Source organism: Aythya fuligula, chromosome 21, assembly GCF_009819795.1.
Source record: "Aythya fuligula isolate bAytFul2 chromosome 21, bAytFul2.pri, whole genome shotgun sequence".
Taxonomy (NCBI): domain Eukaryota; kingdom Metazoa; phylum Chordata; class Aves; order Anseriformes; family Anatidae; genus Aythya; species Aythya fuligula.
Genome location: NC_045579.1, coordinates 4,341,222 through 4,410,936, shown reverse-complemented (window position 1 = coordinate 4,410,936; position 69,715 = coordinate 4,341,222). Strand labels below are relative to the sequence as shown.

Genomic DNA, 69,715 nt, shown 5'->3' with positions numbered 1-69,715 from the left:
AGGGGAGAGGGATCGTGGTTGGATGGAGGATCCAGGCAGAAATCTCAGTTTTGAGCCATGGGAGAGCAGGCACCTTGCGCTGTGTTTTGCAGCGTTATAACATGGATTGACAGATTTTCTTTCTTAATCCTGCCCTCTGTAGCGTTACTGGGTGAGCCTCATCTCTCCCAAGATGCTGAGAAGAGTGCTGTGTACCATGTTTTTCATGGGAGCCTTGCCATCGCCAGCCGAGATGTCCCAGGGCCACATCTCCGTGGTCTTGCTGGGAGCCACGGGTGATTTGGCCAAGAAGTATTTGTGGCAGGGCCTCTTCCAGCTCTACATGGACCAAGTGAGCAGTGGCCACAGCTTCACTTTCCACGGGGCTGCGCTGACAGCTCTGGAACCGGGGCAGAAGCTGATGTTTGACGTGCTGAAGAAGCTGGCCTGTCCCCCGGATGAGGCTCCGGACAGATGTGCTGTGCTGAAGGACCAATTCTTGAAGCTGAGCCAGTACCACCAGCTGAAGACTGCCGAGAACTACACTGTGCTCAACAGGGAGATCGAGGTGCTGCTTCGCCAGGAGGGCCTGAAGGAGGCTGGAAGAATCTTCTACTTCTCGGTACCTCCGTTTGCCTACACGGAGATTGCCCGGCACATCAACAGCAGCTGCAGACCCCCTCCGGGCGCCTGGCTGCGTGTGGTGCTGGAGAAACCTTTTGGCCACGACCTGGAGTCGGCCCAGCAGCTGGCTGCAGAGCTGACGAGCTTCTTCAGGGAAGAGGAGATGTACCGGGTGGACCACTACTTGGGCAAGCAGGTAAGCAGCTCGCAGTGCTCAGCCTCCTGCCAGGCTGAGGGACTCGGTGGCTGGGAGAGCGCTGGGTGTCAGCCCTGCATCTGATGGGGGTGTTCCCAAATTCAGGCAGTGCTCCTGGTTGTGTCCCAAGCCTCCGTTTGCTTACAGGGCCTCGTGCTGTTCATGCCCTGTGCTCTGCTGCTGTACATCTTGCAGAGCAGGGGAGATGTGCAGCTGCTGACAAGGTTCTCCTCTCTTGAGGGAAGCCAGAGTGTAGGGACGAGTGGTGTGCGTGCACGAGGGAGAGGTGCAGATTGATCTGGTCTTCTCGCCAAGGTCAGGGCTCTGATTTCGCTGAGTAAGCAACGCCCTTTCCCTCTCACCGTTCTCCCCTCTCATCACACGCAGGCCTTTCTGCTAGCAGTGGCTTCTGGAAGCGGTTTTCAATGTGATACGATACAGAGCTGATGAGAAGTGAGATTTGTGGGATGCTGGGGAGAAGGATTCCTCCTGTCCTGCACTGCAGGCAGGGTGTGGGGCCTGGCTGCTGCAGGGGCAGCTCGGGACATGCAGCAGCTGCATTGTCCCAGAGGGAGTGCATTCAAGGACGTGCCATCCTTGCCTTAGGGGAACGTAATGCCACATTTTGAGAGCAGCCTGTTCCAGCCGTGGCACCGTGGCCAGGTTTTACTCAGAAAGGTGCACGTCCAGCTGTAAGGAGAGCATCTCTGCCAAGGGGGGGGGGATTTCTTCCTTGTCTTTTTCCCCTCCCCGAAAACAGATGGCTTTAGAAGTGTAAGCATCTGATCTGATCTGTTTAAGTACTTCAGAGCTGCACATTAATCCCAGGACGGTCTGACTCAGACCTGTGTCTTTTGAGGGTTATAAACTGAGAGCCTTGTAGTTTGCATTTCAGCCTTTTTCACGTGAAACCTCAAAGTGCTTCAGCAAGGCCTTTAACGTATAGTCAGTGGAGACTCCACTGTGTATCATAACGGGCTCCTGCAGATTTTTTTTCTTCTTTCACCCACTCTGCTCTCTGCTACGTGGCATGCCTGCTAACACTCCAGTGTGGCCACTCACTGGCCACATCCCAGTGCTGGATGGGGAAGTGAGGAGAAGGTACTGTGGAAATGTGGTGAGTTTTTGTTGGATCTTTTGAACTTTCCCTTCACAGGCGGTAGCCCATATCCTGCCTTTTCGAGACCAGAACCAGGAGTTTTTGGATCCCATCTGGAACCGACATCATGTGGAAAGAGTGGAGATTGTCCTGAAGGAGGTTGTGGATGCCAAAGGTTGGTGAAGCAAGCGTACAGAACTGGGGTGAATAGGTGAGAGGGAGAACTGGCAGGATTACAAATTACAAGAAAGTGGTCCTTGAGCTGGTGTGGAAACAAAAAAATGCAGGTGGATGGTATGCTGCTCCCTGGAAATGGAGAGGGACTGTCTTACACTTCCCTTGTGTGTGTATTGGCCACTTTCATTCCCTTCCTCTCAGCACTAAGAGCCTTGCAGAGAGAAAAATCCAAGCCCAGAGTTGCTAGCATGGGTCTCCTGCTGAAGGGCACGGCTGCAATCTCTCCCTGCAATGCTGCAGCATCCGCTCTGCAGTGCTCAGCATAAAGCACTTGGGCTGGACTGCCACCCGCAGCAGTTCTTGGGATGTCAGGCGCCCTCAGTTCTGCAACATCAGGGCTGCTTCTCCACTCCCTTACCCTCCTCTTCTCCCTCCCTCCCTTCCACTCCCGCCCCCAGCCACCACAAACTCAATTAATGCAGTTTTACCAAGCTTTGTGTAACCCTTGGTTTGGCAGCCTGGACCTGATTTTGGGAGAGGGAGACACTGCAGAGAGGTCTGGGGGGAACGGTGCCGTTTGTGCGTGGTCCCAGCTGCTCCCTATGCCCTCCCCTTTCCGAACAACTTTGTAATTTTTTATTTGACATCTTCCTTCCCCCGTGCGGCTTCAGCTGCAGCCTGGCTCCCAGCAAGTCTGCAGCATTGATTACACTAATGAATGTGCCTTTGGATTAGAGCAAAGGAGATAAATGTATCAATCAATCGGGGAAGACTACGGCCGTGATGTAGTCTGCAGTGTGCAGCCTGCTGCTGCTGGACTACGGAAAGGCATCTCTGAGTCACTTTCTTAATAAGTGGATTGTCCACCTCCCACACACACACACCCCTGCGTGAGAAGTCAGGCAGGCAGAGCAGCAGGGCTTTGTGCACAAAATTTTGTCTTTCAAGGGCATGGCCCAGCCAGAGCCTCCCAGTGACAGAAAACTGGGGGGAAAGTTTTCTCTCCCCTCCTTCTGGAGGGAGGGGAGAGGCTTGATAGCTTCACAGTAACTGTTGGGCCAAGAGAAGAGAAGAGCAGTGCAAACCAATTTGGTCTTCTCCTCGGCACACACATGACACAAGCAGAGGGCAGGGCTGCAAGGACACCACATCACTTTATCAGTCTCTTCCCTCCTCTTGGTCCGCAGGCCGCACCAGCTTCTACGAGCAGTACGGAGTCATCCGGGATGTGCTGCAGAACCACCTCACCGAGGCCCTGATGTTCCTGACCATGGAGCTCCCGGCCAACCTGAGTAGGACCGAAGAAGTCTTGCAGTGCAAGCTGCAGGCCCTCCGGTCCTTGCGGGGCCTGGAGAAGCACAGTGCTGTGTTGGGTCAGTATCAGGCGTACGCCAGCCACGTGCAGGAGGAACTGAAGAAGGGACAGGACTACGTCAGCACGACACCAACCTTCGCAGGTGAGATTTTGGGACTGGGCCCTGGTGAGGGGGAGTAGTCTACAGCCAAGGAGAGCAGGAGATGGGAGTCCTCACTCTGTGATGCTGGACGTCACTGCTGGCACAGGGATGTCTCCAGGCATCCATCAGCACGGTGGCTGGGAGCTGTTACAAAATAATGCTGGTGTCATGTCTGATAATTAGTGATCCTACAGATGGAAAGCATTGCATAAGAGTTAAGCCCCATTATTCTGTGCACTATTTTCAGGAGTGGCCTGTAAACTCCTTCACCTTTTCATAAAGTTGAGTTGCTCTCTGTATCTGGAGGATAAAGCATGGGGAGTTCTATGTGGTTGATAGATGACAAGGCAATCTCTGGCCCTGCTGTGTTTTCTGAACATCAAAGGTTTTGTCTGAATGATATTCATGCTTAGAAACTGGTTTCTTGCGAGATGAAAGGCGGTTAAGCAAGTAGGATACCTGGGAGGAAGCACAGCAGGGTAGCTAAAGAGCAGTTAGTCCTGTGCTGCCATGAAAGAGCAAAATGTGGAGCAAGAGACACAGCGAATGCCAAGATTTCTAAAGAAGGAGAGTGATGGCTAGGTGACAGCTCCCCTCAAATCTGCTTGCTGTTCAGGCTCCAGGCTGAATTTGGTGGCCAAGATCACTTTGTCGTTTCAGGTGTGCTCGTTCAGAGTGACAGCCTGCGTTGGGAAGGGGTCCCTTTCCTCCTCACTTCTGGGAAAGCCCTGGATGAACGGGTAGGTTACGTCCGTGTTCTCTTCAAGAACCGGGCCTACTGCACACAGAGCGAGACGCTGCGGGACGCAGGGCACAGCCAGTGTAAAGCCAAGCAGATCATCTTCTACATCGGACATGGCGCACTCAACACCCCTGCAGTGCTTGTGAGCAGGAACCTTTTCAGGCCTGTCATGCCAAAAAGCAGTTGGAGAGAAGTTGTAGGTCAACCAGAGCTGCATGTTTTTGGACAACCGCTGTCTGATTACTACGTGTACAGCCCTGTGAAGGAGAGAGATGCGTATTCTGTCCTTATTTCCAACATATACCACGGCAGGAAGGACTTCTTCATCACCACCGAGAACTTGCTGGCCTCCTGGGCCTTCTGGACACCGCTGCTGAACAGCATTTCTCGCCAGCCCCCGCGCCTCTACCCTGGTGGGGTGGAGAACCAGAACCTCTTGGACTTTGAAATGGTGAGCGGGGAGCTGGCGTTCACGGCGGCAGAGCCGGTGGAACTGCTGCACCCCGACAGGTCGATGCCAAGTGATTTCAAGACAATCCAGTCCAAATTTCGGCAAAGCCCCTTGGTCTCAATGTGGTCCGAGGACCTGATTTCCCAGCTGGCTTCTGATGTTGAGAAGGCAGCAAACAGGGCTGTGGCAGGCTCTGGGCAGTTCCACCTGGCTTTGTCTGGTGGCTCAAGCCCCGTGGCCCTATTCCAGCGGCTGGCAAGGCACCATTATGCCTTCCCGTGGAGGCACACCCACATCTGGCTGGTGGATGAGCGCTGCGTCCCGCTCACTGACCCGGAGTCCAACTTCTTCAGCTTGCACAGCCACCTCCTGCAGAGCATCAGGGTGCCTTACTTCAACGTCCACCCCATGCCCGTGCACCTGAACCAGCGGCTCTGCGTGGAAGAGGATGGAGGCACGGAGCTTTATGCCAAGGAGATCGCGGCCCTGGTGGCCAATTCCAGCTTTGACCTGGTGCTGCTGGGGCTGGGCACTGACGGGCACACCGCCTCGCTCTTCCCCGACTCTGAAAACGGCCTGGAAGGCACTCGGGCTGTGGTGCTGACAGAAAGCCCTGTCAAACCTCACCAAAGGATGAGCTTCAGCCTGTCCCTCATCAACAAAGCCAGGCAGGTGTTCGTGCTGGTTATGGGGAAGGGCAAGCACGATATCACCACCCAGATCAGCAGGGTGGGCCGGCAGCCAAGGAAGTGGCCTATCTCGGGTGTCAGCCCCAGCTCTGGCCAGCTGGTGTGGTATGTGGATTATGAAGCTCTGCTTGGATGATGTCCTCCATGTCCCTCCTCCCTCATCTGCCTGGATTTTCCTACGCAACGTCCATGTTTTCCTGTTGCCAGCAGCAGCTTCATATCTGACGGGCTCCTCTAACCTTCTGGGAAATCGGTGGCCTGTGGTGCCTCTGACATTTGAGCTCAGCTCAGTGTGCAGAGCTAAGCAGGAGTCCAGGCAGCATTGCTGGCTCTGCCAGACTCAGACTGTGACTTTGGACACGTTACCTCACCTTGAAGTGCCTCAGTTTCCCCTCTCAGGACTTTATTAACGTTGAACTACCTCGCAGGCACAACGGGAGACTCGTTATATTAAGTACCTGCCAATTCTTTTTTTGTTGTTGGTTTTTGATTCTCAGGTTCGAAGACAGTAATGACATCTCCATCCTCTGCCCAGCTCTGCCTGGGACAGTCCTGGCCTCAGCAAAATGAGTCTCATGTGCACGTGGGTCTGCAGTCTTGTCCGTGCAGCCCATCGTGGTGTCAGCCAGCCACTGGCCTTGGCTGGGCTCTCTTGGAGCTTCTGTGGCTTGTGGCCCCTAAATGCTGACACCGATTTGTGAGCTCGCTGTAGTCCTGGGTCTTCACCAATTGCCAAGCAGCAGGGTTTGAGCCTACACACAGTAATTTGCTGCTTTCCTTAAGTGGATAGCTGGTATCGTGGGGGATGGAGAAGGAAACCACACTGCTTCTTAGGCTGTTAGAATAATGGGGGCAGGCTGAGGAACATGGCAGTTCCCAAAGCTGTTATTTGCCTGCAGTGCAATAATTACTGAGGGAAAAGCTTGTTGTTCAGGGTAGTTGTTTGTGTTTAACCAGCACAGGAATGGTCTTTTCTTTAACTGTCCTCTGTTTTTGTTTCATTCTCTGAAACATTTTTTCTCTGTCCACAGAACTGAAGCTCACGTTGCCATTCAGAGGCTTATACAATTTCTGTGGGAGGCAGCTTTAAAAACTACCCATGTGTCCCTCTTGACAGCACACATTTAAGGTAGTTAGGGTGTTTAGGGATGGTGGTGTTGGGGTTTCAGCTCAAGGACACTGACTTACAAGGAGAGGGAATTTTCTCCGAACATCTATTTTGGGCACACAGAACTAACATGCTGCATCTCTGTGTAGACAGGACAAGGTTAAGTGATTATAGAAATGTACAGTGCAGCTGCTCACAGGGTTGGAGACATCCAGTTCTACCTAGAGACCCTGCTCTTTCCATCCTAATTTTTACTTTCCCTACCACAAACAAAGGCTGTCTCTGCTTTCATGATATCTCCAAGTACTCCGTGACCTTCTCTAATGGGTAAGTTGCCGCAGCATGCCAGAGTGCAGCTTGTAGAAAGGAAATCAAGATGGGAGAACGTGGGCTGATTATCCAGATGGAGGCTTGGCGACAAACCTGCTCATATGGAGTGGCCCCAGAAGGAAACTGGAGCGTGGCTGTGGTCCTGGCTCCCAGCAGCGAGGATGCTGCATAGGAGCAGAGGCTATTTCCAAAGGGATCTTTGCCTTCCTCCTGGGAATGCTGGACCTGCTTCCACAGAGAAGGAGCTGCTGGATGGCTTGGGGGTGACTCAGGGACTGAGGTGCTGACACGAGATGGCGCCCCGACCCCAAGGAACAGCAGTGAGCTGTGTGGGCTGGGGTGGTGCCAGGCCTGGCCACACTTCCAGGCCCCTGAGGTTAAGTAGGGTCCTCAGGAGCTGGGCCTGGTGACCCTTCATGGACCTGCAAGTCTGCAGGATGGGGAAGGAAGGGGACTTTGTTTTAGACAGCTGAGCATTGGCCTCAAATCCCCTGCTCAGGGGATCTGAATCCTAGTGGTGAGGATGCAAATGAAGGTGCAAATAGCTGCTGTGGCCTGGCAGCACGTGAAGCAAGGTGGACAGGTCCATCCAGCCTGTGCTCCTCCCAGGGTCACTGCATGGGAAAGGATGGGGCTTGTGGTGGTGTGGCTGCCACAAAAGCTCACATGGAGAAGAGAAATGAGTGCCTGAACTGGTCTGGTCTGGCAGAGGGGGACGGCTGGTTATCCATTTTGACGTGTGTGCTCATGAATAAATTCACTGCTGCCTGTTTCTCAGTTGCAGGCAGGCTTAACTACCAGCACAAACACCCAAGGGTGAAAATAAATCACAGGGGAAGAAGGTGGCATGGAAAAGCAAGATAAAGGCGAGCACTGCAGGCTCCTTGGAGCAGGACTTGCTGGATAAGTGGGGTCTGGAATAAGAGCACGCGCCTGAGGAGTTAACTGCAATAACTCTTCTGGAATAACTCTTCTTGTAGACGAGTGCTAGCAGACACTGGCTCCGAAATATACCACAGTGGCTGAAACAGCTGTGCAGAGGAAGATGTTTTAGGTCTGGTATGTCCATAAATTTAAACAGCATTTTTCTTCTTTAAACAAAAGTAGCCATGTAAACCTCAATCTGGTTCTTGGGTGTTTGGGGTGAGGGAACAAGTTTTAAGGAAAAACTGACCTACGTGAGAATAAGCTTATTCTTACATGTGACAGTTTGTTCCTACCTTACAGATAACTGTGGCATTGGTATTTTTGTGTTTCTGCACACTATTTTTAATAATGGTCCAGCACCTTTTGAAATAAACACTTTTTAAAACAAAACAAACAAAAAAAAGGGGGTTATTTGCACTCTTAAATAAGCTTTTTCTTTTTTCCTCAGAGAGCAGCTGTTCTTTACAGCAAAAAATAGGGTTCCTTTAGGAAGTCTCTAATAGATCACCCCCAAATTTGTCCTGGATTTTATGAAAACCCAGTTAAAACGTCCATGTTTTCCTCAGTGAACATAGCTGACTGGGTTGTTTGTGTTTTTCTAGCACAGTATATTTATTTTTTTTCCTCAGACATTCCTTTGAAACTCTTTAATACTTAGCATTTGCCAAATGAGAAATAAATATTTTGTAATGTATAAAAATTGTGACTGGTACAGGGAGAGACTGCGGATGGGAAGAAGGGTGAAATTATTAACAAATCTGTTGGAGAAGAATGGTAGAAATCCACTGGGCTGTAGGCCAGGGAAGCAGTGCTATTTTTATTTTGTAAAAGCTATTAATAGGAGGTGTGCACCTTCTTGAGAGCTTGAGTATTAACCTTTCTTTGCAGAAGCAAGTCCATGGAGTAACTACTTATTGTCTGTTTCCCATAAGTGATTATTGATAACAAGTTTATATTTTTTTTTAATGGCAAATAATTTCTTCATTACATTCCTGTAATTCAATGGTGTGATATTTACTGTTTTACAGAAAACTTAACACTGGAATTCACTTTTTCTCACTTTTATAAATCGAGCTGTAAAATCGTATTTTTCCATGAGTAAATTTTGTGATTCCTTTTGTTTTGTGCAATGAATAGAGGATTATATTTATAAAAATATTTTTTAACAATAGTGTGTTTTAATTTCTTTCAAAGATTGGTGGTTGTTCTGTGGGTTTGTTCCTCCCCTCTTGCTTTTGGTGAATGAAGCTCTAATGGTACAAAGATGACAATGCTGAATTTTCTGTAGTTTAGAACCAGGAGCCAAAAATATTCTTTCATACTGATCCCTGAGTCTTTTTGGTGTGTGCATCACCTGAACACCAGGGCTTCTCAGAGCAGCCAAAGCCCTTTCCAGGTGGAATCGCTCAGCACAGCGCCGGGTGCTGGAATAGCAGCCCTGATGGCACCTTGGGTAAGTCTCTGTTGCATTTCCATAGATGCTATCATCATAGTACAGAGCTGCTTAATAACATAAACTTTGTAAAGCCATAGTTTTAAGTAATCGACTCAAGATCTGCCAGCTGCAACGATGCTGCTGAACTCCAGCACGATGCTGGCGTCACATGCGGGGCCACGTCTCCTGTTTGGCCAGATCCATCCCACTCCCCAGGCAAAGGAAACCTCACCTGGCGCCACCCCGACACAAAACACACAGGCACGATGTGTGCCCTGGGCAAGGGAAGCTAGCAATTCTGTCCCCCTGCCCTGGGGCAGTAGGTGAGGCCTCATTCCCCTTCCCTGACAAGAAGATTTAAATCAGATGTTTTCCTGCTGATGCACAAAGGCTCCTTCCTCCGGCTGCAGTTGAAACACGAGGCTGTCTGCAGACTCCTGTGGGTTTTCAGTGGAGTCTCTGGGCTGCTAACGTAGCAGGATTTCTGAAGCACCAAGCCATGGGGGTGTTTTCAGTGTCCAAATCCTCTCCAGTGCTCTCAGGGATGTCTGGGTGCATTGCTATGGCATGTGTATGGCACTCCCAGATGCTGTTCGGGAGTGATGCTGAACAGCCCATGCATTTGGAGGTGATGTGCAGGTGAGGAGGCTTGCCAGTCATGTCACAGGGCTGTGACAATGTTGTCCTATCCAGGTCAGAAATGTTTTAATTCGAGTTTAGAGGGAGTTTTGTTCTAGTTCAGAGATCAATGCGTGTCTCTAAAGAGAGAGACTCCGAGCAGTTACAGCATCACTGAATCCTCCCCAGACACAGCGAGCAGGGGCAGGAGTCTTCATGCTTTTCAAAACAAAAATTTTTGGTGCTGTGCTTGACATTTCCTTTGGCCGCTGTTAAGGGCAACCCTTGGAAGGATTTGTGCCTGCCTTATCAGGGATTTGTTTTACTGCCATCCTTACAACCAGGTGACCTTAAAAGGGGCACTGAGGGAGACGGTGGAGGGGGTGAAAAACACGACATTTCAGGAGGCAGAGCGATCCCGAGGCAAGCTGCCTCGTGAGATGTCTGTGGGTAATGTGAATCGATGCAGCTCGCTCCAGCCGCTCCCCTGCAGAGGGCTGGCACGCCGTCCTGTAGCAATGCAGCACTGGGCTCTCCCGCCAGCATCGCTGCAGACTGCGCCCGGCCGTGCCCTCGCGCTGCTCCCTGCGGCGGGACACGCTGGCTCTGTTTGACAAATTGCTCTACCGAGAGGAATTTCCCGCAGAAACTATGTCCTGGTGGCGCTCCGAGCAGACATCGCCTCATTTTTTCCTTAAACAGGGCTCCCTTTTTGTATAGGCATCTCCTTATCCACAAAACAATCTGGGGCTTGTGTGAAGGGTGTTTGGCTCTGAGCGGTGCTGCTGAAACGAGACCTGCGCACACAGAGGCAAACTGTCGAGCAGGTTCTCTTTGGTGGATCCCAGCCTATTTTTAACAGGGTTTGGATGATTTTTTGTACATTGCTTTTCTTACATCGGGCGTATTTTATGAGCTGACGCAGTATCGTGTGCTTGAAGATTCGGGGGAGCTCCCCCCTGCTGCCTGCAGAAAGGAAAAGGATTGGGAGATGGAGGGGATGTGGGAGCTCAGATTTGTGTCCCTGGCTGAGCCAGGGGACATGGACATGGGGGACTGGGGCTGCAGCTGGCACCACACAGCTTACCTTCCCTGAAGGAGGGAAATGTGGGGTCAAATGCTAAGGAAAAGCATCTTAAAAAAGCAGCAGAGGTGCGGGGAGAGGGAGAAAATACGAGGATGAGCCCCAGTGCCCTCAGCCTGCCTGGAGCATGCACATCCCCCCTGGGATTGTGCCTGCGGAATGGAGCTGATGTTAAGCAGCTTGAGCTGGGAAAAACAAAAAGCAAAAAGGAAGGAAAAACCATAGGTGACTGGGATTCTCGTGACTGTGTGGTGCCGCTGGGCCACGGTTGGCAGCGGGGAGCCGCGGGCAGCGCTCTGCCCTGACTCACTGCGGGTGAGTCACCTCGCTTGCCCGAGTTCCCCTTCCCTCTCGCTGTGCAGCAGTAGTAAATCAGCAGCCCCGTGGGGATACGAGATGTTTGGAAGAGGCTGGAGGAAGGCTGCTGGAGGAACGGAGAGCTGACAGGGTCCCTGTTGTGCGCGTCGAGTCACGTTCATCAAGTAATATCAGGCAGAGTGCTTGCCAGGGAGCAGCAGCAGTCAAAATCTTTTCAGCACGAAGCCAGGGCCTGTCCTCATCGCTATGATCTGCTGCAAGCAGATGCTGCCTGGCATCGCCTTTCCCAACAGCAGCAGGACCGAAGCGCCTGACAAACAAACCACCCACATGCTGCAGTGTTTTGACTTGCAGGAGGATATTTCTGTGGATGCTTTTCTTGAGCTTCCCCTCTGGAGTGTGTAGGTGTCTGGAAAAAAAGCAGGGAAAAAAGCAGGGTGCTTCGGAGGAGAGCGTGCCAGCAGCAGAGGGTGCTGCTCGCTCAGGCTGCGGAGCTGCAGGCAGCAGGATCCAGCCCTGTGACAGAGCTGCTGCAGGGCACAAGCACCCAGAGGTTGGGAGTTGCTGCAGGGTGCAGGCACCCAGAGGAGACCTCCGAGCTGGGGCACAGCCAGCTCTGGCAGCCTGCTCGCCCCCTGAGCTGCTCCCCAGCTCCTGCTCCTCTCTTATCCTGGATGCTTCCAGTTTGGGTTCATGGCTCCCTTTCTTTTCCTCATCAAATTGGCCAGGAGCTAATTTTGTGGCTTCTCCACTCCCACTGGCTTCTTGTGCACAGGCTCTGGCCATGCACTCGGCCTCCCACACGCAGGAGGCCGCAATGCAATGAGCAGAAGGAGCACTGTGCTGTGCCCTTTTTTGCTGTTGGAAGGGCTGATCCAAGTAAAACTGGAGATTTGGAGAACTGGGATTTCTGCAGAGCATCTCCTGCAGCCAAGTGCTCCAGAGTTGTATATATCCTGTTCTTTAAGGCACCCAGCACCCTGAGCTGAAGCAGAAAGGCAGAGGGGCAGTGGCAGGAGACATCACAGCAGGCCCCTGCTCACCTGGTGAACGTGAAACACTCTGTAGGCTTTCTGCAAAATACCTGGATTCTAGTTTGTTTTTGAGAAAGGGTTTCCTTTCTTTCCACAGCCTCATTTATTTGTGTTATAGTGGGCAAAGTGTTGTGTTGGCTGAGATATGCACTCACAAGAAGAGATTAATGAAACGGAAGATGACTTTTCTTTTTTTCTTCTGCAAAAGGGCCCCTTGGGGATGCCTTTTTTCCTCCTCCATCCCACTCTTTTACTCCTTTTTCCACTGAGCCATCTTCCAGCTGAGGAGGGCCCGCTGATTGTCCTCTCAGCAGGCTTGGCAGGATTTCTACCTCATGGGGTTGCTGTTTTCACAGTCTCTTTCTCTGTTCTGCAGCACACTGGGTTACTTTGGCTTTGTTGCTGTACATTACAGACACTCATTGTTCCCTATCTGTCGCATTGTCTCCCTCAATTCCCACAGGCAGAGCCTGCATGCAGCACGTACATGTTTCCGGGCAGTGTTTAGTCTCTCTCTGTCTCTCCAGGGCACAGAAAGCTGCATGTTTGCTGCCTGCCTGTCTTTATACTCACCCCAAAATGCAAAGCAATTGGATTCCCTTTTTTTTTGATGCAGCCTGCCAGCCTGCTGCTGCAAGGTTAACGTCAGCCAGGCATTAAGCACGCCTACAAAGCCTGCACCAGCCCGGGTCTGTGCTCTTAAGAAGGATTTTGATGCTTAACTTCAGACCTTCAAAGGGTTCTCTGTATCAGGAGGCGGGTGCTCGCCCACTCCCAGACCCCATGGCTAACCTACGACACTGAACGCTGAGCACCAAAAAGGAGACAAGCCAAGTCTTGTCTTCCCCTCATCCTCCTTTAAATAATCTTAGCATAAATTCACAGGGATGAGAGCTGGAAAAGTCTCTTCTAATCCAGACTTCATCCCCAGTTAGTTTTCCAAACAGGCTTAGAGGGATTCCATTTGCAGGCCATAAACACCAGCGTTTGTCAGCTACCCCCCTCCGCCACTGTTTGCACTGCTGTTTGAAACGTAGAGGGTATTCAAAGCAAGCACAAGAAGATCAGTGATTCCTGCTCCTGAAGGAAGCAGGAGAGTCAAATATTAAGGAAATAAAGGGAGACAAGATTCTGTAGGAGCTGTGATCTCATCTGGCCAGGAGCCACCACAACGCTGAAAAGTTCGGCTTCAGCACTTGTCACATCTGGTTTCCTCCGACCTCCCTGCTGCCATTATCCCCCTTCACCACCCCACCTACCTTCCTTCTTTAAAGGATGGGGATCTCTGTTAGGGCAGGAAACCTTTGCACAAGCAAGTGTAAGACTGTGAGATAGCCTTCAGACAGAGAAGATCAAGCTGGCAGTGAGAGAAAATGCCCCTTTGGGGTCATCTGCCTCGCATCTCAAAATACCATGTCAGATCTTCTTGCTAGCAGCCAGGGGACATCCTCTCTTGCTGAGGATAAAGCTGCAGCATGGGCTGTCAAATCTGACTCCTTTCAGTGCCGAGATATGTTTCAAACAAGATTTCTTGGAAAGCCACCTTCTCTTTTGGTTTGTCCACAGGCTTTACGTGATGCTGGTGCTAACAGGCTGTACTTCCACAGTGATTCAGCGGAGTGGACACAGCAGCTTTGGGTAAACTAAAACTGGCTTCTATTTACAGGATGGGTCAATAAAGGATCCGCACAGCCATATGGCACTTGTAAACCTGCTGTTTTGCCAAGCTTCGATGTGGTTGCCTCGGTATGAACGGGAGATGAACTTAAGCAGCGTTAGCTGTGGAACAAAATACTCTGTTGCCATGGGTTTGTTCTCATGCGCTTGTGTCCATAATTGGAAGTCACATAAAGAAAAGAGGATAAGATAATCCTGAGCAAAGCAGCACTCACCGCCTTGGAAGTGACAAGATGATTGCTTCTCGTGGGAGAGGAGCTGCAGGCTCACCTGGAAGGGCAGCTTAGCTTTTCTCCCCTTGGTTTAACATTCCTCTCGGGAAAAGGGCCTAAATTGCTGCAATATTTCCTTTTCAGGCTTGCTCTGGTGTCTGGAAGAGGCTGCCTGCCGAGGCCCGGATGGGTTAATGGGTATTACAAAACCAGCCCACGTCCCAGGAGATCTGTCTCCCATTCCTTAGGCTGTCACAGGTCCCCTGCCTGTGACCTTGGGCAAGTCGCCTCTCCGTTCGAAAACAATAATACTCCTCTACTAGTGAGGGATGTAATGTGCTCTTGGCAAGATAAGCGAGTGCATAATGCGCCACATTTTGTTTCTGAAGATATTTAAAGAAGTTTCACATGGAGTGCAGAGACATACTGTAATCTCAGAGTTGGAAAAAGCAATTGTCCGAGGGCACTGAAAGGCAGTGGACCAAGCAGAACGGGCCCGGCCCTGCCATGCCTGTCCCTGTTTGTTTGATACTGGCCTACGTGTTATGGGCAGCTTTAATAATCTAAGCCTTAGATGCCTTAGAAGACCTTGCTTTTCGCGCAACACAGATATTTTGCCCTTTGAAAGATTCTTGGACACCCAAAATAATTAGCTTTTTTTTTTTTTTTTTTTTTTTTTTTTTTTTGACATTTCAAACACAAAACCCGCTGTCTGTGAGGAAGAGGTGGAGTGAAATCACATTGTGCCTTTTCCAGCTCATCTGATCCCAATCTTTTCCTGCAGAAGAAATGTATGACGGCTCATAGATCCTTCCTTCTTGTCCTGAGCAGCCCTGTATGGATTTAGCCGAACATAGTTGTTCCCACCTCAGCTGCTACGAGAAGCTGGCCCAAATTTTAGCTCCTGCAGGCCTCTTTCTCTCCACCCTGAACAGGGAAAGGTTAGGGGAACCAACAGGAGGCTGAAGGAATCACGTCACACCTCATGTTTTTCTCCTCGCTCTCTGCTTTTCCTGCTGCCTTGGCAGAGGCCTAACCTTTCGTACCTCGCTTTCACCATTCGGGCCTCGAGCAAGCGATACACTCGGTGCTGTGGCGGAGTCAGCGCAGCAGCTGAATTCACAGGCAGACTACAGCCTGCTGAGTTTCCTGTACGGTTCTCAGACCTCATTAACATCTTTCTTGGACCCAGCGATGACATGTCTGTGCTGCTGCAGAAGGTGCTCATGCTGTGCTGACCATTTAATACGCCCTGGGGAGCTGCGGTGAGGCGGGCCAAGGAGAACCTGCTTTCAGAGTCACCATGAGCAAAATCTTGGGCTCCCATCAAGACCCTGGCCTCAGCCTTTGCTCTGTTATCCCCTGCAGCACAGCAGATGTGCAGGAAAGGTCTTGGGACAAGAGGAAATTCCCCCATCCACATGTCTTGGCATCAAGAGTTACTGTCAGCCAGCTAATTAGCAACTGCCTTCCTAGATGACGAATCCACCTTAGCCTTTGCCCCACTTCCACCAGTCAGGTTCTCACGTTACAGCAGCCTCCCACCTTGGCAGTAAGGAAACAAAGCCTTCAAAGTAGGTGTACTTTAGTAGGTGTAGTAGATTGATTTACCGTAGGGGAGAACCTGGCCCACAGAGCTCTGATTCTGAGGAGCTTTGGAATTTCCCTAGACAACGCTCCAGGTTGTCGTGCTCTCCATTTTATGCCTAGGTGATACGTTCCTCTAATATCTTTGGCACAGCCAGAGGAGACAGGAGAAGCTTCTAAACAGTGGAGATAACCGGGAAAACTCTCCACAGGCAGGGATGGATGCACACAGAAAGCTGCAGGTGTGCCCACAGAAAGCACCAGAGCCAGTTTTCAGCACCAAAATCCTTCCTCTGCGCACTCCAAGAAATATTTACAGGGTCTGCGGTGAGTACAGTCCAACTGCCAGAGATCAGGACAGTAACCTGCAGGAAAAGGGGGAGATTTGCACAATACACTTGCGGGATCATTGCTCGGTAAATTCTTCTGAAGTTACTGGGGAAAATTGACTCAGATGGCAGCAGGTCTAGGTCAAAGCAAAACAGTTTTGAAAAAGCTACTGAAACACCTATCTATTTACCAGGAAACTTCTCCCATTTCTATCTTGCCGAGTGTGAAAGGACCTATTTGTGCTGTATCTACCAGCTCCCTGGTGTTTCTGGTCAGCTGGAGTAATAAATTTAATGCAATGTGAATGTGTTATTTAATGAACCACAATAGCTGGCACAGAGCGACAATCCCCCAAGGAGTTCAAAATATGCTTAACAAATTAGTGCCTCCGTCCTGCAACGACACGAATGCACACATGAACTACTGCCCCTGCATGCATCGCCCCACGGAGCACAACGGGATTATTTCCTTGCATTGGCAGGGGTGCTTTTGACTGCATGGCCAGAAAGGGGTGAGGAGGGGGTTGTTAGCAAGCTACCACACCTCAGCCTTGGCATTGCAAGGTCCTAGGGAAGATGCAGGCTTCTTTCTCCTGACAGCTAGGTGGGTTCAGCACCCTTCCGACCCCATTACAGGTCACTGAATCCCCTGCTGTGAGCACCTCGCTGAATAAGGAAGCCAGCAGTGGGTAGCGTACAGTCCCTGGGGCCATGCAATTTCATCTCCACCCATCTGCAGCTACTCTATCTCTTCCTTGTAAGCACTGCTCTTATGTTGCAAGTTGTGCATCGATGCATGGCCCCCGAGATGTGGCAAAAAGCCTGAAGCCTCCCCAGAGATCCAGCACCTCTGCACACCTGGGAATCGCCTTCCTCACCGCTCACCTCCTGCAGCCCCTAAGAAGGAGCACAGTAAGGGGAAGAGCGGCTCAGTATCCTAATTAGAAGGTAGGTAAGGAGGACACATTTATGGTTAAACCTTGAATTAAGGCTGGGTGCTGCAGAGGGGCTACAGCAAAGATGAAAGCAAAGCCCTCTGGAAGCAGGGACATACAAAGGAGGATGCACAAATGAACCCCACTCCCCTTTTCAGGTGTGTCCCAAGACCAGTAATGATGAGAAGTGGTCAAGGCCCGTTGCTCATGTCCAATCCCCCAGACTATAACTTTGGTGTCTGGCAGGGGCACTCGGTGTGTCTGGGCTCGGATGCCACGGTGCCACCCCTAAAATCATTCATGCCATTTCCTTCAGCTCTTGGGTGGTCCTCAGAGCCCTCGCCTGATTTGCACCAGTGCGTGCTGCAAGCTGTGTTGCTACACCCTCGTTTTGTCTGGGAATACCAAAAATGAATCATCTCAGAGGGACATCGCTGACTCAAGATTTGTCCCCAAAACCCGCTTTGCGCACCAAGCCTCCAAGGCACAGAGTCAACGGGGCTGTACTTCCTCGCTTTACTCCGGTACACAAATCGATCCTTGTTAAAAAAAAAAAAAAAAACTCAGACACGCGTTGATCGGAGCCTTTGCAATGCAAATATCCCAGCTCGGCCTCAACCGAGGGCCGAGCCCCCCTCAGGGAGCCGCCGCTCCCCTCCCTGCCCGCCGAGGGGCCGCCGCCTCGCCTCGCCCAGGCCCGGGGAAGGAGGGGACGGGGGGGACGCCTGACGGGCTCGCAGCCGACCGGAGCCGGGCCCCAAACGGAGCCCGGGGGCCGGTCCCGGGGGCCGGGGCGGTGTCGGGGCGGATCGGGGCGGTCTCCGGGCGTTATTTGTGCCATGTGACGGCGGGAGGAGCCGCGGCTGCAGCCTGCCCGCAGCCCGCCCAGCCACGGGCGCTGCGCGGCGCGGCCCCGGGAGCAGGCTCCGGCGGGACCCGGCGCGGCCGCTGCCATGGGGCGGCCCCAGGACGGTAGGAACCGGAGGGGGGGACGGTGGCTGTGGTGGTTTTTTTTTCCTTTGGGGTGGCGGCTACCGAGCTCCTGAGGCCTCTCCCTTGCTTCCTTCCCTTCCCCATCCCTCGCAGCGGGGCGCTGCTCCTCGGTCAGCGCGGGCTGCGTGGAGCCGGTGCCAGCTTCCCGAAAGATAAATTAATATATATATATATATTTTTTTTTTTTAAAAAAGCAAACACTGGGCTCAAACCCGGCTTGCTGAGCCGGGGGTGGAGGTGCTGAGCCAGGCTCAGCTGGGTGAGGAGGTCGGGTTGTTCGCTCGGTGCTTGCGGGGCTGCTTTGGTGGTCTCCGGAGCAGGGGCCCGATGGATATCGGGCTTTTTTCCTACACAAACCCCTTGGTGATGTGATGGGAGCTCGGGTAATGCTCTATTTGAAGTGCCTGGTGTTGCTGGAAGAACAACAGGAGTGTGCTGCCTGCTGCTGCTGCTACAGGATGGATTCAGGCAGTCAGGCTGGTGAGCGGCTGTGGCCATACCCAAGCAGAAACCTGTGAAGCGAGCCATTGCTCGAGATAAGGAAGTTTACAAAATGATTATAAAGATGGAAGTTTGCTGCCTTGGAGATAGATTGGCTTTTCTTTTCCTGATAGCGATGCAGGAAGAGTTTATGACCCTTTTGTCCCAGGAGCAACCCTTCCCCAGCTGGAGAGCTGGATGGGGTCAAAGTACCGATCTCAGCCCAGGAGGGAGGCAATTTCTGCGGTGAGTTGATAGGGAAGCTGCTGGGAGCGTGGTGGGGCTGTGCTACTGTTTACCAAGCGAGTGGCAGCCCTGAGAGGCACTTCACTGGCTTCTGGAGGAGCCCTCCCCGGCCAACCCGCTGCTGGTGCGCCCGTCTCCTCCCTGCTCCGTCAGTGTGCCTGGCCTCCAGCCCTGTCATGGCTCTGGGGCGTTGTGATGATGGTTTCGTAAAGCCGTAATTTATTCTCCCCCCCTCCTAGTTGTGCTGAAGACAAGGGATGAACTTGAGCAGCGTATTCCTCTGGGGGGCATTGTGTTGTTGCAGTGCAGCAGCAGCAGGCTTTTGCAGCCGCTCGTGGAGGTTACTGGATCGCGCTGTAATGGGACTGAAGTTTGTTTGTAAACTTACGTTAGAGATGTGGTTTTGTGTTCCAGGAACTGGCTAGCTGAGATGTGCTGTGTCTGTGTGGAGCCGGATCGCTGCAGCTGGGTCTGGGATGTGGAAAATGTGCTCTGCTTGCTGCTCTCTTGTCTCACCCTGGCCTCCTGCGTTTCCTTTCCTCAAAGTGAAAGCAGCCTGCAAGGGCTGCTTGTCTCCTCAAATCCCTCTTGTGAGGGGTAATTAAATTCATGAAGTCACCTGAACTACGAATCTGTAGATAGTGAGCCAGTCTGCATGCTGTGCCAATCTTTATGATTTGAGTGCAGACTGCTGACGGTTAGTCTTCACATTTCAGTGTTTCTGAAGATCATATGATGTGGAAGAGAGCATGCCCTGTGGCTGAGGTTTGTCTCAGTCAGAGATTTTGTGCCCAGTGCCACTGAATACACTGGAGCTGGTCCCTGATAGCCAGAACAGGCTGGCTGGCTCTGATACACCAGTGTGAGGTTGTATTTACAGTTTCGGGCTGAAGTGTACGTGTACTGACTCAGTCTGGAGTCAGGGCTTGTGCTGACAAGGGGAGTGAGGATTGACTGTGTTGGCAGGGAGCATCAATGAGATGACCTCAGCTGGGATGTTCAGTGATCCTCCCCTAGCACAGCTTATCTCCCTGTCCTATGCAGGGAGGCTTCTGTTAACTAGTGGAGTGATGGTAGCATTATAGCAGTAGAAAAACAGCTTATAGAGCTGCGTGGATGATACCGATGAGGTCTGTTTTAGTATGAGTTGCCTGAACCTTGATCGTGCTGAAGGCTGGCGTATGTGGCTGGCTGTGAAACCTGCTGCCCCGCTCCTCTGCGTTTGCAGGCATGTGACACGAGCTAGCAAACTGATCTGCTAGCACAAGATAGGAGTTAGACATCAGCTGCTTCCAGGCAAAGCTGCGTAATGCCTGCAGAATAAAAGTGAGTAAGTGTCTGAGAACCAGGGTTACCAACCTGTGGTCGCTGGACCGCTTTGCTGGTGGTCACCATCGATTGGGTTGATGTCAAGGTGTTGACTCACTTCCAGTTACTACACAGTTCTGAGCAACGAAGACCTTCCCTTGAGTTACTCTTCCATGTGAGTAATTGCTGCAGCTGCCTCTGTTTCAATAAATAACTGCTGGGGTGGAGGGGAGGGGAGCGCAGTTGTCCTTGGCAGAGATGGGGTATGTGTTACAGGAGATGGCCAAACACTTGGTAAACTGCAAGTCTGAGGAAAGCCTAGCTTCAAAGTTCTGGTTTCCAAGCTCACGGGTGCAGGCTGGGGAGACCACAGCTAACAGGCTTTCTTCATGGACTGCTAAAGCAGTGCCACTTTTTTTTTTTTTTTTTTTTTTTTAAAGGAAAAAGGGAAAGTGGTTGTTCATGGATTCACTAGCAGCTCTGCACCACTTGACCCTATTAGGTTTGGGAGCTCCTGAGCTACAGTAAGTCGGCCTGTTGGGTTAATCAGGAATCTTTCTTCCCCCGATCATGTTTATGGGTGAAGCAGGGTCATCCAGCAGTCTTGTTGGGCAGCTGAGTATGGTAGGAGACTGAAGGAAATTGGCTCTTGTGAATTTCCCTCCCAAGGGATGCTCTTGTGAGGGGAATTAGTGAGCTGTAAAACTTCAGAATACTGCATTAAAGCTCAAAACAGAACAGGAAAAAAAAAAAGCTTTGGGGCTTGCTTTTTTTAAAAACAGAGCAAACCCCTGTCAGGTCCAGATGAGAGGTGCAGCAGTGATCTTTAGAGCTCCAGTCTGTTGTAGTGCTGTTTTGGGCCAAAAAAGAACACCTGTTTCTGGCTTATGGGTAAAGGGTGGCTTTTAGCAGTTGAGCTTGTTGATTTGTTCCCGGCACTCCCAGGCTGGGAGCTATTGACTTTCTGTTTAGTAAATGCACATACCTGTCTAGTGCTGCGGACTGTTTATTGTGGCTCAGGGGAAAAAGTGTTGTAACATTTGGGAGGCAACAGAACTGCCTGGTATTGCTGCAGCATCCAAGAAAAAGCTTTAAAAACAAGCATAAATATTGAGACATCTGAAATTACCTCTGACTCAAGCTGTTCAGGGTATTGACAGCTGTGCGTGTCTGCCTAGGCACGCCTTTTTCTTAGATTAGGGGATCAAAGGGGGTGTGGATCAACCCTAAACCAAGCGGAGTCTGCTCCTCTTCAGTCACCCACTGAACGTAGTCCTTGTTCATGTGGATGCTCAAACATGAGGTCCTAATGGCTTGCAGATCTTCTTGCAGAACTAAAACTTGCACACATCGTGTCCAGAGGCAGGGGAGATGCTGGCTGCTTTGCCCAGGCTGCAGCTGATAGTTTCAGAGCTCTTCTGACTTCCACTTTGGCAACTGCCAGACTTTGCGTAGGGAAGTGTGAGAAGTGCCTGGCTGGGATGGGTTTGTGCTGTCTGCTCAGCGTGCTGTTGATTTATTTGACCTCTTGATACACAAGTGCTGTGTTTTGGGTGAGATTGAGGAATGGGAATAGCTTAAAAAAAAAAAAAAAAGCTGAGATAAAGCCAGCTAAGGGTTCTTGCTTACTTCCCTGTAAGTATAAATCTTCCCTTTTTGCTGGTCTGGGGATATGGGTATGAGCCATCCACATCCACAGTTTCTGAGCTTCACAAAACAGTATTTGAAGTGGATAAAGTACCTCAGCTGTGAAAAGACAGTTAGTGATACAGCTTTTGAGCTAGTTCAGAGTTGATCTAACATCTTAAAGTCTAATATTTCCTTTCTGCAGCCACTTGTCTAACTGCTAGGAAAAATCCCCTCCATGCTCTGGGGTCTGCTCTTGCCTGCAGGCCTGTGCCTGTAAGGAGTGTGGGTTCTGGAAACGGGGTCAGCCACCCAGCAAAAACCCTTCCAGTCCAGCAGAGCGAGGGGAAGCTCAGGGATGCTCGCAGTGCTGTGTGATGGAGATGTAGCCCTGTTATATACACATGGCTTTGCACCTGGGAGGAGTGTAAGCCAGGCTGTCTGAAGGCTACATGTTGTATGTCTGCTGCTGCTTTTCTTCTTCTCATAGCTGGGAGGTCAAGAGCACTGCTCCCTGCTCTGGTCCTACCCTCCCACCAAAGGACAGGCTGCAGCACTGAGCTTCTGCTGTGTCCCTGCAGAAACAGCTTCACGTAAGTGTCACGGGGAAGATGTTTGAGAGCACGCAGGTGGGTGTCTGTCAGCCTTGCTGTTTCACTGACCTTGTTCTGTCCAAGCTGTCTTTCCTGACAAACTTGCAGTGCTGTAGTAAACACTGATGCATGTGTTGGTTAGGTGTTTGCTTAGCAATTCTTTCCTGGCTCAGTTAAAGGCATTGATGTTCTTGGTGGCAGTGACACCTTGCTGCTGGTCAGTGACTGGAATAACTGACTGAGTGCTGATGTGCCAACGAGTTCCTGTGTGCCTTACAGGCAAGGCCTGACTTCCCTCCCTTGCAGTCAGTCCAGCTGGATGCCACTTTTCCTTCTTAAAATATGAAGGCTTCGTCATGTCAACCAAAGCCATCTGTTGCAGGCAGAGCTTTGATCCCGGAGAGGCTCAGGAGTGACTGGTGCTCTGGAGCTGCCCGTCTGGAAACAGCATGTGGCTGAGGCATGTTTTTGTACTGGGACCGTGGTTTAAATTTTAATTCTGGGTGTTAATCGAGTATGGGAGCTACTTTCTTTGGCAGCTGTGGGTGCCACAAGCTGCCTCAACTCTTCGTGTAGCATTTCAGGGGTGGAAATGCAGGCAGCCTCTCCCTGATAAGATAAATGTGGTGTGAGCTGGATGCTGCTGTGGTGTCCACCCCACTTGGAGGGTGAACAAGGATCCTGCAGGACATCAGCCGAGCTGGATAACGTCCTGCTCTTGATCTACAACTGAGTAAAACCGTCCTAGTGCAGGCAGCCTTTGCAGATACCCCTTCTTTGGGCAGAGTATGGAGAAAAGAGTGGTTTCTTTTAATTCTTTGTGCTCTGGGCACGGACCACTGGCACCAGCAGTTGCAGCTACAGGCTGGTGAGCTGGCTCTGGGTGCTGCTCCATGACTGCTGGGGACAGCCCTCGGTTGCGTGCTGCCATGCCTGGGATCCAGAGCTTCCCAGCTGGTGCTCGTAGCGCTCTGTCAGGGTTACGTGTGCCCCGGGGAGTGTGGTTTAGAGGGATGAGCACAGGGCTGCGAGCCAGGGACAGCTGTGGGCTAATCCCTTCTATACATCTGGCTTGATGTGTGGCCTCGCTTCAGTCACTGAATGTTTTGCTCGAGGGTTCTTCTAGAAAGGCAGAAAAAGTAACATTTGTCTTATATGCTTACCTTTGGCAGGGATGGATGCTAATCCCAGGTTTTGTTTCATGGTCTCTACCCCGTGGCTTACACAAGCAGTTGGCATTGGGTGGAATTACGATGCTGGGATGGGAAATGTCCTCCCTACCCACAGGTAGAAGTGCCCCGGCTGGGAGCAGGGTGCTCAACATGCCGCAGGCTTCCTGTTCATCCCCTGATGATGGAGCCTTATTTCTCTTCTGTTTTTCTGCCCTGTGTTTAAGCAGGGCTGAACTTCAGCTTTAAGGAAGATTTTTGGATGAACATCTGACCTTACTAGAACAGTCACCTGTCCTTGCCTTACTTCTTCTTAACCCTGGAGTCTCTTTCACTAATGCTTGTCTACTTCTGGCTCTGCTGGTTTTTCTCTGCTAGAAAATGTGAAGACAGACTTCGAACCGGAGCAGCGCTGCTACTGGATAGCAGTAAAGCTTTTAACCTGCAAAACTTCCCCTGGGAGCTGAAAGCTTTTTACCCTTACGGAAAGGAAAACACACAAACATCTGCCTGATTTCAAAGTGAGAGCAACAACTGACATGAGAGTTTTGGGGCGGAAGGTGGTAATGTCTGAATGTGGGGTTACCAAACATGGGCTTTTTCTTTTAGCCTGGGAGGGGAATTTGATGAAGCTTGTAAGTTGGAGCAGCTGTGTAGATGTTCGTTTCAAACTGCTTTCTTTGGATAGCTGGTATGTTATCATGTCAGGAATCTGTCCCGAGGAGATCCCGGATGGGGCCTTGACACCATAAATGTACAAAGGCACTCGGTTGCACAAAAACTACAGAAACAACTCTAGTTCTAAAGAACGTGAGCCACTGATGGTAAACAGCCAAGAAAAGCAAGCAAGGGCTAAGGCCAAGCTGTTCTCTACATGAGAAGGCTGCATCGGTCTCAGATGTTTAGAAATCCTTAGTTTAAGCTTTTGGCAACTTCGCCGTGGAGAACTTCTGGTTTGAATGGCCTGTTGGAAGTTAAACTCTACATTAAGCAGAGATGTGAAAAATGCCTGGATTCCAGCTATGGTGTCCTGAGGCTTGAAGGATGTTCTGGAGTTTGCCCAAGTGCAGTTCTTTCCTAGACACCCTAATTCATTGTCATGTTGTGCTTCAGGAGCCCCAGGTCGGTAGGGATGTAGCCTGGGGAGCTGTGCTGCAGGGAAAGAAGCAAAACTTCTTTGTGAAGGTAATAATAACCCTTAAAATGCTTCCAGTCTTGGTCCATGCTATGGAGGAATCTGGACACTGGGTATGTGGTATGGAGGGGCTGGTGCTGTGCTGTCAGCAGTTCTGCCTGGGGCTGTCTTTGGCCAATTTTCCATGGCTATTTAAAGACTAAACAGCTCATCTTATCGAACCTAGGTGGCAAGGGAGGGATTGCTTTGTCCTGTTCCAATCCTGGGGCGCTGCTGGGTTCGGGACCTGAAGTTTCAGGTGGGGCCCACGTCAATAATTCCCTACAACATCAGCTGAACTTTGACAGTTAGCACCGATGCACTAATTCTGTAGCTGCTCGACACTTCCTAGAAGAAACCTGTTGCTATTTCAGCTGAAAAGAGATTTGGGGTCCGTATGAATCCAGAAAGCACCTGGTTTGTCAATGTAAGGCTTGCTTTTATGGGCAGGGAGTAGAGCTGTGTGTTCTGGGGTTACGTGATGGCAGGAGCTGCTGCAGGTTGATGTGTGCTGTTCCTACCCTTGCTGTCACAGCTCCATGGTCATGACTTGAGGGCTTGGCTTCCTCTCCTTGTGTCCCACACAGCCTCACTGCTAACGGGCTGGGGTTTTCCATGCGGCGTGTTGTGCACTTCCAGCTGGAACAAGATGGAGCTGGGGGGTGGGAGTGAATCAACCTAATGAATGTTTCTTTTCTGTGAGCCAGCGCCTTGCTTTCCTCCCTACTACATAGCAGCTTTCTTGGAGTGCCGTGTCCCTCTTGCAACAAGGCTCAGACAGACATTTCTAAGTGGTTTCAGCCTCAGACTTGGCTCTGGGATTGATTCAGGCACATGCATCTCTTAGATCTTGCTAGCACAGCTTAGCTTGCAGCCGAGGAGGAAAAGGGCAGAAGGGCTGCACACATGGCACTGATTCCAGCAGGATATTGCTGTAAGGTTAGGTATGTGGCACGCTGTCTTGCCAGCGTTCAGCTGCTGCTTGCATTTGTACGAGTTAAAAAGGGGGCTGCTAATCTGATGGGTAGTGGCTGTGAGCGTGGGTAGTGGTGAAAAGCCAGGGGAGCGGAGGCAGAGCAAAGTGATGTGCTACCAGTTGTCCGGGCTGTGGGCCTGACTTGCTGTATGTTGGTGTTTGGGAAGAGAAAAGGGGCAAAGTTTGTATCTTATGGTTATTAATGTGAGCTTGCTTTTGCGGCTGAGAATCATCCTGGAATTTGGAGACGCTGCCCTCGGTTTATCAGCTTCCAGATGCGCTGGAGGAGCAGTGTGCTGCTGAGTAGTTAAACTTTCTGACCTGTTTGCAAGAAGCAGACATCGGAGGAACGGAGCTCCCCTGGAAGGCTGATTCTGCATATTTCCACAGCTGAATCTCTCCTGTCTTATTGAGGTACTGGGGTTCCTCATGTGCTTCTGGTCCCCTGGGGATCAGGAGATGGAAGGTGTTGCCTTGCACTGAGACTTGTGGAGGGGCAGGTCGCATGTGCCCACACGGGCCTGGATCTGCACTTCTGGCATGAATCACATCAAAACTCCAGGCTCGATAGCTGAGTGATCAGGCTGCTGCCCAGCTTGTGGACCCTGAACTGGATCTGCAAGAGGCACAGCTCTGTGTCAACACGTTAAATGGGAGGGGACACCTGACTGGAGTGAACCTGGAAGGGGCTGTAACCCACATCCCCAGGCAGGCTGGGGTTGTGCAACTCCCTTCGTGCTTGCTTCACAGCCAGGGCAGCGCTGCTCCATGGGGGGAGGCTTGCCAAGGGTGCTGTGCCTCTCCTGGGTGGCAGAGAGGCCCAGATGTTTACCTGGGAGGATTTCCAGTGAATCTGCAGGGTTTGGGAGCTTGTTGGTCTCCAAAGAGAATTTTGCTGCTAGGTGTACTTGTGTACTCACTTGGTGCTTTCTAGAAGGGCTTTCTGCTCTTTAGGAATTGATTTAGTGGTGACTCGTGGTGTACTTTCAGCCTTTGCCCTTTGCTGTAGGGATGCAGTTGTCAGCATTCAGTGTTTTCTTCCCAGCCATTTGGCTGGGTAGAACAGCTCAGCTTGCTGCCGTGGGCACTATCATATGGCAGCGTGCTACCAGTGGGGGTAAACAGAGTTTGTTGACTGGTGGGATGTGTGCAATGCCCCTCGACTAAACTTAGTAGGTAGAAACACGTTTGGGCTTTGTGCTGGGGGTGGCGTGGCTTCTGGCATGCATTTAGGAACATGCAAGAGCAGAGCGTGTGGCTCCAGCTCAGCTGAACTGTGTTTTTGTGGGATAAGTGCTCCAGCACTTCTGCGAAATGGGAGCAGGATGACTGGCAATGGTTTCGCTATTGCTGGGAAGAAACGGAGTTGAAAGGCTCTTAGTTTTAAGTGGGAGTGGGAAGAGCCTTCCTGATGCAGGTAAGACCTCAGGGGGCACTGGAAGTGCTGTAGACCATCTATTAAGACAGATGGCAAATCCCCCCGGTGTGGTTGAGGTAGGAGAGTTGCTGTCAATCTAACAGTCATTAAGGTGAGCAGGAAGGGTAGTTCAGTACCTTAGTACATGTCTGGAGCAATGCACTTACATGTTACCAGCATTAGGTTCTCTTCAGACCTTCACAAAAAAAAAAAAAGCCAGTCCCTGGTCTGGATTGCTCTCGAAAGAGCTCTTGGCCTCATGGCGATCCTTGTTCCAAGGTGTCAAACAGCACAGCAGGAGGCCCACCAGTGGCTTTACTGAGACAGCTTTTATGCTAACGGAGCTTTCCATACCCTTTTCCTCTCATTTTAGCATACCTCAGCCACCCACAAAGCAAAATGGAGATCCTGTCTGACCCATGGCTGTGCTGCTGAATGGGTGTCGAGTGGAAGTTGTCATTGTCACCGAGGGGACAAAGCAAGTGGCCCAGCAGGTGGCAGTGGCGAAGGAGGTGGCTTTGCAGGTGGCTGAGTGTTTCCCTTTTTGTCTGTGAGTCTGACAGAGCAGCTGGGCAGGCTAATTAGTACATGCCTGCATGCATTTAGCTGGGGCTTCTGTAGCCAGCTCTTTCGAGCTGTAGGACGGTGTCACCAAAGCAGTGGGATTCTCTGCGGGGGATGGCTGGAAGGTGAATTCAGCTCATCTTCTCGCTGAGCATAGGAAGTGGTGGTGAGGGTAACAAATGACTGTAGGAATGAAGCTGCAAGGTGAGCTTGGTCTGGTGGGAGGCTTGTAAAGGCAAAACGCTGGGTGTGGTGGCTGTAGTTGAATTTCTAAGCATTGGATGTCCTAGAGAGCATGCATTTATTCCATGTTTGGGTGGCTGTGGTGCGCTGAACAGTGGGTGGCAGTGGCCACCTTATTACTCTTAAATTGGTGCTTGTGCATAGCAAATCTAAGCAAAGCTGTAGGAGCCATCCAGGCTCCTTAAAAGAAGCAAGGACCTCGGTGGCAGCTGAAAAACAGGTGAACACACTTGCTAAATCTGGTCTGCCTCTGCCAAAAGACAAGCTCAGATGTTGAAGGGATCTAGCAGCTAACACAACCATTTGTTTCTAGAATTCTTAGTTGCTAAACTCCAAAAATGCAAGGCAGCCTCTCTTCCTGCTTGTTCTTAGGTATGCTGTGTCTTGAGAACAGATCTCTTGATTGTTCCTGTAAGGTTTCTTCCTCTCTCTCTATACTTCTTAAGCTCTTTTAATGTGCTTCAAACTCGGTTTCCTAATTGGAAACTTTCCATTGATGTCATGGGAGCTTTCTGTGGCCCACATCAAATAGTTTGGTTCACCAGGAATTAAGTGACTGTACAAATGTTTATATTAAACACTTATTTAGAAGGCAGGCTGATTTATGAGGACCTATGATGACTTCGGTATGTTGGGAGGATAGGTCGGCTGTACAGGCTTTTGTGTTGCCTTTGAACTCCAAAAGTTCTGGCAGCTGTTTCATGCCCAGATAAGACAACTCAGGCGTGCTTACATCTAATCAACCTGCCCCATCACCAGCTCTTGTGCTCTTTGCTATCTCTGGCACTGCAGAGGCTTTTTTTTTGAATGGTTAACCTTAATGGGAAGGACTCAGACAGCCACGTCTGGAATAGTCCGAGCAGAAAGCTAGCTTAATTACAGGTACTGGAATCTCTGTTTTTGAGAGGAAATCCACAGTTTAGTCTGCTGAGAAGCCCTAGGGAGGGAAGGAAGAGATGGTGAACACGTGTGATCTTCAGACTCTGCTTACTCAGGCTTCTGTGGTGGGGTCAGGGTGCTCAGAAGCTGGAAACAGAAGGGATAAATCCTGTCTTAGCATCACCCCTGAACAGACATCGGATGCTGAAGAGTGGCCACCTCTGTTCTTCCCTGGGGATTGTGAAGGTCTTTCCTTTAGGTTAGGATGAAGCACGAAGGTTACAGAACTGACCTACTAGTACATGATGTTTAAGGAACCTTCTTAGCAGTAGATTGTCTTAGCAGGTAGCTGAACAAAACCTCTAACGTGTCCATCAGTCAGCTTTGCAAGACTTGCTGGATTTCATTGCCACGTGTACTCCCTGTGGAATGAGCAAGTCCAGTCTGTGCTTCTGAGATGGACTTTATGGAAAACTTCCCCTTCTTCCCCAAATTCTGCCCTTCCCTTTGCAGAGGGCAGAATACCTTTAAAAAAAAACCTTTATGTTTGAACCAAAATTACAGGAAGAGTGAGGTTTTAATGTCTGGAATTAAGCTCAGCAGTGGGCGGGATCTTCTCAGGGTTGTTGCTTGGCCATGAAAACAGGGTAGCTGCTTCCTACCTGAAGGAGGAGATTACATTCCCTTTACATAAAGAAAGTTCACGATATCTTTTGTGAAACTGATATTGTAAGGGTTGTCATGGCTGCTAATTGCAGCCTTTACGTGTGCCAGCGTCATGTTTGATGTAACTGTTGATGATGCTGAGCTAGGAGGCTTTTTTGGAGGAGGATGACTTAGGACATCTGTTCTTGTGGTGGGGCTGAAGTTGGACTGCTCCATACAGGGCTTCATCTTGTGAGTCTGGATGATGAAACTAAAATGGCCCAGAGTAAAAACTCCATCTGCTTTCAGGTATTATCTGAAAGGATGACATTTAAAGCTGTTCATAATCAAAAAGCCTGTCCAAATCTCTCTTCAGACAATGCATCTGTCTCTAGTAATATATCCTCTGCATGGTTCAGAGCGGGAGTGCTCAACCAGTTGTTCCAGTTGCTTGTGGTGAAGCAACTGGTGTGGACTGTTAGTTCGTGCCTGCTCTTACCACACAGAGGTGCTACCATGGCGTAAGGCAGCAGCGTTGGACCTACTCACACAGATTTGCTTCACTGCTCTGAAGTAAATGATCAAGGTGCAGCTTGATGTCAGCACGGGGGTGATGAGGAAGCTATTGAAGATATGACTTGATTTACAGAGCATGAGAGAGTTGAACTGTTTAGGAATGCGTTTCAGAGGGTGGCCCAGTCAGACAAATTAAGGGACAAATTCCACTGCCAGATACTGTGGGCACTAACCAGAAGAGAGGCAACTGTGTGGTGTTGTAGCTACGTGTTGCTAGTTGTGCTTTTTCACCAAAAAAAAAAAAAAGAGCAATTTGTTCTTTATTACCATGACTTACTTCCAGGAAAAGTTGTTCTTGGATATCTGGCCTCCCTACTGTGCAGATGTCCTCTGAAGGCAGCACGTGTGTATCTGCAGCCACCGTTTGCACCATGTGCTTTATTCCATTTCACTTTAGTTCTCTGCTTTCGCAATGTGCTTTATTCTGTTTCACTTTGGTTCTCTGCTTCCAGATCAGATCTGCCTAGTTCCAGTCACACAGGGACACAGCTTCAGGCAGCCAGGCTAGGGGAGCTTTCGAAAGTTGCTGTGTTACGTGAGGCCTTTCGCAATGCGGAGTGATGTAAAACGCCAGATGAAGCTTTTGGTAACCCTGCTTATCTCCAACACCCATAGCAATTTCTAAGGACCCTTTCAGGTAATGGTGAAAGCAAAACATTGCATCATGTTGAGACTGTGCCCAGCTGCAGCCTTCATTCAGATGTGCGGTGTCTCTCTTCCTAATTATGGTATGTCCCAGGTCAATTATATTTAAACACAGAGTCCAACCGTGTCATTAAATTTTTTTTGGCTAATGACAAGGCAGAAATCTAGCGAGGCATCATCCCAGAGTGCTCTGCTGTGGGGAGTTGCTGTGTCTGTTCCAGTAAAGCTGGCAGTGTGAGCTGTCTCTTGTGTAATCTGTCTGCCAGGAATATCCTCTTAGTTCAGCACTTTGAGAGCTGCTGTGGGATGGCTTTTGCTTGTGCATACAGTTGTCTTCCTGAGCGTGCCGCTGGAGTGGTTTGCTAAATGTTGACAAATGTCTCAGCGCTAGCTTGTTGCATATCTATCTGGCTATCTCTTTGAATTTCTGCTCACATAACCACTGTTTGAGCTGCAGAGCTCCTGGCAGCTGCTTCGGGAATGAGGTGAACGCATCTTTCTAGAGACTGGCAGCGAGCTGGGTCAGGCGGAGTGCACCGTGTTGGCTTCTCTTGGCCTGAGAGTTTGAAGCAATTTAAAGGTTAGGTAAAAGGTTTCCAGGTTAGCTGTAAGCTGATCAGGGAAGGGGTAAAAATCCATCCTTGCCTTGCAGATATCCTGAGCTGAAGTAAAACGAATGTGTGCGCATGGTAGGCAGTGTAGGTAGCCAAAGCATACACACAGCCCTTAGATTCTGCAGCTCGTGTGTTAGCTCTGCATTTCACAGATAGCTGGGCCAGGAGAACAAGGTAAAGCAGCTTACATGAAAGCTGTCTCGTCCCCTACTGATGCTTGCACCAAGCTTTAAATGTGTGAAGTTTTTTTGCTACTAAACAGCAGCAAACAGTCCTTTCCCACCCAAAACCTCAGGATGGCAGATCAAAGTGGCTCTCAGAAAGGCTGAGTCTGCGTAAGACATCTGGAGGGACTTGTCTCAGAGGTGCTGAGGAGAAGACAGAAGAGCAGAGATGCTCAAATGTTGCTCTCCCTGTTCAGATGGTGTGAGCAGAACACAAGTGCTCTCTGCCTGGTTTCTTTCCAGTGGAAGCCCATACACCACAGCATGGCTTTACAGCATGGAAAAACACGAGGGAAAAAAGGTTGCCATCCCCTGCCCTGCTGCATCAAGTGCCAATAAATCCAATTAAAGCTTGTGGAGATGCAGAGCTCAGTTGATGTGCCCTCGATGCACTTCTGTGACAAACCTCCGTGCCTCTGTGGTGCTGTACAGGACTGGACTTGAGCACAATGTCTAAAAATTTGTATTATATAACCAACTCATGACGATCCTGACTTGACTCTCTGCAAGGAACAGACCGTTCTAGGCAGACAAGAAATGCCAAGGCTTTTTTCCTTTCTTTACTGGCTGGCTCGCAAGCCATTTATGCCAAAACATTCGGGAGGCGTTCTGCCATGGTGTGACTCTGCTTCCTTTCTGCTGAGGGAGATCCCTAGGAAACTGCTTTCCCTCTGGAGGCTTGGAGGGGAAGAGGGAATTGAAGGCTGTGACGGGGATGTTGTGGACTTGAGCAAGCCAAGGTGCCTGATTACACGGGGCAGCAAGTTTGGGTTTGTCTGGGCTCTTTGCATCAGCTGGCTGTTGCAGCAGTTGGAGAAGAAAAATTGCATCTTCCGGCTATGCTGTTGGATTTGGGAAGGGTTTTTCCATAGCTTTTATTATGTTTTAAGGCTTGTTGTTATTCCCAGATCAAACTTGAACAGAAAACATAAGCCTGCTGCCAGTTTTCTGTCACAGACACCTTTTATCTTGCATTCATCTCTTCCAAGCAGATGCTGCTTTCATTTCTTTTGCCTTTCTTGCTACAAGACTGAAATTAACAGCCCTTTGATGCAGGGCGAGAAAAATGTATTTCAAAGCAGAGTACCTAGTGAACTTTAATAAAACTGTTTGTATTTTGAAGGTAATTCTGCATTCCTTTGAAACGGATCTGGGAGATGTTTGAGCCCTGTTTGCTCAGCGTGTGGATCCCTCCTTGCCTGGGATTATTCTGTCTGGGAGGGGGGTGCAGGTGAAGCTGAGCTCCTTGGGATGAGGCTGTGCCTGGAGAAGAGGCAGATGCTGATGGGATGCAGTGTTCCTGCAGATGGTTTTTCTTCCAGCTCTTTACAACAAGCTGCAGTGCGTGGCTGATGCCATCACAAGAGTGCCAGCCACAGCTAAAGGTAGAGCACAGCAGGGGGAAGGAGCAGAGGAGAACACGTCTGCAGACCCTTCTTGTGGCAGGGAAGCAACCCATAGCCTGTAGCCAGACAGCCTTCTTCCCAGTCCACCCTGCCCTCCCCAGCCTTCCTGCCTTCAAAGCCTTGCATTGAGCGTGAGGTTTGTGTGAACATCCAGCTTCGGGCTTTCATCTTTTCCACTTAAAAAGATGAGCTCTGTTCCTGTAAGGTGGAGTACTTCCTACAGGGCGGTGTGGCTGAGCCCTGTGCATGGGGAGCATTGTTTTCAAGGGGCACGTTGGCCCCGTGCAGGGAGGGCTGCTGGTGAGTGAGGCTGAGCCACAACGTTGTTCATGGAGCTGGTGACTCTGGGAAATGGAGAACTCCTAAATTTAAGCCTGGATGGCTTGGCTAGCAGTCAGGACACAAGAAAAGATGTTTCTGATGTCATTTACCATGTTCTAAAAGCTATCTGATGCAGCAGAGGCACATCTAATACACGGGTTATGGTTTCAAGAGCAAATTTTAGAGTAGAGGCAGGGGAAAATACCTGCTAGAAAAAGGTAGAAGCCAGGCATTTTTGGAGATGAATTGCAAAATTCGTTTTTTGGAAGTGATTATGCATTTTGTCTGCCTGGACCAAAAAAGCTTTTCTTTGCAGATAGGCAAATGCTGATGGTGTTAAAGAATTTGATGGGCTTTGGGGTTAGGAAGCCTCAACTTGATTTAAAGAACCTGTGATAGCTGTATGAACTCTCGCTTTGGATGCACATGCAGGGGTGTTGACTCTTGAAAACATCCTTTTGTTAAGCGAACAGAACTGTTTTCTAAACAGTCTATGAAAAAAAAAAAATCACTTCCTCAGTGACTCAACTGTCTCCTCGTGAGGTTTTCATCTCCAGCAGTGACACCCTCAGTCTCCACACACCTCAGGACAGGAAAGACCTGAATTTATAGCTTGAGTAAGCTCTGAAAGATCTCCAGGGTCTTTATACATCATGATGTACCTTCATTCTTCTTTTTCAACACTCAACGTGCCCAGGGTGAAGGAATCTGGGTAAATATCGTAGAAGGCTGAGGTTTTTTCCTCCATGTGGCAAGGTAAGACAAAGACCTGTGAACTCTTTAAACCTGTGCTTCAATTGCTTAGTGATTCACTGTCAATTAAAGGCTGTACTACGTGTACTTGTTCAGGATTTATTTGGCCAGGGGATTAACACAAAGTTCAGCCTGAAACTGGCTGATTGAACTGGAAAGACTTGACGAGGGAAGAAGATGCATAGCTCGAAGTGTAAGGAAGAGTTTTCTCCTCATGAAGAGAGTCAGGCATTGGAGCGGGTTGCCTAGAGGCTGGGCAGTCTCTGGTTTTGAAGGCTGACCACAGTAAGCTGGATCAAGCTCTGATCCTGCTCAGAGGAGGAGATGGGACTGGAGACCTCCTCAGGTCCTGAAATCAGCTTGTGGAGGCCTCTCGCTGGGTGATACCATTGGAAGAAAGTTAACTTTGGGAGGTGGGTAAGCTGTTTATTTAGTTGATAGGCAAGGCTTATACGTACAGCCAGGCTGTAACCTGGGGGTTTTGATTGTTTATTTCCTGGGGAAGCTGCTCTGACAACCTCTTACCATACATTTCTGTTCTATAAATCACACCAAGATGCAAATGAGTTACTTTTTTTTTTTTTCAAATCTCAGCATCACCGCTACCACTTCTAAACTCTGATTTAAAATGTGTGTAAGAAACTTTCTTCCAGCCTCCTCTTAATGTCACAAGTAAGCTACAAATCAAAACTTGCTGATTTCAATTCCTAACTACTGGTGTTGCTGCACAGATAGAAGTGGTGAGCCATTTTTGCTTGACAGTAGTGTTGTTTCCTTCGGAGCAGGCTGTCCTTGGAAGGATACCAGTGGTTCTAGGCTCTCAAAAGAGCCAAACAAGCTTGCTTTTTCTTCTGAGTCCATCCACAGGATCAGGAGGATTTCTATAGTTGTCATATAGGGCTTGCATTGTCACTGTGAGCGTTGGTTCTTGGTCCAGTGCTGTGTCTCAGACTCCTTCAGAAGCTCACTGCAGTGCTGTGGGCCAAATGATGCAGCCAGCTCTTGCCAGCTGTTTTGTCACCTCTGGGATTCTGGAAAAATACGGTAGGAGAGACAAAACAGATCTTTAGGGAGATGCTTTCTGCTCAGTATTGTAGAAAATGCTCACATCCCTTGAATCCAGAGGACAACAGATCTGAATTGCAGGATACAGCAGAGGTTAATGTCAGGTGTGCCTTTGGAAGGCATTTCTTCTCCCAGGCAATCCTGCTCAAGGGCTTAACAGCTTTGTTATGTGATGTTTAACAAGCCAAGATGAGAAATGACTGCTGCTAAACTGCAGGGCTTCTTGGCTGGTGACTTGGTTTGACTGTGACCTTGTGAATGTTACAGGTCAGAGGAGCATGGCTAGCTTCAGCCTGGGACCTGCTGGTGAGAGAAAGGATGGGAGAGGAGCTGCTCCGTGTGCTGAGGCAGGCTGCTGGTTGTTGCACTGCATCCTCTGCCTTCTTTCTACTTGAAGCTCTGTGGATGGGGTCGTGCTGTAGCGTTGGTCACTCGTAGAAGGATGCAGGCGGTGCTGTGCAGAGATCCTTCGCTGTGTGAGTTAGTCGCAGAGTTCCACAACTTCATTCTTGCTTTTTCATTGTTATGGTGTCTGATAGGGTTAGAAAATTTCAGTAAACTTGTGAAATCCTCAGTCAGAAAGCCCAGTACAGGCTGAATGCAGCCTGTACAAGGGAGGACAACAGGGATGAGCTTGGAAGTAGGCTGCTGAATGTGAAGAAGAGGATGCCAGCTGTGGTGGCGAGGATGGTAATGCAAAGAAACTGAAACTGGAAGAGAAAGAAAAGCGAACTGCCTTCAAAGTCAGGGAGAAAGCAGGCTTTGGCGAGGAGGAGCGGAGTGCTGTCCTGCTGGGTGTTGTGTGCTGAGCCTTGGAGTCTTGTCTGTAGTGTGGGCAGCTTGGGGCATCCTCTGTGCTCCTGCGTGCCTTCACCTCTTGCCCTAATTCCATCCCTGTGATGCAGTAGGTGTGCCCTGCTCTCACTCAGGGCACTTTCCCCTGCTGGTTCCCTGGTAGGCTGGTAGCAGCATCGCTGCCCATCCAAGGGGAAGAGAAGCAAGTGAGGAGGTGCTGTGCTGCAGTGATGCAGGGATGGAATGTGACTGCAGCTCCAGCAGCTCCTGGTGAGGCTTCGCTGCTCCTGGATGTCCTGCTCTGTCCCCATAATTTCACAGAGGACAACCTTCTGTTTGTGGTGCCATGGGAATTTAATTCCTTGCTCAAAGGGAGCAGGGATCCACTCTTGTCATGGACTTAGGGCTTTGTTCCTAGCGCGTGGCCCAGATTTCAGCTCGTTCGGTAGTGCTGCTCCTCAGCACCAGACACTTGCACAACTTCCCCTTTGGCATCGATGTATTTGATGTAGATTTGTGTACTGAAGCTTCAGACAAAATAAACCTATTTGAGGGCAGCAGGCTGAGTAATCTAGTGCTTGGCAGCTGCTCTGCTGCGGGGATTTTTGCTTTACTGTTAGCAGTGCTTGTGACATCTTTAAATGAAAAGAGGAAGGAGGAGGCTGTAGCTGGGCAGCCCTCATTAAAATAGCTTGAACTGCAAATGGTTTTCCTGAGGAAAAAGAGATCCTGCTGGATTCTGGGTGGCTGCAGACAGAATGAGGGGTGTTGCTTTTAGGAGCAGGGGCTGATATGCTAACAACTGCTGTGAATCTGGTGTTTTGAAGTTACCTACTTGAGAAAATGCTGCTTTTGAGGACTGGGATACCTAGGGCTGTGATGCTGATACAGCAAGAGCTCAGCTCCTGTCCTCGTGCAGGTATTACGCTTGGTGAGTACTAGGCAACTTCCATCAGTGCTGCTCCAGACCATGGCTTTACTCCTCAGCCTGACTGACAAGCCCAAGCAAGATAGCAATCACGTTGCTCCCTTCATTCCTACAAACACAATGTACTTAGAGAGGCTTCCTAAAAATCTGCCCAGGCTGAGGATAGCTAAAACGGGAGGCTCTGGCTCTGGACTGGGGGCGGATAGCACAAGATGCAGCTGTAAGAAGCATCTTTGTTCTTCCCAGCTGTCACCTAGGAAGGAGACAGATGGGGAGCTCTGGTAGGTGATGGTGGAGAACTTCAGCATGGGTTTCTTCTAACACAGCTGCTGCTGCTAGCATTAAACCACAGTGATTCATTGTTAACTCACTTCAGAGGGGAAGGAGTGCTTTGTTACCAAAACCTTTTTCCTGATGGCTTGTTTTGTCCACTCTTGCAGTCTTAGCCAAAAAGAGCTTCCAATAAAGGAACAGAAACTCTGTCCAGAGGTAGAAACGAGCTTCGCTCTCACTGCTTTCCTCCACATCTACTGATTACAAGGCAACACTAATGAATGAAGATACTGGGATGTGAGGGCCGGATGGTGTGCTGGGTGAAGTGCCAATTAGTAAATGAGGAAATAACTGAAAGAATAGAGCTCTTGTACAAGAGGGTGGCTTGGTGTGGATTATGTAGCATTTAATGCAAATAGCTGTGGACATAAACACTGACACTGAAAACTTCTGGTGGCCTAATTGTGGAGGGAATGCCTTTCTAAATGCAGCTTGTCTTGGGATGTTCCAGCTTCAGTGCTGGAGGGAGAAACATGAGGCTGATGTGGCAACTTGGCCAGGTGCTGACTTTTTTTTAGCACTGGTATTAAACCATACAGTTTTACTCCATCTATGGAGTGCTTTCTGGAGAGAGTGCCAGACAAAATTAATTGTTGCTCCCTTTGTCCCCTCTTTTGAGCTGGGACAAAGGCTTGCAGTGCCAGGCAGTGAACCAGCCTGGGGAGCAGCACCTTCCTGGACTGGTTCCCAGTTCAGTCTTAGAGTGCTCGCGTTGCTGCTTGTGCAAGCAGGGTGAGGAATGGGACGGGAAGGGCTGGAGGAGAGGAACTGACTAATGCAGCACTGCTCCTTGTGGCTTTCAGTGCACTGGAATGAACTGTGACTGGGCGACAATCCTCTGGCCCATTACTAACTGCACTGAAGGTATGTGTGTATTCCTGCTTCCTTTTTTTTTAATCCCAGTTCAGACTGGCTTTCCACAAAGGCTCCAGAGTAGCTGACAGACCTAGTCAGTTTGAAACCCTTCTGAAAGGGAAACTAAAGCATTGCAGTGCTGTAACTCAGCCTTGTCAGGGCAGGTACCTCCAAGTCCTTTGTCCTTCCTGTTCATTTCCCTGGCTCTGCTCAGGCTGTCCTTTCTCTGTAACTCCAACTTACATTTTAAGGTGTGGTCCACATGTAGACTTTCTAAATGGCTTACACTTCTCGTGACTTTCTGTGAAGATAGACTGAAAGGAGCTCTGGAAGACCCTGGAACTTCTTCCTGTGTCGCCGTTTAATCTACAGGTCCTGCAGAGCTCATCAGAGATGCTTCCCTGCTCGTTGAAGACAAGGGAAAGCTCCAAGATCTTCGTAGAGCTCAGGTCAGCCCCTTGCCCTGAAGGAGCCCTTGTCTGAGGGCAGTGCTATATGGTACCTGAGCAGAAGCCTCAGTATAATCCTTGGTTATAGAATATATTTTTAGAAACTGGGCTGATTAATTTGTGTGGCAGCAGCACAGCAGCATGGAGGTGGCTGCTAAAGGATGGGGAATGTTTTAAGACAAGCACTGTTCGTGTGCTTGGTAGTTAGTCCCACAAACGAGTCTTTCAGGTGCAGCTTGGTCATTAAACTGGGGCTTCTGTGTTTGCAGCGTGCCCAGCAGAACCTCAGCCTTGCTGGGGTGGGAGGCATCCTCTGGCAACACCACAAATTGCCATGCCAAATCTCCGTAACATAAGGAAAAGGCCATCGGGGTGGTCAGACAGGTTCAAAAGCGTACAAAAGGTGATACACGGGGCAAGGTGGAAAAGTTGCATGTGGCCTGCCTGCCTGCTGCCTGCGTGACTTATTGCTGTAGGCTGCAGGCAGAGCAGAGCTGTCCCTTGAGAGCATGCAAAGAAACCAGAACAGGGAAAAGCCTGTGCCTCCTGCAGGTGACTTCTCCTGCTGGGATCTATGCTAGCCTAGTTTTTCTCCTTGAAATAAGCTCTCCTGAGACTCCAGGACATTACTGTCTTTTTCTTAAGGCAGAGACTTTGCTGTATCAACCTGAAAACAGCTTCCAAATGGCCTTAACATTGATATAAGCAAACCCTATCCCCCCAAAATGTGTTGATGACACAAGCAACGAGGAAAAGAATCATCTGTCTGATGGTTCCAGCCTGGAAAAGGTACCAGGAGCTTAAAAAAGTGACTTGACCAAATGTGACCAGTGAGACTACAGCCTGGTATGCAGCAAGTATGTCTCGCTTGGTCTGGAAAGCATTTGGGCCAGTGCTTGTGTGTCCTCTAAATGGGAATCTGCGTGCTGGGGCACGTGGAGGGCTTGTCGTGCTGGCGGAGCGTGTTGGAGCTGGAGCACTGCAGCCTCCCAGGAGTTGCTCAAACAAGTGTCTTGGTGCAGGGGCTGGAAACAGCTTGTTCTGCAGAATGGCCGTGTCTGAATAATGCCTGCAGAGCCCTCCGAGCAGGACTAGGGCTGTGGATAAAAGTACAGCGACTGCACTGCCTCGGTTTCTATCTGCAGTAGCTGCATGGCTTTGTAACCTTGCTGCAATGTTTCCTTCTGCCTCCCTCAGGGGAAGAAAGGAGCTGTCTGGGTCTTCCTGCTGCTATAAAACCATGCACAGGTCCTGTCTTGGCTCAGGCACAGCTGCCAAGGCACAGCTTTTTTCTATTTCCTCCCAAAGAATCTCTCTGGAGCGCAGAGCTGCGGCTCAAAGCTCAACTCCCCGCATCTGATCTTCATCAGCTACAGCGTGTCCCCACTCCAGCCTGTCCACAAGCTCTGTGTTGGAAAAACAAGGAATGTCTGCAATCCATTCGGGCGCATTGCTAACGTGGGCCACGGGGAGAACATAGCAGGGCTGGTGTCTGAGCATGCGACAGTCTGTCCTGGGGCACCAAGCAGATGCTGAGCTCCACCTGGCCCTGGAGCTGATCAGATCAGTTCCCTGGGTTTGTACCAGTTGCCAGGAAATAACTTGCTAGAAACTATATAGTTCAGTTGCTTCTGGAAAATAGCGTTTTGCCAGTTGGCTACGAAGAGCTATTCTAGACCAGCAGGATGTTGGAGAAGAGCAAAGGGGAGAGGTGTAAGGAAGGTCACTGCTGCAGCTGCAGATGTGGGACATGGGAAGGGACGCTGGCCACGTTTCTCAGCCCTTGGCTAGGATGCGGAGCTGTCAGTTGTGTGGGATGGTGAACTTGGGACTCTCCTGCCTTTGGGGAAAGCTTCAGTCGGTCGCTAGCTCTCTGGCCTGTTCGTTCAGCCCCTGCTCAGAGGCTTCTCTCAGGCCCCAGGGTGAGCTTAACCACGCTCCTTGTGCCACACGATGCTGCCTGCCCTGCCGTGCAGGTACTGATGTGCCTCTGTGGCAGTGCTGCCTGGTGGTGAGGATCTGTTTGGAGTCAGGCTTTGTACAATGAGCATGTAAGGAAACCACAGCGAATTGCTCAACTCCTTCACATCTGTTACAACACCAACAAACGAACCACTTCTAGCCAGAGTCTCGCTGTCCTGAGTTCAGCAGTGTTTGCTCTGTCACAGCCCTGCTCCGTGAGGAAGAGTGGGAAGGAAATGGACACATGGCAGGGCGAGGAGATGAGAAGCAGTGCTGTCTGCGAGGCAGAGGTCTGAAGCCAGCTCTGCAGCTGGTTTAAGCTCCACATCCTTCTGGTCCTGCTGGGATACAGAGGGCAATGCATCCTTGAAGCAGCTTCAGCAAGAACTACAAAAGAACTGCTTGAGAGTATTGGAGTAAGTAGACTGACCACGGGAAGACAGGCTAACAGCTCTCCTGCCAAAAACCTAACATCTTGCAGGGACTGAGAGCCTCTTAGAGCTGCTCCCAGCCTCTATGGATACAGATGCCAGCGCTCAGACTGACTTCCTCTACTTGAGAGGGAGGCAGGGGAACAGAAGTCCTGATGAGCCTTGCTACCACTCGTCCTTTCAGGAAGGGAAGTCTCCAGCCCGATGTGTTATGAAACAAAGCTGTCTGCTGTCCGTGGGGTGCACTCCAGCACGTGGGCTGGACGAAAGGTCATGGATTGTGCTGGTGGACGAGCCCTTATGTCAGTGTGGCACGCTGATCCTAGTGCTGTGCCTGTGAGGACACGTTAGTCATCAGTGGGAGAGGCTGGGGAAGAACACGTGCTGCTGTTCTGAAGGCTTGTTAAGGACAAGTCTGGCCCTAAAGCACAGGGCTGGAGTGCAAGGGAGTGCTTAGCACTGCAAATCTCTGTTTCAAGGCTTGATGCCCACAAAACGTGGCATTGCCAGAGCACGTAGCTGCAGTCTTACCTCTGAGAAGCTATAAAGGAATGAGATAAGAGACACCAAGCATGGTATTTCTTCAAGGCTCTTTAACTTGCATTAATTGGCATTTGTGCGTTATCTGGGTGCTACCTTAAACGGAGCTGCAAAGAATCTAATGACCTTTCTGACACATCCCCTCAACTTCCTCTGTAAGGGAAATCTGCTTGAGTTCACTCTTTCATTTCAAGAAAAATCTTAGGTTTTGTGTAACCAAAACTGCCGTTTGTAACCAAGTAACCAATATTCAATAGCGGAGAGTCTCTGGCAAGAGCTGCAGGACTCCTGCCTGACTTCCCTCTGTTATTACAGATACTTCTCAGAGCTACCTCTCCTGTGAAGTCCTTTCTGCTGGGTTACACAGCACTGCCCTTAGTGGGAGCTGGCTAGGTAGGAGACAGAGGAGACTTGTTCATGTTGGTTTCTTGTCGGTGTTTCAGTTGAGGATGGGTTGTTCCAGGTTTTAGGGTTGTTCCAGATTTAGCTTCCTTGGATGTGCTGCCTTCTGAGTGACTTCAGTGTTGTGCTGCAGAGCCAGCCCCTCCACTCATGGTGTAGGAGGGCATGCTGTCCTCATCACACTGCCTTTCAACACTGCAAAAACAGCTAGGAAATTCTGCAGAACCTTTCTTATCCCAAGGAGAGGTTCCTTAGAGTATTGCATTCATACAGACAAGCTGGTTCAGTGGCTACAAATCCCAGCAATGTCATGCAGTGGCAGGCTCTTGGCTTCCTTAAAGGCTCTCCTGGGGTGTCTCGGGGTGGACATGCTTATGCCACCTGCCAGATGTGTAGGAGAGCAAAGCTTTTGATATCTAGAACCACGATATGTGCTGCTCAGGAGAATGAGGCTGTTGGCTTAGCGAGGTGGTTTGTTAGCTCAGCAGCCTGGGGAGGTCACTGCCAAACACCACGTCCCGTTCCCCCCATCCCCAACACACTTGTGCAGTTCACACCAAGGACCTGATTCTGCTCAAGGATGTTCCTCTCTGCTCTTTGCTGGGACACGTGCCATCTGCAATTGTCTTGCCCTACCTCTGGTGATCTCAGTGACTGTGGTTTCACTTTCTGCAGCAGCTCACCCTGCTGAGCCCAGCTGCTGCTGCTGCTCCTCGCTAGGTGGGGCTGGGGGAGCTGCCCCTTGGCACCGCAGCAACCTTCTGCATGGAGAGTGAGATAGCAAGGAGGCTCCCTGCTGCTGCCAAAACCAATGCTATGTAATAAATGCTGCCTGCCCAGCCCAGGTCTAAGAACAATTGCACAATTGCAACACTCCGAAACCAGCTCTGGCCACGTCTGGTGCGATCGTTGCTGTCATCTGCTTTGTGGCTGCTCGTTCTCTGCTAATGCAGCGCTTGGGAGCTGCAGAGTAGGTAAGCTTATTGCCTCTGCAAGGCTTTGCTCAATGCTTAATGGGGTGGGAAGGGTGTTAAAGCTGGAGTGCTGGCGAAATGGTTGCATCAGGGCTGGATGTGGAGGTGTCACAGCTTTGCTGTGATTCCCTTCTGTAGGAGGCAGAAGTGCATGCTGCAAGCGAGGCGCTACAGCTTTGATGTTAAGAATTAAGGCTAAATAAAACAGTCCTGATTCTTGGGTGCTAAGGTTTGAATGCTGTTTGCATTTGAGGCTTGCAAGCTCCTTTCTTCCCCATGCTTTTAGGATGGTTTTGTAGCATCAATGTTCGTTCTTTGTAAAACTGAGCAAAAAAGCAGAAGGCTTGTGTGAACAACGGGTCAGCTCTTAAAAGTGAGGAGAAACTCATGCTGAGGCAGAGTCTAGAAAGCAAATTCTAAAGTTCCTATCAAAGAAAGGGGATAGCTCTGTGTGAAGGGCCTCTGGGGGTTGAGTACAAAGCCAGCATGTCAGGTACCTGGGATCACCTTGCGAATTCTCCAGGTAATCTGCTGCCAGCCAACAAATAAAAGTAGCAATAGTGCAGCCCCTATCAGTTTAGCTTCTTTATCCACTAGTTTGTGGGATGAATGTTCAGCCCAAGAAAATGCACCAAGTTTACTTAAAGGGCTTCTATTAAAAGCATGGAAACCTAAGCAAAAGTACACGTGCTTTTTCTGTGGTCTCATTTACTAGAGCTGTGTCCTTTAGCTCAGCTTTCCAAAGGAGTAAGCAAGTAAATGATAGAGTAGAACATTTTCTGTCATTACCCTGAGGTTTCCCAGACTGGAAATCTGTAGGGCAGGGCTTCGATTCACTGTCTGCAGAGTGCGCTGTCTGTGTTTAAAGGCTTGGACTCTTATCTACAGAAGTAGTCGTATAACTATGAGGGAAAACATAAGCCACAGTAAACTGGAAGAAATAGGCTTGAAGTAAAACTGGATGGGAGATCAAGGAGTTCCAGGCCTTTCATGTAGTGGTGTAACCGCTGCTCCAGACAGGTGTGCTGGGGGTGTTGAGCTGCAGAGCAAGGGAAGAGCCGTGAGGAGCTGCGTTTTTTGCAGTCACATTAACAAAACTTTTTGTAACTGACTGAAGTGCTTCTGGTCCTTCCTTCTGGTAAAGCTCGTAACTGAGGGAGAATGACTTGCCAGTACTTGACCTAATGAAAACATCTGTTTTCAGTGGCTGAGTGCCCCGCAGGTGCTTAAACAACTGCATGCATTTTCCAGTAAGTGTTCTGTGCTTTTCATTGTTTTGGATAGGCTGCCCCTAGAACTCGCTGCCCTTTGCAGTTTGGGTTGAGCCATCCGTGCTGTGCAGGCTCTGGCAGCTCTGGAGCTGGCTGGGGGGATGCTAAAGGGACCAGCAGTGACTTTCTCTATGGCTACTGCATATTCTTTGCCTTGTGTGGAGACATGACTGGGATGTTGAGGGCTCTCACTGCTTCCAAATGGAGCTGAAAATCCGTACAGCAGCCTGTTAAAATTCCTCTGTCACTTTGAGACGGAGCTACCTGACACAACCTCCGGCTGTGTGAAAAAACTTGAGTGGGAACAGCTCTCTGGCTTCAGATGAAACAATGAGGGCTCCTTGGGTGAGTTCTCTGGCTTGCATACACTGCATTGATAGCTGGGACTGCATTCGTGTGCTCAGATCAGGTGAATGGGTCTGGCATAGATAAGAGTGAGGTGAATTGTCTTGTAATGATAGACAGTGGTTTAGATTTGGGTGACTTTTCAAACCTCTCTGTGTGAACCAAGGCATTGCTTAGCCTGATGTTCCCCAGGTTCTGGGTGACAGGAGGGAAGTGACTGAAACCAAATTCTAGCTACTTGATTCACACCAGGAAACAAAATACCCTGCTGGGGGGTAGTGGAGGCTGCTGTCTGCATGGCATCGGCCTGCTTGGGTTAATTATGAGCTGAAGGGGCCATGGGCACAGGATGGTCCTGCTCTGTTGTACACAGCGTGGTGCTGAACTAAATCATAGTGACTGCTTCAGGAGAGGTCTGTGACAGGCAGATGATTTGCCTAAATAGAAGTTGGAAACCAGCTCTGCTCTGACTGCTGTGCACGTTCTTTTCTTTGCAAAGCCTTGTAAAAAAAAAAAAAAAGTTGTCGTCTTCCATTTAGCAGCTGGAACTTTGACACCATCCATTGAAATGCCTTTGCTATCTCCTACCTTGATCTATTTCCAGCAGGCAGTGGTTTTGAAGGCTGGCATTTCTTTCCAGCGTGGCAAATCTCCTTACTCTGAACAGTTAAATTGAGGGGAGATCCAACTCCCTGAAAATGGCAGTGAGTTTTGCTCTAAGACTTTGTTCTGAAGCTTTTAAGTCTTGAAGATAACCAATAAAAACTGAAAATAGCATGGGAGCAAAATGGAGCGTTATGTTTATAAAGCAGAGCAATATTCCAGCAAGCCTGAGCTGTTGATGCAATAGGTGAAAGCACTTCTACCACTTGTACTCAAGCCTCTAACTGCTCAAGGGTTTTGGAGGAGCTGGCTCCATAGCATATCCCTTCATTTATGGCTGTCTGCGTCTCATAAAGCTTTCCAGAGCATTAATTTGTTAGTTCAGGAGGGTAAAATACTCACTCCTGCTGAAGGGAAAGTGCCTGTATTGTCTTGTGCATGGCAAAGCTTTCTTAAAAGGGGCATAATTGTACCCCCTGACTGTAGGGCGAGGTGCTGCTCTGCAGTTTTAGACCAGGCAAGGGACGGTGGAGCCAGCTGTGAGCTGAAATCACTGCCTTGCCCTAATAACCAGCCACGTTGCGCCTGAATCTTGGCATACAGTGCTTGGTATCTGACCTGCTCTCGGTCTAATTGACCCTTTTGTTGCAATCTTTTTCCTCTTTATTTCTGTTTATTCTGGCTTCATCTTATGGTATTAGTCTGCCTGGGGAAAGAGGCAAAACTAAGGCAAGTGGCAACTGGTGCTTGTGTAGAGGAAAGGCTGCTCTCCTTGTGGACACAGTATCCTACCAAAAGTGCTTCAGAAGTCCCTGTCCTGAACTGTGGTGATTCCCTTTCTGGTGGAGAAAAGGAGAAGAAAAAGCCTCTAGAAAAACATGATAAAGGCTAACGTTGGCAGGAGGGAAAACTTATAATGAAGGAGGCGTTGTTTTGCTAATGGGAGTGCAGAGCTGTGTTCCTGCTTCTCCCAAGCATTGCACTTGAGAACAGTCTGCAGCGGTGCTCCTGCAGTCTGGCAGGCTGCTTTGTTTTGGTTGTTGCTTCCTCTGCAGTGTTCTCACATGTCCTGCACAGCTCTCAGGAAATCTGCCGCTCTCCCTCCTGCCAATGTTTTGTTCCTTTATCCTAATCAATGTTCCAACAGCTGAACTGGCCTCCAGGCTTCCAAGTGCGCTGCAGCCAGTGCCTCGTTGACAGCCCTTGTCTGTGTGCCATAAGGCTGGGGAATGCCAGGTAGCTCATCTGGGGCTCTCTGCAGAGCAACGCAGCTCAGGCTCAGCAGCCCCATGGTCCTACTCCCAGCCTGAGCAAGTGACTTGCACTGAGACTTCTTAAAATCCAACTTTCCAGCCAGCATTAATGGGCATCTCCCAGGAACGGGAAGGCTCCTGCTGGAGCAACTTGAGAAATTTCATCCTAACAGAGCTGGTGTCGGCCCTGGGAGTGCTGAAGCCCTCAGTTTTATATCTCAGGCATTAGGCTTTGAAGATGGGAGAGTGGGGACTTGAGGACTTAACAGCAGTTTCTCCCAAATAATTCCTTGTGATACATGTGCTGAGTTTAAGTACTACCACGCAGCTCCCTGGGTGAGTTTGCATGACTTGTGATGTTGTGACAGTGCCGGTGCTTTTACACCAGCAGCTCAGCTTGTGCCTGTAACAGCTTGGGATCCCTCGGTTTGATGTTACAGGCTCACAGAGGAGGGAGGCTGTGCCCTTGGAGGTATTGTGCCAGGGTGTGCTGGCACCCGGTCACTGTGCCATTGCTCAATTTGTTGTGTGGCTTCTTGCTTCTCAGCTGTTGACTCTCTGGCTTAAATAACAGGGGATTTGTTTTGATGCTGCGGATGGTATGTGCTTAACATACACGCTTTTCAGTCATCTTGTCAGCTCGTAACGTGATTGAATCTCATTTAAATGGTATTTGCTTAATGAGCCTTCTGTCCTTCAGTGCCATACGTCCGAGGTCCCTAAATGGTTAGGAAATGGCCATCCTGCTGCTTACTAATGTGCGTTGGGATGTGACTCTTAAAGAATGTCAAGGATTTTTCCCTTCTGCACTTAACAAACAAAAAAAGGGGGCAAGAGAAGGAGTCGTCTTTAAGAACTACCAGATTTCAGCTGAGCTTTCCATGGCATATCCTGGAGGAGGAGTAAGTTGTAGGGAAGCTGGTGAATCGATCCGTAACCCAGGACATACACGAACCTTCCCTGTCACCTTCTAGCTGAAGCCTTGCTGCTAATGTCCAGTAACCTGATTTTTAAACCAGACCTGATTCATGCTCCTTTTCTACGCCAGATGAGGTCCTGGTTGTGAGTAAGTGTTGTGACTGTAGCTGGCAGGAGCCCCGACTGATTGCCTCACTTCAGGAAATGTTAAAATAACACTTTTTTTCTTAGAAAGCCAGTTCACTCCCCTCCCACTTTTAATTCTCCTAATAGCTGCCCCCAGTTTGGCAGCTGCCTCACAGAGGGTTGTTTGTGTTGCTGAGCGAGAGCAGAGCCACTTTGGTGGATGCAGGGCTGGAGGAGAGGCGCGCGCAGCAAGCTCGTCTCCTCGGGCAAGCTGGCTTCAACTTTTCAGAGGCTTCTCTGAAATCTGGAAGGAAAACTGCTAAACGGAGAAGAATCTCGCTCCTCCCCCTGGACTCTGCATCTGAAGCTGGGGATTTTTTTTATTTTTTTTTTCCCCTCTTGGAGAAGAGGAGCTGCCCCAGCTGCTCGCTTGAGCCGAGCCATCTGGGAGGTGTAGCTGCTCTCCTGACGGCGGCGATCCCCTGCAGCCCCGTGGTGCCAACGGGTGTCGCCTGAGGCTGAACCCAGCAGCTTTATCTGCTGTCCTGGACTTGCACAATCGGGCCTTGAAGGTACTTTCCAGAGCTGGAGCCGGGGCTGAGCTATGTCCTGAAGCCTGTGTGGATGGCTGCTGGCTGCCAGCTGATCGGGGAAGGTTTGTAAGGCTCCAGATGGAGCAGCTTTCATCTTACTGCCTGCTTCCTACCTTGCTTGATCGCTGCTGGGGGCAGATGGCTCGTGTTCAGGGCTGTTTTTTTTTTTATATTTCTCTCTTGGAGCTGTTTAAGTGTTGAGGGAAGCAAACTATTTATGGCTGGATAATGCCACCAGGCAATCCCCGTGTGTGCGTGTCTCTGTGGTATGCGGCCTTTACTGCAGGGGATGCTTGCATTGAAGGGGGTTCTCCAAGAACTCCTACAGCTGTCTGCCAAAAAAAGGCTGCAGTTCAGGCTTCCTCATCTCATGCCTGATCGGGGAGCCCTGTGGAGGAAGCACTCGAGTACCGGTGAGGAGAACACCGAGTGTTCACCTAGCGTGTTTGTGAGTAAGCTGTTTTGAACCCTGGAGGTGTTTGGACTCTTTTTGGGTATTAAAAATGTCTTGTGTGTTTTGGCTCCTCGGTGGATAGCTGTACAGATGGCCTTGGCTGGAGAACCCCAAGGTGGGTGGAAGGAGCTGGAGTAATGAACACGGGTGATCAGCCTGGGCCTTCTCTGGGTGGACGTCCTGCTCAGCCTGGTCTTGTGGCATCAAGTAGAGCTCGTAGGCTGGGCAAAGGTAGTGCTGGAGCATTGAAATCTCAGGCATTATTACTCTGTGCTGGGTCTTCTGTGTAGAAGAAACTGTTCTCAGTTTATCCAGCCTGGCTTGCATGTTGTCCATGATTCAAGGCAAAGGACAGCTGGGGTCAGTCTGACCACGGACCAGCTCTCAAGGTGGAACAGTGCCTTGTAAAGAGGCGAGCTATGGCCAAATCCACACCTTCTTTAGACAAGAGGAGGAATTCGAGTGCCTCTCTGAAGGGGACAGGCTCAGTACCTGTCTGTTTGATCTATATGCTCTCTCTGCTATGCAGGGCATGCTGCATTGGTGGCATGCATTCCCCGTGCTGGTGGAAAGGAAGGATGAATTGTCAAGATAAATGGATTGAAACTGCTCTGTAAATGTTGCATACAAGGCTGTATGTGGTAATGTTTAACTTGTCTCTTGTTTTTCTTTCCATCCATTAGGCAATACTGACTAGCGTACATCTCGACAAGGTCTCCAAGCAACATTTCCTGTAGGGCTGAATGACAGCAGAAGCAGCCGGGCAAATTGATGAGCTTGCTTTGGGAGCCTACGAGTAGGCAAAACCAGAAGGCACGATGGGTCAGAAGGTCACAGGTGGGATAAAGACTGTGGATATGAGGGACCCGGTGTACAGGCCTTTGAAACAGGAGCTGCAGGGGCTCGACTACAGCAAACCCACGCGTCTGGACTTGCTGCTGGACATGCCTCCGGTGTCGTACGAAGTCCAGCTACTGCATTCATGGAACAACGACGACCGCTCGCTGAATGTATTCGTGAAGGAGGATGACAAGCTGATATTTCACCGGCATCCGGTGGCTCAGAGCACAGACGCTATCAGAGGCAAAGTCGGCTACACGCGAGGACTGCACGTGTGGCAGATCACCTGGGCGATGCGGCAGCGGGGCACGCACGCCGTGGTAGGGGTAGCAACAGCAGACGCCCCCCTGCACTCCGTAGGGTACACCACGCTCGTAGGAAACAACCACGAGTCGTGGGGATGGGACCTCGGGCGCAACAGACTGTACCACGACGGCAAGAACCAGCCCAGTAAAACCTACCCTGCCTTCCTAGAGCCAGATGAAACTTTCATCGTGCCGGATTCCTTCCTGGTGGTTCTGGACATGGACGATGGGACGCTGAGCTTCATTGTGGACGGGCAGTACATGGGTGTTGCCTTTCGGGGACTCAAGGGGAAAAAGCTGTACCCCGTGGTGAGCGCAGTGTGGGGACACTGTGAAATTCGGATGCGCTACTTGAACGGACTCGACCGTGAGTATAGCTCTGTGTGCCACTTATGTGTGGGCTTAGTACACCATCCTAAAGGGTTTTCACTTTCCTGAAGAGGTGAGGACTTCATGGCAGCAGTGGGGTTTAGAGAAATCTCCGAATCCTTAGTGGCAATTGAAACAGCTTGTCTGGCTGGTAACGTGTTGTTAATAAGGTGCTGCAGGGAGCACGTGAAGTTTGGGGAGGTGATGCAGTGGGAGAAGGAGGTGCCAGTTTGTCTGGAGTGATGACAAACCTTCCTGCAGTGCTACCAAGGTCCCAGCAGGAATGGTCTTTCTGGACAGCTGTTCTTTGCAGTGCGATCCTGGTGCCTTTTTGCAAGGAGCAGTCCCTGAGGTGCAATCACTTTCCCCTTTCCTCAGACAGGGACAGCTCTTCCCACTCCTTCCTGCAGGGGATTTTAACAAGTCCCTTCATCAGGCACTGCAGGAATGTCCCATCTCTGAGGAAAGTAGCTTGCTTTGTTTCTTCCAGGGCAGGCTGTGCTGATTTTTCAGTGCAGGGCTGGACGTTGCAGCCAGCCCAACTTGCATGCCAGGTCTTTTACTAATAGGGCTCTCAATCCCTAGCTAAGCTTAGTAATAAGTTTGGCTGTCCAAATGTGCTAAAGTCTTATCTCTCCTAGTCAGAGGTTCCCACTGGGCCAGACTGTGACTCAGTCCTCTGGGTAGGGTGGAGGAGAGAGGTGAAGGAAGTGGATTAATATCTGGATTTATGTTGTTACTGAAATAAATTTGGCAATATTAATATGAAAAGGGTAGTGTTTCCCCTGCATTCCAGAACAGTGTCTGCCCAAAGGCTGTAGCATACTGGGCTTTTATTTGTGCTTAGAACGTGTTTGTTATGAGGCTGGACCAGGTGTCAACCCCTGGCACTGGTGACATGAGGTATGGAAAGCAGCACTGGCACATGAAAACCGAGCTGTCAAACAACCAGGAGAGCATTGTGAGGGGATAGGGGTATGATCCACTCGTGACTTGAGAAATACGCCTCAATTTGGCAAGACAGAGGTACCTATACCAATGCTTGCAGACCTGCTGTGTGGGCACAAAGCAAGGCGTGCTGCTCAGAGCAGAGAGAAAGGGCCAGAGAGCATCTCCTGCTGCTGAAGCACCTCTGGGAAATTCCTCTCTTCTTCACTTGGTTCGTAGGTAACCAGTGACACTTCTGGGGAAACTTCTTTAGGTTAGAGAAGTCCTGCTTGGCTTTGTGGAAGCAAACACCTGCATCCAACAGGGACTTCCCAGTGTACTCATAAAGCTTGGGACATGCTGGACCCAGGTGAAAGCCTGCAGAACGACTGCTGTGCTGCCTCCCATTCAAAAATGGAGTTGGCGAATTCTTCAGCTCTTGAGTCTCCAAACTTGCTGAAAAACAAGGCAGATTGGATGGTCTGGGTGTTCAGCTTGTTCTGTCATGGAGTGACTAAATTCTTTGCAAAGCAGCTGACCCATCCACTGAGACTGCCTCATAACCTATTTCTATCATGAGCCACAACATAATTGATCCTTTTCAAGGGAAGGCTTAGCTCAGAAAAAATAAGTTGGGGACTGTCGCTAAAGTGGTGTTACTCAGCCAGTAGTGTCACCATTTTCTTTGCAGCTGGCAAGCCCTTTAGTGTCTGTTGAGGCACGATCTTAGCACTCAGCATAGGTGTATTCCTTTCATAAACTACTCTTCTGCTTTTTCCTATAGTCAGCCTTCTTCCCATCAGCTTTTTAGCAGATGAGCTCAGCAGGAAAGGCTGAATAACCCCCAGAGAACCAAAATCTTTTGAAGTGAGAGCTTTTTGGCAAAGTGTTTTCTCACCAACAGAGGAGAACCGAGCTTATCCTGCCCCAACAGCTTATAGGATGGCAGCAGCTCCAGCAACCAGGTTTTTGGAAGGGTCAAAGCCAAGGCTTGCAGCTCCCTTCAGAGCCAGCGAGTCTGTGGAGCTGTCTGCACAGAACTGCTCTTAGCAGGGAAACAGCCACCTCCTGTATTGGATTGGGTTGTAGTGTGCTCTCAGCATAGGAGTGAATCACGGGCACGAGGCCAGGAATGACAGGACGCTATTTTGGCACGGACAGAAAGAAGGTGTCTGGCTCTAACCCCTTCTGAGCATTCAATAGCAGCACTGTGTCCAGTGATTGTAGTGCTTGTGAATGGAAGGAGGTCAGATGTGTGTGCTTTCTCTTCTGCTCCGTCTTTGGTGAGAGCGGGTTATCAGGGCAGAACAGCTGAGGACAAAGTTCTGCTCTGTGGGAAGAAGATCCTCTCTGCTTTTAAGGCCATTAAATCAGAATACATTATGTTAATGCTGGAGGCTTTGGAAGCCCAGGCCCCTCATCCTCTGGCTAGACGATAGCTCTGCCCAAGCTGTCTCCATATGGAGCAAGGGGAGTTGGGACAGACTTGGAATACAGCACGCTTGTACCCCAGAGAGGGTACAAATTTTTGTTTAAGCTACGTTGGGAAGTGCCAGAGGAGTGCTGCCAGTAATAGGTTTCTCCAGTCGTATTGCAGCCAGAGCTGGGACGTGCAGTCCTGCTGTACAGAGACCGGACCCTGCAGGAGAGGCAGCGTGGATCCTGAAGTGGGTCACGAGCAGCAAGAAGGGCAGTGCTGGGGCTGGAAGAGGTGTACTTAGGGGTGTGATGCCTCAGTAACGATGCTCAAAGCAGTTCTCTGAAGTTCTAGTGCTAGAAAAACATTCCCCTGCGGCTTCCCCTGCAGCAGGTAATAGCTCGGGATGCTTAGCAGGGACTGATGGGGGGGAAATGAGGCATTAGTTCAGCTCCGGCTGCTAACTTGAGGAGGAGACAGACCAATTAGACTGCAACTCCTGACTGTTACCAAGTCTCTTCAGCTAACAACCTCTCCTTCCCAGCCCTTTTGCCAAAAAAATAGATAAACTGCTTTCTCTGCTTCTCGTTAGGGATGTTTTTTTACATGGACTGTTACTTTTTCCAAAGTAGAATCAGGAGCAGAGATGACTGATCTGTTCAGTCTGAGCTTTTCAATGTTAGCTGTTATCTCTGAACTGGGAAGGAAGGGATTTGTGTCCACCTATTGATGGGGAGGCTTCTGGTAAGAAATACAGTAACACGATCGTGCTTAGAAATTAAGCTTTCCCAGTCTCTCAGCTGTTTAAAACAGCTGTATGAACAATCAGATTAATTTGGCTTGTAGCAGTGGAAGCTAGAGCTGTTGGCATCTAGCAGAGTTCCTGAAAACTGCAGCTTCTCAGCCAAGCTTTTCTATTTTTGGGGATGTTTTTAGGTGTCTGTGTCCAGCCTGAGATGTCTCTAAAGAAAGCTTTCCAATGGTGTGTGCTGAGCATCCAGGTTATTAGAAGGATGTCTGCTTACCTACTGAATTTGGGATGCCTTTGTTTTAGCATCTCTTTGGGGCAGAGGAACCCCTCGGGCTTGTGCAGGTGAGCTGGGACAGACTCAGCAACAGGAGCTGAGAAACTAATCCGTGTTCCCCCTGTGCAGCTGGGATGGGTTTGCTCTGGCTTTGACCTCAGTCCCCTGTGATTGACCGTTCAGCATCCAAGGTCCCCGTATGCCTTGCCTGAAAAAACTAGCATTATCTTGTTCGGGGTTTGTAAGTACAAGGTGCAGAAATAGTAACAGAAGATGTGTATTTTTCCCAGGTTTATGATGTAGGGAGAAATCCTCTGATGGGAAATGTCACAATACAAGTAGCGACGCAAAGCTTTGACAGGTGGCTTTGCTTTTTTTCATGAGAAATAGAGGCAGAATTGAAAGGGGTGACAATTCTGCTTCTAGTGGATAAAAACAAATCAGAGTACTTCCTGGGTGTCCATACCGTATGATGCTATCGAACTGTCTGCTGCTGTCTTTTACTTCAATAAACCTCTTCCAAAGGTTTTTGGATAGTGCAGCGAGAGGCATAAGCTAGGAGACATGTTCTGACTTCAATGTTGTTGCAGGGAAGAAACATCTTTTAGGGATTTTAGTCTCTCTTACTTCACACACAACTTCTTAAGTAACTTCCACAGAAATGTTGTGTCCTTCCCATGTATTTTGTGAAGCTGCTGACTTGTGGATGCTGAATGGTTTGGGTTTTGTGACCAAGCCAGGCATCCACTTTTCTTGCTCAATCTTTTCTGGGGGATTTCTAGAACAAACAAGATGAATGTGTAGCTTGTGGCTTGGGATGTTAACGTCTTGGGTCTCTCTCTTTCCAGCTGAACCACTGCCTCTGATGGACTTGTGTCGGCGAGCTGTGAGGCTTGCTCTGGGCAAGGAAAGACTGAATGAGATCCCTGCGCTGCCACTGCCAGCCTCCCTCAAGAGTTACCTGCTCTACCAATGACCTTCATGTTCCGGGACTGAGAGTTGGAACCAAGGCAAAATATCTGGAGCTGACCCACCGGGAGATGGGTTTGCCACCCTTGTGTCATCACTACTGTTGGAACTCCTTGGCCAAAGTACTTCAGTCACTGATACAGCCTCCGTGTGCCCTTACTGGCAAGCTCTCGAGTAGTCCTTGTTTCAGAACCGAGTGCTCTTGTTCTTTGGAAGTCACTTCCCCTGCACACTTTAAAAACAAAAATAATAAAGGAACACTTTTAGAAGCTCTGTTCCTCCCTGCTTCTCCTGATGAAAGGCTGTCCTGCAATCCCTTGGGTTGTAGAGCCTGGGAGTGAGCCCTCGTGTACCAGCTGAAGGGAAGAACATAGTTTAGGGGAAGGGGAGGCACTAGGAGTGGACATCTTAAGACCAGGTGCTAAGAATGGAAAGGCATGGGGTGGCCAGCAGAGTTGGGGAGAGTCTGGAATACCAAGAGGAATTCATTGCTGAGTTTTTAAAACCAAAAAAACCCAAACCCTGAAACACCAAAACCAAGAACCCTTCCACCAGGACACTTAAATTGGAGGAGGTGGTTACGTTGCTGATGTCTGTCTCTCTGCTAGGACTTCTTGCCACGTTTCATAGACAGTAAACCTTGCTTTCTTGTTTATCACCATCACTCTCAGTTCTCCTGTCCTGCCTCCTCTTAGTGGGTGTGACTCAGTTGACTGAGCAGTCACCCCATGTCTTCATCTGCCCTCTTCCTCTTGACTTAAAACTGTAGGTTTTAGTCTGGGACTGAAGGGTTTCTTGCTGATGTAGGGACAGAGAAGGGACAAACTTCTGCTATAAAGTCCCTAGTGAGACAGACTGGATGTCCTCAGACTTGTCACCCAGCTGTAGGTCCTGTCATCTTAGGTCTGCTTTCTGCATAGTCTGTTCCATGTTAAGGTTTCAGAGAAACATTTAATTCTCTAAGGGCTCTTCCAGGGAATTCTTCTTGAAGCTGCTTAGTCACCCAAACCAGGCTTTGTTCTGCCATAGACCATCAGCATAATCTCCATTTAGCTATGCAGCTGAATAGTTGTCTGCTTGGGGGGGATGGAAAGCTGTCCCAGGGAAGGTGGTGGCAGTGTAGCTGCAGAAGTGCCATAAGCAGACCAGAAATCCAGAAGGTGGTTGCTGCAGGATGTAACTTGAGAGACTTACCAGAGCCCAATGGGGTGATCTTCAAGCACAGCAAGAAAATAAACCTCTCCGGAGCTGGGGGGTTGGCAGGGGAGAACTGCAATAAACAGGACAAGCAATTCAGGCAAAATCAGCACATCCCAAATAGATTCTTGCCTCAGTAGCCAAGTAAAGAGGATGACACTCCTTTACTAGCAGGAGCTGCTCTCTTGACCTCTCCACAGGTTACTATGCTGCCTTTCTGGGGTTATTTTGCACATTTCTTTGTCTTGAAAAAATGTTTGTGTGGTTGGTTTTTTTTTTTTGTTGTTTTTTTTTTTTTGCTCTTGAGTTATTCCTTCAGTTCTGTGTAGGTACAAATGAGTTTAGTTGTTGAAAATGTTAATATATATATTTGTGGTGTATGTATAAGAACATGTTTTAAACAGCTGCTGTAGGGTACCTTTTTAAAAATAAACTACTTACATAGTATATTTTTTGAAGCACAGAATTGGTGCCAAGACTGGGTGGGGTATGATGTGCCCCTTTCTTTTTTAATCTAATATTGTATGATTTTTTTAACATAGAGGTTTGTACTAGTTTCTGTTACAGGGTGGGACACAAATTGCACAAAAAAATAGTGTGTATGGAGCCCTACTTGGTTGCCTTCGACTTGAACCAGTGTCTTCCATAACTCCAGGGAAGCCTGTGTTCTCCTCACTTCTAACGCTCTTCATGCTCCCTTGTCTCCATCTCTTCTCACTTCCCCAGTACATTTTGTACAGTTTTAAACTCTCACTTCCTATTTTATGGCTGTAGATAATACTTGGTAACCTAATAAACTTTATTAAATATTGCTTGATGCTGGGTTTTATTTGCGTGAGATGATCAGAATTTTCCATATCGAGCTTCTGCCTGGAGGCTGAGCGTCCTTCCAAGAACTCAACCCAAGAAGGTAAAGCAAGGGCTGGTGGGACCTTGCTTTGAAGAATAAGAATTCAAAGCTGGCATCTAAGAGCTGTGTGTAGGTGGAGGGCAAGCTGCAGCTATCGGTAGGTTGTCGGAACCTGTGATTTTATACATCTGCTATTCGTGCCTAAAGATAGCTATTCCTGGTAGAGCTGAATGAAAGCTGTGAAGTCTCAAACCAGGAGGCTAAAGCTGCCTTGACTTACAACTCATCCAACTCATACAGCTCTTTACACTACACTACTGTTTCTTCAAGTAGAGTCAATAGACCAGGACTCTACCTATCTTATCAAACTTGATGCCGGGGAGGCTTGCAAGCATCTCCTAGATTACAGTAGACAAACCTTTTTTTTTTTTCTTCCAGAAAAGTGTCTTGTGAAAACTGCCACTTCGTGTTGGCACCTGACACACCTGACTTTTCCTTCTTAGGCAGAGAGGTGACAGATAGAAGAAAGCAAAATGAAATGTTGGGGGCTAAAGGAACCCCTGGCCATAGCACAGTGCACTAACCACAGAAGGGGCTGTGGCAGGCCAAGCTGAGTGGTGGGAGTTGTTTCTATATCACAGGTGCTTGGAGAAATGTCTGATTTTGATGTGTTCTGGACAACTCAATCACCAGCTTGCTTTAGCTCAAGTCACTGAATGGGGCTTTGCAGTCACTCCCTACCTCCTGCTGTGGTTTTGAAAGCTGTATTTCCACAAGAGGCTTCGTTCCTGGGCTGTGAGGAGATGTGGATCATCTCTTGTGGAGTACAGATTTCCTTGCTTGCTGGTGTAATGCGTTCAGTCTATTCTGCCTCCCACCTCTGCAATACAGTGGTGCTCTCAAATGCTATCAGCAGGTAGGTTAAGACTCCCCAAAGTGCCCAGGTACTCTTGCCAGTTACGACAGAGGCTTTATTTCTGCCTCCTGTCCATGTACTTCTGTCTTTCCTGCAGCTACTGCCTCCTGCGTGGAAAGCAAATCGCTTCATCAGTTCACATAAACACTACAAAATGTGAGGCTCAACCGAAGCTCAGAGGTATGCCTATGAACTGCCTTATAAGGGTACTGGGTGAGGAGAACTTTTTTCTTTAAAAAAAAAAAAAAAAAAGAAAGGAAAAAGAGGCAAGTGCTTTCTTCCCCTCTCCAATCACAGCAAAGATTTTTTTGAATTTTGGAAGCCTTCGTCCTGCTTGTTTTCCCACATGTAGAAGATCAACTTCACATCTGAGGCTGAGCAGTCAGCGTGTGTAGTTATCAGCCCGGTTGTGTTCTGCTGCAGCAGGTTTTGGGGCCGGGAGTGAAATTTCTTTCTTGCCAGCTCCGGGGGAAGGCTGCCCCTGCCGAGCTGGGAGTGGGGCTGGAGGGGTGCTGGGAGCACAGCGGGCTGGGGAGGGCCCACAAGGTGGGGCGGGTGCAGAAGACTGAGAAATTAGTTCATGCTCCGCTCCAGACACCCAAACAGGCTTGTGTTCCAGCTGCATGGAATATTTGAAATAAATGACCTGCTCGGGGCTGGGAGTTCGCCGTGTTTATGTACAGCGCCATGGCGACGGCGGAGGAAGTCATGGGATGGGGATCGGAGCTGGTGGAATCAACAAATGATATCACAGATTAGCAAGGCCTAATGAATCAGTGGCTGCTTCCCCTGCTCTTGCCTGCCTTCAGGCACGGGCATGTGGCAGGCAGACCGGCTCCTTTTTCTGAGCAACGTTGAGAATTACAAGCCCCGCTCGTACCACGGCTGCCTTGAAAGCCAATGTTCTTATGCTGGCCGGCATCTCTCATCTTCCTGCTGTTCCTGCACGTGGGACTGCTCTGCCCCACTTCACAGGAGGCTCCTGGCTTTGGTAGTTTGCTGTTGCCTTGCTGGTGAGACAGAAACGCTGCGACAAACCTGCAGAGAAGCTGGTGTCCTGATGCTCCAGGGGCATAGCTTTTGGGTTTTCCTGAGAGGTGAGGCTTTGGTAAAAGTGCTCTGAGTCGAAAGGAAAGTGTGAAGAGAGGAAGCTTTCACTGGATGCCTTTAGGAAGTCTGTCATTCCTCTAGCAGTCTTGTCAAAATTCCTTCCAAAAGGAAAGCCCGTCTTGGGTGCAGGTTACGCTCTCGTGCAGCACATCAGTGCCAGCATCCCTTCTGTGGGTCTTGACCAAAACTGTGACAACATCAAGACAGAAAAACCTGGTGAGGGGGAGGACAGTTGTTGGTTCTCTCCTTTGCAGCACTGACACATTGCAGCCATCGGTCTGTACCTGTCCATTTTACCCCAATCCTTCTGAGGCAGTCATCCCGTTCCCTGGGCCTGAGATGTGCAAACTGGAAGGATTTGCGTTTTACTTTCAAGAACCTCCTTTGGCAGTTGCACTTTCTTGCCTGATTAAGACAATCGTGAAAAACATTCGCTAACGTGCTCGCCCCCCCCTCGCCCATATGCAGAGCTAATGCTGTTGATCCCGTGCCAAAGACGAAGTTGCGTTTGACTGGAGAGGGAAATACGTAGTGAGTTATTTAGCAAAGTTTATTAAAATTAAAAACCTAACCCAAAGCACAGCCTTTCTTGGCATACGAAGCAGTGCTGAAGGGAGCAAAATTCATTCAGCGCTTGCACAAAGCACATTGGAGCATTGATCCTGTCCTTGCACATGTTTTGATTTGAGACTGTTGCAGGCTTGTCTGCCCTTCAGACAGAGAACTATTTGAAGCAGCTGCCAGATGTTTTGTCTGCCTTGTGTTTTACAACTTGCTTACTGCTTAGCAATGCTCTTCCCACCGGGCGTCCAAGCTGCCCTTGTGCGTTCTGTTCCTGTGGCATCTCCGTGCCGCTTTCCTGCCCTTCGCCCCACTCCCATACGCACGTAGCACAGGGGAGATGCAACCCTGCAGGTTTTATTCGAAGGCTCAGTGTTGCACAGCTGCTGCCCAATCTGCCGGCCTCATCTGGGACCTTTTTGGGGACTAGCACAGAGCAGCCGCATTCCTCTGCTCGCATGTTGCCGCGGTGCACAGAAGTGGAGGTGGTTTGCAGGCTCCTTAAAAAGCAGAGATGGCCACACAAACAGCCCTCAGAATTTCGGCATCGCTAAATTTGGGTTATTACCCAGCCACGCTGCACGGCTTGGGAGGCCTTTCTCACTGCCTGTAACTTAGCTGAGCTATAAACCCTTTTTTTCCACTATGAGTAAAATGGACAACAACTTCCCGAACGCGGCGAAGCAGGGCAAAGCCCTCCGTGTTTTTTCAGGGCTGTGACAAATGTGAGTCAAGTGAAGGCTGCACCAGCCCAGGAGGGATGCCTCACATTTCCCTGGTGTTCAACCTGCTCCAGCAGAGCGCTGTTCGTGTCAAATGGCTGAGCTGGGAGCCGGCCCAAGTGCCTGCAGGTTTTGGAGCACACATCCCCGGCTTTCTGTGCTTCTGTGCCATGCGCACATTCCTCCAGACCCTCGCAGGCACCAGGACGGTATCTTAAGGCCTTGTTAAATGAGTTTAACCTGCAGTTTCTCACTTTGCTCAGAATTGCAGGTTTTAGGAGTCAGGGGTTTCTCAGGCCCCTAGCAGTGTGCATTCCTCTAACATCTTGTATGGTTGCTCTGCCGTCTTCCCTTCCAGCCCAGGGAAGCCTTGTGGTGCAATGCTACTTCGGGGCCACGGGCCAAGAAATAGATGTTACTTCTGGATAACCTCCTAGGTTGTCCTGGGGGGTTCCAGCACACCTATCCTTACAGGCATCTGTCCATTTCCCCTCTCACAACCTCTTCCAAAGCCATTCACCATCATTTAGAAGGGCCTAGCCGAATTTTACTGTCCGAACCCTGCACAAGAAAACATGCTCCCCAGCTTATTACTTCGCAGGGCACACAGGCAGTCAAGAAACACCTGCCTAAACTGGCATCTGGCCAGGACACAGGTGTTGCTTTTTTTTTTTTTTTTCTCCCCCTTTCATGACAAAATACTGTGGGTTTCCCACATCGGGCTCTGAAAAACCTTGCTCGCGTACTTTTCCCCGAGCAGGCGCCTTTGGGAGCTCAGGACTTCCTTGCAGGCTGAGCAAGCGATTCACTGACCTGCAAGGTAAAGTGCCACCTACTGAATCAATAACTTAATTTCCTGCCGCATGCTGGATGTTTCCTTTGGAAGAGGACCACCTAATATCGATCGGGTCTGTACCTACTTAATTCGAGGTCCAGCACAGGAGGACTTGAGGAGTAGCAGCTGTTCCTCCTGAATACGATCTGTATTTTTCAAACTGTCTAGACACCTGGGTGGGTTGCACACGTTAGCAGCAGAGCTAGTTAATCATGTCAACCGTTTTCTTTCTATAGAGGCCCTTTTTTGTTTTGTTTTGTTTAATGAGCTATAGAGAAACCCAGGGGAAGACGGTGACTCCCGCAGACAAGTGGGGAAATCTGATCGCTACGGCTGAGATTTTGACATTCTTCATTCTCACCTGGTGCAGACAGTGCCCAAATTTCAGGATTTCAGGAATTATTAGCTGTCGTGTTTGATAACGATACTCTGACACAGTAAACCCTTAAAACAGGAAGATGTATTGATGCACGACGTGGACTCTGTGAAATGAGAAGACGAATGAAATGGTGCAGCACAATAGGAAATTACAGAAATGAAAATGAGATTTAGAGAATGCTAAAAATGAAGTTTTTAATTGATTTCGTAAAGAAAAGCTAGAAGATTGAGCACTCTGAGTCTTTATGAAGCATCCTTCTTAGGTAAATATAGGTTTTCAATTGTTCTTTGCTGTTCTCACAAATGCCAAGTATCTATTCCAAAGTGAAGTGCTGTGAGATAAGATCTTCATTACCAGAAAGAAAAGAAGGTGGCTCTTCATACACAATCCAACACTTCTGTTTGCGTTAAAAATAGTCAGAAAAATGCAAATAAGCCTAGAGATTAAATGAGAGATAGGCATTTCTGGATACCTACTCTCAGAGGATGCATCCTGGAGTTAGGACACTCGATGAGATGGGCGTGCAGATCCACAGGCAAGCGATGCCCTAGAGGATGCCTAACATTCAGAGCAAGAGACCCATGAAACACACACTCTAGGTCTGCCTTTTCTTGTTTTTATGCCTCTGTTTGCTAACTGTGTTTCAAACTCTGTAATCAAGACTGTGGCCCTGGCCTTAACTAGAATAAACTCGTTTTGCTCTTTAGGGTTGCCTGGCACTAGCACTGATCTCAATTGCATTTCAATAAGCACAAGACATGGATGCTACTCTATGCAGAATAAATGCAAATTAAGTAATATTATGGTCATACGGATAGGATGCCTGCAACCTAAACGAGCATGAGCATCCCTGGGCAAGCTGTGGGACATTTCCCAGAAAGTTTCACTTGAATGTAGGAAAATCAGGCTCCAGAATTAAATACTCTCTCCCCAGATGGATGTTAAATTGTCCTTTCTGGAAGAGGTGAATGACGAAAGAGCAGGTCCAACTTCAGAAAAAAAAAATGAGGCAAGAAGAGTCTTGGTCAGGAAAAGCCTATGACACGTTAACCTGTTACCAGATGCATTTGGCAAAGGTTCAGGATCACCTTTGGGGAAATGAAGAAGGGGATAATATTTGGGCTAAGGGCGGGTTCAGTGCTCATGGGCCCAGCTACTTGGTGAGGGCTGGTAGGTGCAAGCTGGCAACTGGAACTAAACCTGTGACCTTGTAGGATCTGTGAAGTGGCAGCCTGTGTACCTGATCAAGGGTTATGGTGGTTTTTTTTTGGTTGTTTGCCCAGCGGTCAGCTGCTCCACATGGTGCTAGAAATAGAGTGAGAGATGCAGCATGCTGCAGGCTGCTCGGAGGCTCTAAAGCCTCTCAGATATCTTCCTTGCCAAGTTCTCTTGGAGGGAGATTGTGTAATCAAAGAGGGTTGCATGTAAAAACACACTTGTGTACGTCCAGGCATGCAGGGTATTGCCAAAGTGGACAGACTGTCCTACTTGTGCCTGCCAGAAAAGTTGTGTTTTGTCCAGCGGAAAAGAAAACATCCTTTTCTCTCTGCGCTTTGGAATTTGCCTCTTCAGACTCTGATCTCATTAGCAGCGTTTCCATACTATGACAACTTTGGTCATCTTGGGCCAGGACCATGGTCCAGCAACTTGAGTCCTGCAACAGTAGCCAAAACTCAGCTGTCCTCCTCGAAATGTGGCCCTCTCGGTAATGTGGCAGATGCTTCAAGATTGCAGAGGGCATGCAAAAAGAGAGGGGGCAGATGAGGATTTTGTAATATGCGTGGGCTCTTGTGCTAGTTGTTTCTTTGCACTATAAAACGCACTCTCTGCCTCTGCGCAGAGTAAACAATATTAGAGGGTAGTTTAGTTTCATGACTAATTGGTTTAATCGGCGGATTTTATAACTCTGAGGATGTGAGCTCTGTGTCACAGCTGGAAACCAAGCACGTGCCCCAGGTACGCTCTGCAACCATCTTCCCTTGCAGGCTGTGCCATATACCCGAAGGGGCTGATTTTTCAAGAAGCTGGCACCCGAATAGAGGGATGTTTTTGCTGTGTCTTGATTCAAGCCCTGAGCCTAAAGCTTTTTGTTAACCTCTTTACTGCATGCAGTGGATTAAAATTTTGACTGGACATCCAAGGATTTCCTTGGATTGCATTTAAAAATGAGACTACCAACTCTGTTTGGTAGTTTCACTAAAAATGCCCCCTGCTCTGCATTCATGCCAGAATGGCTGCATGAGAAAAACCCACAGTAGACACTATTGAAGCAAAATAAAAGGTCTTAGCTCTTGTTTTTAACTTCAGGATCACAGAACCCAGAGTTGCTTCTCCCCTCGTAGGCCTCTGAGCCAAAATACCTTCAAACTGCTCAGACTCTGCCAGTCCTCCTTGGCCCAACTCCTTCCCCTGCCAACGCTGCACAAAGACAGCCCATGGCCAGCCTGGGACCGCTGTGCTCTCCTGCAGCTGCTGCCTTATTGACTGAGCTGTCCCCGCGTGGTATGAGCAATATCGCACTTCTCTAGCCAAGCAGTTATGGGCTCACTTAAATTAATATGAACTTTATGCCTCAACAAGGAGCCGGTGGCTCTTTGTAAAGGGGGGAGGTCTCACACCTTGGTGCAGTTGGTCTTTAAAGTTCAGCAGCTGCTGTGTAGAATTACGGGGTGGCTCGCTCAAACTCCTTTACACGCTCCCCTGGGTGATGGCGCGCTGCTCATTCAAGGGGAAGGGAGCAGATGGAGCCCAGAAGTTTGTTTTGCTCTTTTCCTGCTCAGCTCCATGTCTGGAAACCTCCTAAAGTCTGTCAACTGGCAGTGAAAAATGAGTGTGGTGTGAAGGCCAAACAGATGAGGTGGTCTGCAACGCAGCCATGGCAAGCGCAGTGGGCACTGACCGCTACCTGGCAGAGCCTCCCCAGCAGCAGGAGGACAGCTCTCCACCCTCCTGCTTTTATTTTTGTGCTGCAAGCAGAAACAAACAAAAAAAAATAAATAAATCAGAGATGACAACATGGCATTTTGCTGCAGTTATGACACCCAGCCTCTCTGCATGAAACTATAGCAGCTCCCAGGTCCCAGGGTTATCTTGGAGGGGTAAGAGCTGCCCGTCCAAACCCTCTTTTCAGCTGGGTGACTGGTTTGCTTGGAAGATTCCTGGCTGGGGGCTTGTTTAAAGCAACCAAACAAAGGTGGGAGGAGAAAAAAAACAAAAGGAAATGCTTTCCGAAAACCAAACTGTTTTGTTTTGTTTTTTTGGAGGGGGGTGCATCTGGGAGAGGGAAGTTGTTTTGTGTTGTTTTCTGAGAAAACATCGCCACAGCCAAGACAAATGAAGATGCCTGCTCTAGATCTTGTTACCTTTGGTCTCTTTGGGCCTCGTGTCAGTTCCCAGATTATTTTTACGAACTGTTTAATCTCATGGCTTTTATTTCCCCTGTAAATAAATGGTATTTCAAATTCCAGGACAGCTTCAGATACTAATACCAGCTGTCTAGACAAAGAGCAGCCCACGGACATGATCATAAATAAAAATAGTCTTGGGGCTTTGGGGTTTTTTCTTCCTCCTCTTGACAAACTAGCTTGCAGACACGGCGTGGAAGGAGAGGCTGGCTGTGTGAAGGCAGACACAGCATTGTTCTCACCTCCCTGGCCATCTCCTGGAGGGGATTGGTATTGGTTAGGGCCATGCCAAGGGGTGCCTGGCGTCTCAGAAGTGTTCTGTATCTCTAGACGTGAATAGTTTCCACGTAAGGAAGCAGGGGATGGAGCTCGCAGTCACACAGCACAGCTCCCAGGTTTCACAGGGGAGCACTGGAGGTGTTTTCATGCCTGTACAGGTCTTCAGTTGGTTTGTCCTGCAGGAAGAGGAAGATTTCATACAGCTTCTGTTCATTACAGCTGTGCACAGCCCAGAGCCCACTAGCCCCAAGCTTTGGGAGGATGCAAGAGAGAACAGTGTGCTAGGACCTACATTATTAATGGTGAAAATCAGCAGCCTTTATAACATGTGGACATGTAGCTCAGATCATCAAGGGAAATGATGCATTTCTCCCTTTTTGTCAGCCTTGTCCGTGTGCCCGCAGACCTTTATTCATCCTACTGAGCAGTATTAACTGCCAGCAGCTTCTTTCATGGAGTTTTTCAAAGCAGGTTGCGGTCAGTAAATAATTATTCTCCAGATTTACTGTCCAGCCTCACAAGATTGTTACTAAGATCTGTCTTTCATGGAGCAGGAAAACTGTGGAAGAGAACAAATCCAATGACTAATCTAAACAAAATCTCAGAGTCTGTGACGGAGAGATGAGTATGTCCAAAGAATCCTGGGCTGCTCTCCCTTTGCAGAGATGATCTCTCTGACATCAATAGTTGTCTTGTTAAATTTCCTCTTCTGACACTATTTAAGGAGGAGTTGACACCCACTTACCTAAGCATGCACTGATCTCTTTTCTAGTGGCTGAGCTGATGCCAAAGTGCACCCTGGGCTGAAGAAACAGATCATTTATCCCCGCAGCGCTGCCGCAGCTGTTAATAACATTCTTTCACATGCTCCTAGGATGCCTGCCTACGGCTTCTCTGCGGGCCACACACAGCCTGTCACGGATGGATGGGGACATGCGCATTCCCAGTCAGCTTTTAGGTGCTTGGCCTACCTTTTTTATGACCAAGATGCATAAGAAAGGAAGACAGAGGGAAAGGAGGGGACTTTAAGAATGGAGATGCACTGGCAGATCTGCCTGATGGCCTGTTGGCCTGTACTGTGCTTGCTGCCACATGCCAGTGTTGCCAGTATCTTGTTGCAGAAGAAAATTATGTGTTTTTTTCCTCTTAATTGTAGGTCTTCTATTTTTAGGAAAAGGCAAACACTTGGCTGTCCCCATGTGTCCCACTTTTTGTGTGTTACCTGCTAGAAAGCCTTGGTAAATGCGTCCCGGAAGGATCAGGCAGGGCTTTGGTACAGCAATGACTCTTGTGCTGCTAGGAACAGATCACAGCCAGCTTCCTAAAAAAACATGTTCTCGGGACATCTGATGTGAGAGTTCAGTGTTAACAGTCAACAGGAGGGCTGCCTGGAACAAAGATGCAGAGCTGGCAAGAGCTAAGCCCGCAGAAGAACATGCTACATAAATATTATCACAGAACAGTCATCTACAGTAACAGCTCCCTGAAGCGCTGCCTGCACATTTAAGAATGACAGCACTTAAAAAGAACAAGGAAAAAGAAACCAGGAGTACACATGTCCTGATTATGGGAAATTCAAGGTGAAAACTAAGTTTCAAGTAGCAAACCCAGATTCCTGGCAAGAAAACATCGATGTATGTGACATATCTTTTACAAACACGCATACATGTTCACTCAGCTGTTCAACATTAAGAAATTATATTCTCTAGCTGCTTGGCAACAGAGCTGATTTATGGTCTTTGTTTCAAACTGTGGAGATATGCATAAGGCTATGGGTGAGAAGTGGTCACTCCATTAAGGTCCTTAACATTTTTTTACTTGGCTCTACTTTCTAGAAGTTATACACAAGGCTCAGTAGTGACCACCCAAGCTTCCTTGCGGAAGGTATCGGCTCTAATGCCACTCAGAACAGCTCTCTCGGAGTTGGAAGGATCCTGCCCACCTGCTTGTATTTCTCCTCAACAATCCTGGACACTGCTTATGCCTCATGAAGGTCTCTGCAGCAGCTATGACACACACCTACCAGCTTTGCAGCAGAGACCAGTCTAAAATCCTGAAATTCCAGCCCAAATCCTGAAATCGCACTACGAGAGGTGCACAGAACAGATTCCCTTTCCCTCTGCCCAAACAGGAGAGCTTCACTTCTGTCTGTATGAGGAAGGAATGAAAAACACAACATTGCGTGTTTCTTAGTCATGTTTAAGTACCACCTGCAGCACCTCCCTGTGCCGGGCTCTGTGCCCTAAGCAATTACCTTTACTTCGTGTGAAGGGGGTAGAACTGGAAGTGATATAGATGGTAGGGAAGGAAAATGCAATTGCCACAAAAGAAGTATAATTAGCTGTGAATTCTACATATTTCTACACCTTTCTCCTTGTTGTCAGCAGACTTATCAGTCATATCTAAAATAATCCCTCATCTTCCAGATAAACACACTGTGCAAGTAGGCATTACATAGGCATCAAAAATAACTGCTCACTTGCTCCCCCAAACCTCTGCTATTACAATACAAAGAAAACAATCACACCCAACCTGTCAGTAGCATCTCCTTCTACCCAAAAGCATCATGGAAATCTTTAGTGTTAATTGGAAGAACAAACATTTTTAAGACAGCGATGGCTGTATCCACTGAGAGTTGTCTTACTGTTTCACCCCAGTCTTACTGACGGGGGCAGAAACAGCCAGATGTCCCACCGGGTTCACACCATTACAGCCACAGCTGAGCCATAAGCAACCTGTGAAACAAACAGCCTAGCTGCAGGCAGTCTTTGTACTATAGAAAATGGCTGTGAAGAGCAGATATCTCTGGGGAGCAGGACAATATCTTTATCTGAAGAAGGATCTTTGCAGATTTTCACAGCAGAAGGCATTACGCAGCTTGTCAGGACCCCAAGCAGCACTTTTTTTTTTCCAGGGACCTGACCAGAGCTTCCTAAAAGGCCTCTTGCAGCAGGAATAGCAGAACAGAAACCGTTTTAAAGGAACATCCATCATTGTCCTCACACCCAGGAATGACTCATATGGCCTTTGCTAAACTGTGTAGAAGGGATGGAATTTATTGCTTGACTCTGGAAGACCGGATGACTGAAGGGAGACCAGGCGAGGAGCCAGAGTGGCATCCGCTTGGAAACTGCCGTGCTCTGAAGTAGACAAGATACTTGTGCGTAGCACACATTCTCCTCCCATCTGAAATAGTAGTTGTCCTTTATAAAAAAAAAACAACAGATGAACAAAGCTACGGTAAAGGGCCTGTGCACTCACATAAACAGGAGATGAATGATGTACAATAGGGCCTAGGTATCAGGAAAAAAAGGACTTGCCTTTCAACTGCAAGGACCATTTTAATTTGGAATGGATTTATGCTAAATCCTTTTGATGTCAGTGGCAAAGCTTGATTTAGCGATCGCGGTCTTGGCCTGTTTGGCCTTAGCTCAGGAGCACGTTACATTTGGATTTATTATATTCTCTGATTTAAACACTCACATAGGTGACCTCTTCAAAGAACACCTGCGTTAGCTTTGTCTGTTGTTATCACCAGTTTCAAGGCAGTGTCCCTGAAGGGAGAGTATGGGCAGAAAAAAAGGAGGAGAATCACAAAGCTTAAAAAACTAGTGGTTTGCTTTTCTCTTGGCAAATACATGGGCAGTTATATAGTACAGGGAAAAAAAAAAAAAAAAAAAGTTAAAATGTGCATGTTCTCTTCTGTTTATATCTGAAGAATCATACCCATACAATTGTATTGAACATGGATATTATTTCAAAAGAAGCAAAGTGATACTGTTTGATGGTTCCTGGCCAAAAACAAATTCAAAACTTGCATTTTGTGGGAAATGTCAACATTTCAACATTTTTTCCAATACTGCCGTTTTTAAGAAATCCCCAAATTCCTGCTCCCGACCAGCCTTTCTGGCCAGCAGTATTAGACACAATGCCAAAACCCAGCAGAAAGAGTGTCTTTTAATAGTGTATGCACACCATGTTTACAAAACCTGCACTCTGTTTTTAGTTGACTCTTCAAGAGGATCTACAACTTCCTCAGCATTTCATTTCCAAAGGTCCTCCACAGGCTTGGGGTATTCCAAGCTGGCTGCGGGCCAAAGCAACCATCAATCAACCATGACAAGAAGTTCCCTTCTCCTCTGTGTTACTTGCCCATGACAGCATTTTGGGGAGCATAATGTTGTCATTGTATGTACACCGCTGGTCTCTGCAGGGTCCTTTCTTTGGGGCTATGATCCCAAGGAGTTTTTTTAAATAACCGTTCTGTGGAAAAGGCTTACATACTCCATGTGTACCCATGGAGCCTGCTCTGCCTCTTCACAGTGGTGCTGTGAAGTGAGAGCAGTGATGAACGTGACAGGGAACTACTTTTTAGCACCATTTTGCTGATGGTCTTTATTAGGATGCAAAATCCAAGATTAGAGCTTTGGTCTGAACTGGACTGTCCTATGGATAAACCCTGGAACATATACAGGGCAACATCTGGCTGGTAAACCCACAAAGCAGATTTCTGTAGGCCAGGAAAGAACACATAAGTAATGAAATACGTGTCCTACCATGGGATGTGAAGCTTCTGCCAAAAAGATAGCCTGTCTCAGGGCTGCCGGGTGCTTCCTCCTCCAGGCATTGGATGAGATCTGCTGATTTTCCTCTAGGAAGGTGAGGCGAGACTGGCCAGGAAGCTGGTGCCATTACAGCTGTCTCAGGAATTTCCCCATTCCCTGAGCAGCCAGGGCAGAGGAATGGGGAAGGGAGGGGGAATGGGCAGATGGATTTTCCAGGTAACACCTGGTGAAAGAGGGACGACAGAGTCTCAGTCAGAACAATGAGTTTGTTTTGAGCTGCTTGTCAGGAACTGACCTCTTTCCCCTCTCATCCTCTGAGCAAGTGATCCTCGGGGTCCTTGTTTTCTGTCTGCCCTCCCTCCCTGAGATGACTCTTTCCTCTCACTCGAAGCAGTGACGCACGCGGTGTCCATCAGGTCTCCCTGACGTCAACACCTCTAGGCTAGGTCCTTGCTGGTGTCTCTTTGGGTGTTGAAAGCCCCTGAGGGTGGACTCTGGTTGCGGAGGCCAGGTTAGAGTAACTTCTCTCTTAAAACCAGTGCTCCAGCTGCCTCCTCTTGCAGACAACCCAAGGTTTTTGGCAGATACGGTGGCTATGTGAGGGCAGACAAATTCCTCCTGAGCACTTTCTGCAGGGCATGCGCACTTGGGAGGTCAGTTGTCGCTGCTGCTGCTGCAAGGAGAGGAGGTGCAACACTTGCTTGGGTTCTGGAGAAGGAAAATGCAAGTGCAAGCCTGGCGGGGAGGATACAGCTGCATCCTCTTGAGTGTACAGGCTGTAGCGGATATGGCCCTCCCTGTCAGGGACCTGTTGCTGTTCCACTGGCTGCTTTCTCCGGAAGCCGTAGCTGTGATACACCCACTAGGAATGAATGTTCCTCACGGCCT

At 49.1% G+C, this 69,715-nt stretch overlaps 2 protein-coding genes across 2 annotated transcripts in view; both read left to right on the top strand.

Annotated features, from left to right (window-relative positions):
• Positions 1–8,132, top strand: part of H6PD (hexose-6-phosphate dehydrogenase/glucose 1-dehydrogenase) — a 9,273-nt gene extending 1,141 nt beyond the window's left edge. The window contains exons 2-5 of the mRNA XM_032201230.1: positions 143–799; positions 1,956–2,073; positions 3,263–3,532; positions 4,193–8,132. Of these exons, the coding sequence (XP_032057121.1) occupies positions 173–799; positions 1,956–2,073; positions 3,263–3,532; positions 4,193–5,550 (2,373 nt within the window). The 5' untranslated portion in view covers positions 143–172 and the 3' untranslated portion in view covers positions 5,551–8,132. The remainder of the gene's footprint in view (positions 1–142; positions 800–1,955; positions 2,074–3,262; positions 3,533–4,192) is intronic.
• Positions 8,133–17,890: 9,758 nt separating this feature from the next.
• On the top strand, positions 17,891–55,469 carry SPSB1 (splA/ryanodine receptor domain and SOCS box containing 1). Its single transcript, XM_032201628.1, has 3 exons — positions 17,891–17,980; positions 48,841–49,669; positions 53,889–55,469. Exons 2-3 carry the CDS (start codon positions 48,976–48,978, stop codon positions 54,014–54,016), a joined length of 822 nt encoding a protein of 273 aa, XP_032057519.1. The 5' UTR covers positions 17,891–17,980; positions 48,841–48,975; the 3' UTR covers positions 54,017–55,469.
• Positions 55,470–69,715: the final 14,246 nt, after the last annotated feature.

Bases quoted from the DNA above. Each gene is read 5' to 3' on its own strand.
- SPSB1 (XM_032201628.1), top strand. From the start codon at position 48,976: ATGGGTCAGAAGGTCACAGGTGGGATAAAGACTGTGGATATGAGGGAC. The intron at 49,670-53,888 runs GTGAGTATAGCT...CTCTCTTTCCAG, and splicing joins CTACTTGAACGGACTCGACC to CTGAACCACTGCCTCTGATG.